The sequence below is a fragment of the Actinia tenebrosa genome, unplaced genomic scaffold (assembly GCF_029948245.1).
Source record: "Actinia tenebrosa isolate PJP-AT-01 unplaced genomic scaffold, QUT_ActTen_1.0 PGA_scaffold11__36_contigs__length_13525064, whole genome shotgun sequence".
In the NCBI taxonomy this organism is placed as follows: domain Eukaryota; kingdom Metazoa; phylum Cnidaria; class Anthozoa; order Actiniaria; family Actiniidae; genus Actinia; species Actinia tenebrosa.
The window spans coordinates 11,214,480-11,286,171 of NW_028292571.1; the positions used below are offsets into that span (position 1 = coordinate 11,214,480).

The window sequence follows — 71,692 nt, forward strand, 5'->3', positions numbered from 1 at the left end:
CACAGCTGGGTTAATATATTTTTGAGAAATGTAAGGTCCTGCTTACCAAACGCAGCTAATGCTTCGCAGTTGTTTTTGTCATGGAATGGAGAGAAGATGACGTCCGGCCAGATAACAATGTGTGTAAAATCCGTTTGGAAGAAGGCGGGGTTAGAAGGGGTAGTTTCTGCCACAGCAATGCGAAAGGCTGCTGTAACTGTCACTTGCGATAACACAGAAGCTGGCATGAGCTCTGACCTCGCAGACTTGATGGGTCATCGAGTCCAAACGCAGACGAAATACTATCGACTAAGAAACAAGAAAAAGGTGGCAGCAAGAGCATCTAAAGAACTTTCAAAATCGATGAGGGATGTCCCAGACGAGAGAAAGCTTCAAGAGACTGCAGCGGTTACCTCCATGGAAACCTCCATAGACACCCACGACAGTAGTGGAAAGAAAGTAGAAACCAACGATGACGAACATCGACCTTTTCGTTTCAGCAACAAAGAACTAAAAGAAATAAGGAGGATTTTTCAAGCAGAGATCATTGCAAAATCAATATCCATGGATGATGTAAGAAATAAAATCGAAAAAAATGAAATCCTGAAAGGCCTCAGACCGAGAAGGGTTTATGACAGAGTTAGATCAGAATGGCGCTGCAAAACACAGCTAGACGACTCTTGCGACTGTGTTCCCGTGGAGACAGAAAACATCAGAGATAAAATGGAAAGGATAGATGGTACTGATGATGACCAAGATGAAGCTGCAAGCGCCTTTTCCGTCAGCGTGGTTTACCCAACTACTGAAGGCAGTCAGGGGCATGGCATATTTTCAACTGGAGAAATCTTTATAATTCAGAAAGCTTGTCGCGACATCATCGCTTTTGGTCCCATCTCGAAAATACGCATCAGCAACCATCTGGAGAAAACCGAGTCAGGAAAGATAATGCTGGAGAAATTCACATCTGAACAGCTCTTAAATCGGGTTAAGTATGAAAGAAGAATGAAAAGACGCCAGACGAAATAAGTCATGCACCACCATCCAATAAGAGTTTGTAAGGCGAGTTGAGATTCGTGATAGTTTTGATTCATCAGCTTTTTAATTATAAATTAAGCCAAGCTTTCGAGCATCTTGCTCTTCAGCTCTAGCACAGCACGCCATGAAGACTGGCCACAGCATTGGTTGCCTTGTTCTGTAGTTCATAAAGAAGAACGATAGCACACAGAGGAAATGGTTGGAGGCATGGAAGATTGCTAGTGAATCGCATGCTTTCTTTAATAGAGATAGTGCAAGAACTTTACCTGATAGCTATCGTAGCTTGATAGACAATTAAAATTGTATCTTAATAGCCCAAAAAATAGCGCGCGCAATTAATTATCCCTTCGTAACACGCGTGCTCCTAACAACGGATACATTTGACTGTAACACGCGCACATTGTTATGTTGCGTGTTTCTAGTGAAAATTGTCACAACCGTTTGCCCTGATGAAGAGCAAGATGTTCGAAAGCTTGGCTTAATTTATAATTAAAAAGCTGATGAATCAAAACTATCATGAAGACACCTTCAGTTTACAGTTTTGCATGCTTCGCTGAATAGGTTCCTCTCCCAACTGACACAACTTAGTTTAAAACTATTTTAACATGATATTTGTTCATCGTTGTTGAGTTTGTTTCTTATCAAGAAAAAAAAAAAACTATTAAGAGAAGAAATAACTGTTACTTAGGCACTGTTGAAGTTTTTTGACAAGAAGAAAACTCTTAATCCTGATTTACACGTGATCGCAGACGATCGCAGACGCTGGCGATCGAGTGCGATTATATGTGAACAGCTCTGCGATCGTATGCGATTATGTGCGATCGCCATCGCAGACGATCGAAGGAATAGAATCGGGTTCTATTCCTGCGATCGGTTGAGATCGTTTGCGATCACTTTCGATTATATGTGAACAGAATTCTGCGATCGTGAGATTGTAAGTGTCCCACAATTCTCAGTTTTGCCTTGCATAAAACACGTGTTGATTTTCGCAAGCAAAAAACATGTCTTTTTAGATTTGTTTCAGATATAACTGGTTCAAAAGTATCAACTCACGATTGTATATGCTAATTTACGTTTGTAAGCTATATAGGCAAGTAAATAACTATTCAAGTATTCAAATATTCACAATCATAAATCCGAACGTTTCTTTTTTGATTTGCCAGCGATTCCTTGTTTAAGTAAGGTTAACGAGAGTAGAATATCGCGCTGATCAATACTACTTCGTCTCCGTCGTCTATGTTGAATATACATATGTACTTTGTTTTACGGTTGAGTGATAATTCGCGGATTCAGGTGTCAACAGATCGCCGGCGATCGATATGTGAACGTTCGATTTGAGATCCTCGGTTGAGAGGATTCCGCAATCGAGCGATCGTCTGCGATCATATGTGAACCAGGCTTTATGCTAGAATATGATTCAAAGATTATTCCATTGTTGTAACATTTTGACAAGAAACCCAAGCGATTTTATTTAAGAATATGATTCAAACATTACACTATTCATTGTTGTTATATTTTGACAGTGAACCCAGGCGTTGTTATATTAGAATGTGATTCAAAGAATACTCGATTCGTTATTGTATTTTGACAGGAAACGCAGCCATTGTTATTTCATAGCATGGTTTAAAAATTACTCGATATGTTTTTCATATATTTGGACAAGTAACCCAGGCGCTATTATTATGACTCATTAGGCGTTATTATATGATTCAAAGATTATTTGATTCATTTTTGTATCATTTAGAGCTATGATTACGAAATTTAAAATGTTATTTTCAAAAGTACCCTATGTCGTTTCAAAAGTGCCCTATACAGTTACCAAAGTGCCCTATGAAGTTACAAAAATGCCCTATACAGTTACCAAAGTGCCCTATGAAGTTACGAAAATGCCCTATGTAGTTACCAAAGTGCCCTATGTAGTTACCAAAGTGCCCTATGTAGTTACGAAAATGCCCTATGTAGTTACCAAAGTGCCCTTTCTAGGTTACAAAAGTGCCCATTTATCTAGCTCTCTCTCTCTCTTGCTCTCTCTCCTCTCTCTCTCTCTCTCTCTCTCTCTCTCTCTCTCTCTCTCTCTCTCTCTCTCTCTTGCTCTCTCTCTCTCTCTCTCTCTCTCTCTCTCTTTCTCTCTCTCTCTCTTTTTCTGCTACCTACCTTTTTTTCTTTCTGTCTATCTTTTTTTCTTTCCTTTGTTGTTTCATTTTTCATAAAGAATTTCAAAAACAATTCAAACCGAATCACTTTTTTTCGATTTCTTCAACACAATGTGCTAGGAGTAGTAATATTCTTATGATTATTTACTTTCTCCATTTTTTCCATTAATTTTTTTTTAGATTTAAAAACGAAACGAAACAAAAAAAACAAAAAAACAAAAAAACAAAAAACAAAAAAAACAAAAAAAAACAAAACAAAAAAACAAAAAAAACAAAAAAAACAAAAAAACAAAAAAACAAAAAAAGCAAACAAACAAAAAACAAAAAAAGAAATCTTTTGAAATATCTTTCAAGGGGCAAAAAAAATAAGACAAATGATATGAAACGTCAACAGCGAAACCACCAACGAAAGAAGAGCGACTAGAAAGACTAGACACAGAAAGGCTAATTGAAACTAAGAAAAAAATAGCAATTCAGGGTAAAATAATAATGACAATTTGTATTTCAAGCTCTGCATTTGTCGTTTATCTACACATTTGTATAAATATCGTTAACTTTATTGATAGTTCATCTTCCAGAGTGAAAAAAAAAAACAAAAAACAAAACAAAACACACACACACATAAGCTAAAGCATAATGAAATGAAAAATATATTATGAATTCAAAATTTGCATTTGATCTATCAGTTGAAATTTGAACTTCGTATCAGGCTCAAGCTCTTTGATGTTATTTTAAAGAGCGTGTCTTGAAATTTTTAAAGGTTAGAAAATAGAGCTTTCAAAAATGCAAGTGGTCAGCTAATCTTTAGGTTAAAAGCTTATTGTAAAGACGAATTAATTGGCGAAAGGTTTTAAAAACAGTGCCTCAATTTGTATAAATCGTATTTATTGGATTGGGAAATGATTATGAAACCGAATCCAAGGTCATTTGGAAAGATGTTACGCAGTTTTTTTTATTTTTATTTATTTATTATTTTTTAAGATGTTTTCTTTCATAAAAAATTTTAATAAAGTCAAATTGTTTAATTAATATAAGTTTTAGGTATTAATGTTAGGGAACTGAAAGTTTGTTTAATTACTAGTAGTTTTAGAATGCCAAGGGTCTAAATATAGGAAAAAATCCTTTTACAAACTAAGGATCTAAATGTGATGGTTAAACAATGTATTACTGCCTTAATACCCAAACAAATCACAAAAACGTTGATGAGAATTGATTTGTTTCTGTATAAAAATATATCCAAAACAGAACCCAGAAATTTATCGCAAATGTTTCTTTATTCTCAATGGTCTCACTGCATGGAATAAATGTATGATAACTGATAACTGGCATATCAGTCATTCCACTTCAAGCCTGCTAAGGCCGTAAGTACGGTATTCGGAGTATGTGAATAGAATACTTTTATTTTGTATATATACACCTACTTGCAAGAACGTTGACATACGAAAATAGAACATTAGTGATTTAGTGGGATAGGAATTATATTTAAAAAAACAAAAGAAGGTCACTAAAGCTGAAAGTTTTCTTTTGTCTTTTAATTTATTCCTTTCTCACTAAATTACTAATGTCCTAATATCGTATGACAACGTTTTTGCTAGTAGGTGTATATTCAGCTGAGATTCAACCACTGTGAAAACAATTGAGGTTGGCCTATGAAGAAAGACTTAAATACCAAGCGAAAAATCACGAGATTATAATTATTTCTTTCTGTTTGGTTTTCAAGGATACAGCATGCTTCTGTTGTTCAACTTTAAGAGAAACAATAAACAAGGCTAGAATATAACATAATGATTGCTGGTATCGAGGATTTAGAGCGAATGTATGAGGTATCACGTGACATTTCTTTTGGTGTAAATGTATTTATGGTTGGACAACGTTGACGTCAAGTGTATGTAAATATCAGTCACACCATAGCTCTTAGCCATTTTGGTTTGAACAATACATTCATACACGCTTAGCCTAGCATTCAAGTGCTTCAGGATTGCCGATAATACCGATCACCGAAAGAAAAACAATTAAAGTGTATATGAGACGAAAAAATTTTAATGTTAAGAATGTGTAGTTTATTGGCATTAATAAGAATATCACGGTTAAATTTGTTCCAAAAACTCATTTCTCTAGAAATTCAAAAAATTTTAGCACGAGTTGTGACGTCATTTTGTTTATAAGTCTCCAGATTTAGTTGCAAATACATGAAATATGTTTGAATATAGAATCTTAATTTCAAGTAGTACACTTTTCAGTTTCCCAACATTGGAAGAGTACTACGTAAGCTATCAAATGAAGCTGACTAAAATATGTCTTTTGTTGCTAATTCATATGAATTACAATTTATATTTAGTACATTACTACTGAATCTAGAGTACGTGTCAACAAAATGACGTCACAAATTGGGATTAACTTTCGCAAATATCTCAAGAAATAAGCTTTTGAAACAAATTTTGTTACGATATATTTATTATTACTAACAAACTATACATTTTAAATGATGGAATGTTTTCGTGTCATATACACTTTAAGAGTAAGAACAATTTCAGCAAAGCGTAACAAAGTGGGAGTACTAGGCTCGAGGATAGGACGCAGATCGAAAAAATGATGAAGGGTACGAAGGCCCTCATCACTTAGGAATAACAGTATACAAGGATTTGCATCCATAGTAAACAAAAGCTTAGAAGTGTTATCAGGAAAGCGAAAATCCTTAAAAATACTAAGAGCGTGATTAGCATCCTTATTATAAGTAGGTAACGACTGAACAATAGGCAGTATGAGAGAATCTAGATAGCTAGAGATGAATTCGGTAGGACAACTGCAAGCAGAAACAATAGGATGACCAGGATTGTTAGCTTTGTGAATCTTAGGAAGAAAGTAGACGTGAGAAGTACGAGGAGTAATAACAAAGGTTTTTATCAGTGGAAGGTAAAGAGCCGTCAGAAATTAAAGAGTTAACGGTGTCTTTAACTAATTGTTGATTGTCAGGGGTAAGATCCTAATTCACTTCACAATAAAAAATAGTGTCAGGGAGTTGACGTAAAGCCTCCTGTTCGAACAGGTCGGAACGCCAAATAACAACTCCACCGCCTTTGTCAGCGGGCTTGATAACAATGTCAGAACGATTGCGTAATCGACGTGAACCAAACAAACGTCCTTAGAAAGATTAGAGTAACTGAGTTTACGGTTAAGGTTGAGTTAGAAATATCACGGCGACACGTATTGACAAAAAGATCAAGAAAAGAAAATTGGAGGGACCCAGTTAGACCAGGACAGAGGCGCTCAAAGACATCACATTCACAGTTAGAATGAATTCAAATCAAATAGCATTCCTTATTTCTTATTTCAAATCAAATATTCACTTAGTTCACTGTGTAAATAAAGTGTTTCATGTGAAAACTTCAGGCAACAAATCGATTTCAAGCGCCGTGACCCTTGAAGGTCAAGATGAATAGTAACGCATAACGCAACGTTTTTTGTTAGCCAAAAAGGCTTACACTTATTTCAATAAAGTTAGTAACCAAAAACCTAGAAAGCTGAGATCACTGAGCGTCACGGGAAACTTTTCATATCAAAAAAGCATATGTATATACAAAGCTTTTTTAACACAAACTGCAGCTCGATGATGCTCAGAAGAGGTGAGACTGTGACTGGTAAAAAAAAAAAAGAAAGAAAGCAGAAAGCAACTACTAACTATAGAAAACCTATAAAGAGCAAAGTTACTTTCCTAAAAGAAGCCGATCAAAATTTGGCCGGGTTGTCTGTGGTTCTTTGAGTTGTCTGTTTGATCAACACCCGAGACTCGATGTAATATATACAGTATGAGTGGCCGTGTTGTATCAGATATACAACCACGAGGCGTAGCCGAGTGATTGTATATCTGATACAACACGGACACGAATACTGTATATGACTTATCAAACATCTAGGTTAGTTCCTTTGTGTTTCACTAAAATTTTCAAAATTAAAGTGAATTTGGCCAAGAAAATCCAACTTAAAGTTTTTGCAAATGAACACAGTCTTGTATCAGATTTACAACACTCTTCACGGTCGTGATTTCTGTTGTGTTTTCCTCACGAATTATTCATGAGTTTGATAATTGACATTTGACATTTTATTGTTTTCAATTAATACACTAATATTTACACTTTTACCTGCAATTAGCTTAAAGCTATTCTAGGCAGGTTAAAAGGAAAGACAAACATCTATAATTACAATAATTACAATAATTACAATACTATGGTGCAAATAAAGACCAAAAAAGGAAAATAATATTTACAATTAATAGATATGATTAAGTGTTACTTATAATAAATATCGATACACATTTATAGCTTATAATATATAAACGACAATTGGATAAAATGAAATTTCATCCTATCTTCCACCTCAGTAACTCATTATATAATCAATTAGTCTAGTATTTTTGATAAAATATGTAATGTTATAACTTTTAGACCATTCCTCTCTCACTATTTTTGATTTTTTTTATAACGCAAAAGAGTTCTAAGAAGTTCAATGTCCTTGGAGAAATTCAAAAACCTTATTTCTCACTATATAATGAATTAGTCCAGTATTCTTTGATAAAATATTTAAGGTTATGACTTTTAGACCTCTTCACTCTTGCTATTTCATACTAATTTTTTCATAATGCAAAATTATTCTAAGAAGTACTTCCTGGTATTTTTTCAGTTTTACTACAATAGCGGAAGGTTGTCAATTGGGACTCAAGTCCTGCATCCTCCTCCTGTCACGTTTTATCATAATAACCTACCTCTTTTTCACTATTATTTCCTTTTTATCTCTATATAACTATATTTAGCTCACTTAATTTATTAGATCACATATTGTACCTCAGGTTGTAAATAGTGACGAATAAACTAAACTAAACTAAACTAAACTAAAATTGTGAAACACAAACACAAACGGAAGTAGAAGTCGTATCAAGAATTATGAATTAAACATCATTGGAATTTCAACATGATAATCATTTAAATCTAGACTCTTAAGGACGGTGCCTACTATTGTCCACGCGCACACGTACTGCGCATCTACATTCGAGGAATTTCAAAATTTATTACTCGAATTGCACGAAACAAAACGTTTATTTTCGATAAAAGTTAAAGCAGAAAACGATCGTAAGTAACCCAGGCTTGTTAAACAGATAATTTGCTAAGGTTTAAAGTATCATTGACAAAAAATCATAAGGTTTTTTGGGCAAGTTTTGAAAAAATGACAGACTCATAGTTCTAAAAATCCAAATCCTTTCAATAATAAAGTTTTTTACCGTTTCTTTAGATTTAATCCTATAAAACTTGAATAAAAACAAACAAGAAATACATGTGGAATTTAAAATTTACCATTTATTAATATCTAGGTGTGTAATTATAGTTTTGAAAATCTTTTTTTTTGGTCGCTAAACACTTTCATCATGAAATTCTTTTACTTTGGAGTTCTCAATCTAAAAAATCATGTTATTACTTACCAAATATTTCAGAAATTCCTTTCTGCTGTTAAGTAAAAAGTCAATAATAACTTCACTTCAAACCCTTCAACCCTGGAAATATCATCGAGTTTTTCTCTGTGTTTTTTGATTGCATGGCAGGAAGCAGCAAGTTTAGCTTGACGTGCAAACGCGCCGAAGACAGAGTTTGTCACGCCGTTTTGATTGCTGTGTAACGCTTGTCACGCATTCGGCATAAGATTTATCCCTAATAATGTTCTTTAAAAATTCGTATTTCTTAAAAACGCCTGGATACCCCTATTTTTTCTTCGTTTAAATGATAGAGTAAATGCTAAATTAGCCTCGTGAAATGAAATTTATAAAAAATAATTGGTTTTAAAAAGAATATGGACACAATCTTTATGTACCTTACTGATCGAAAATAGGGAGCACGAAGCTAAAAGATTATATATATTATAGCCAACTAATAAAGTCATGGTAGAATTGGGTATATTTTAGTAAAGAAACAAAGTGTCAGTCATTTAGGACGATTTAAATTAGAAATTTCTCAAATTCTTTTGAGAAAAAATTTTTTTCCTGGTGTTAGTAAAATCATGACGTCATCACTTTTTAACGATTTTTAAGCCTTATTTTTTTTAAATGCCTGGTGACCCCTACTTTTCTAACCAGAATTTGACAACCCTTTGATAGGTTAAAATAATTCACATAGTCATTTAAAAAAAAAATTGATTCTCAATTAGTAGGCACCGTCCTTAAACAGTAATGACCTAATTTCTTTTTTAAAGCTATGTTTTGATAATTTCCTTATATGATCTGGGATTTGATTCCATAATCTTACTCTCATTCTGGAGAAAGATTCTTTCTGAATGTTTAGTCACGATGATCTGGAGAAAAATTTTTGATCAACACACGGGCACGTGCACGTTCTAACGAGATTTTATTGTAAGGTCCTGTGTGTCTACGTGAATAAATAAATTTCTTACTTGCTTACTTCCTTTATTTTTATTCATTTTGATGCTCCTGTATATTTTCCAGATAAACACTAATCTCTGACCTTTAATCTTTTCCAGGTAATTGTCTTTGGTGCTACGAGTGTCTATCCAACATATCCTGGCTAGACTGCCACAGACATATGTTCAAACGAAAATGCAATTTCTCCGAGAAATTTTGCTTAAAAGCAACTCGTTATGCTGATGATAAGGGAAATCCCGAAAAGACAATGGTCAAATTATGTACGGAGAAAGAACTGTGTTCGGGTTATGAATGCAAGAAATACAATGTAGAATGTGAAGTTAACTGCTGTGACACAGACTTCTGCAATGGAACGGGACTATTGCCAAGGATGAACGTGTTTTTTATAGCTATGATAGTAATTAATACTGTTTTTATCAATACACTCAGGATGTTTCCATTAGTTGGATAGACTATAACACACTCGATGTTAACCGAGGGGGGAACAGACCCCTTTCGAATTCCAAATTACCGCTGTGTTTCTTGATTACAGACTCATTTGCACAGGGTTAGCCTCGAGTTTGTGCAGAATATTCACGTGTTCCAGTCAAGGTCCGTCGAGTTTCAAAATGTTTGTATTGTTGAAGTTGTGCATTCTTTACTTTTCTGTTGGTATTTGTGAATATTTAAACACTGATACGAGGCTAACCCTGTGTAGATGAGTCTGTAATCAAGGAACACAGCGGTAATTTTGAATTCGAAACTGGTCTATTGGTTCAAGCTGCCATAAATGGAATGCATTATGGGACTGCTTTAGGAGACAAAAGTAGACCCCGAATCAAAAAAAGCAACCTCGTTGTAACAAGAAAACATTACTGGGATTCCCAGTCACCCGAGACCAACTGAAATTGAGCTTTGGTAGACGTCATTCAAAGGGGTTTCTTTCAAAATGTCCACGGATTTCGACTTCGACTTTCAAGCGCTTGACGGCAAAGCTATCTTTACTGACTTACCTGATCTTGAATACACTCAACTTATACTCAATACCCATAGCTTTGCAGTCAAGCATTTGAACTGAATTCGGAGCCGGAATCAATGTGACATTTTTGATTTACGAGCTATACATTCACAGCGACAAGAAATATGAGATAAGCGCAACGGTTTTACACCTTTGCACGTGTTCACGTGATTCTTCACGTCCGTACTGGTGTGGAAATCAATAGAAACGATACAAACCCTTTTAATCGACGTCAACCAAAACTTAATTTTTCGTTTTATGAAGACGGTCTAGTATGACTGGGAATTGTAGTAAGGTGTTACTCTATTAGATTAACTATCGAATCAACTTTCAACTAATTGGTTGAGAGTACGTGTCTCGCGATGCACTGCAATGCTAACCCCACCCAATTTTTGTTTTTTAAATTAACCTCGGAATAGCTTATAGACTGAATTTAAGAACTGTTGTAGAATATCACCAGCTGATTTGAAATTCGTTAAGCATGAGGGTGACTATCCTTATAACTAAAGGTTAGCAGTGAGAAGTGTTTCCGTAACTTTCCGTATAGACTGAATTTTAGAACTCATGTAGAATGTTCGCCATGTGATTGGAAAATTCTGAGCATGGAAGGGAGTCACGTGGTTTTTCAAAGAAAGCTAGTGATTCAGCTAGATTCAGCTAGATGTCTTTCAAAGAAAACGTTTGATTCATGCAGCTAGATTCCTAGATCACTCCAAATCCCAGATCCTAGATGCTAGATCAGGAGATCGATGTTAAAATAAATGTGATTCAGCTACATGCACAAATCCCAGAACAATATATTTTCAAAGAAAGCTTGTGATTCAGCTAGACCCCTAGATACCTTGATCACTCCTAGATCCTAGATCCTAGATGTTAGAACCCTAGCTAGATCCATAGATCCCAGATTAATATTTTTTAAAGAAAACTTATGATTCGGCTATAGATCACTACCTCCTTTGATTGATGAAAATAATTGTTTTTATTAGTGAATATAAAAACAAGGTAATAGTAAAAAGTCAGTCTATGCTTCAAAAAAGTGAGATAATTACACCCCTTTTGCTCGAAAAAAGAGAAATTCCAATTTGCTATTTCGTTATATTATATTTTTACATGACAACGTAGTTGCAATCAGGTGTATACATGCTGCACGTACTTGGAAAGCAATTAACATTTTATAGAACTAGCTTGTCAATCTGCTGGATACATATTTACCTCTGTTGGTTCAGTCCTTTTTTTAATCATTATTTTACAACTTAAAAAAAGGGAAGGACCCAAACAGTTATTTCAGCTGCACTTTAAAAATATTAACCAATTTAAAATTTAAAATTATATGTTTAATATGTAAAGACAAAAACCTTAGAAATCTTGGACGATCAATCGATGTTTAACTAGCTGTCAAGGCTGTGGTGAGGCTTGGTATCTAATGACTTTAACTGATGTTTGATTTGGTTTGAATGATTGAATAAAATAAGCCAATAAATGTATTTGGTGATCCACGCGTTTGTATCACACACATGAAGTACCATACTAATAAAGCCTCGCAATCAAGTTTAGATTGTAAGACATCAAATATGGTCTAATTTTGTATTATATGTATATATATATATATATATTTGAATATATATTTAATTTGAAATTATATGTTTAATATGTATAGTCAAAAACCTTAGAAACCTTATTTTTTTCAGAAAACCCTATTGATACGCAACCCGAAAAAAATATCAGGGATGATATCCCATAATCTTTGATATGTTTTTGATATACCTGTATATATGTTGGAAGCGGACATAATTTTTGCAAATGGCTGTATATCGGGTTGCGTGTCATTAGGGCTTTCTGGGGAAAAAAAGGTTTCTAAGGTTTTTGACTTTACATATTAAACATATAATTTCAAATTAAATATATATTCATAAATAATTATTCCCTTTAATGGTAATGTCGTGGACGTTTATTCGCGAAATGAAATTAAAATATGAAACTCGCTTTCTAAATTAAAATCACAAAGCTAAAGGTATTTAAACAATTATCGTACGGAGAATAAAAGCAATTATTTTTCTCAGTTTTCTCCTTTCGCTTTTTAACCCTTTATGGCATGACTTGTTAAATCATTGAGAATATCTTTCACTATATTTTAGCGGGTTTTATGAGCAGGTCGACTATAATTATCAGTTAATAGAAAACGATTGTTTTCTCTTTCTGACGTGGTTGTGTGTTGACATTGCGAAGTTTGTAAATAATAAATTGCCCATTCGCATCTGTGTAAACTACAATTCATCATTAAAGAATGGCTGGGGATGATAAGCAGAGTATATAAAGGGTTGATATCTGATCATATGATATTGATACGTCCTACGAGCCTTAGAATGCTGAAAAAACTCCTGGTTGTTGTTCTTTGGGCGTTCGTGGTCCAAGGACACCAATTTGGTAAGTTGGAATCATATAATGCCTTGTTTTAAAAGAAAACACATGTAATATAGCGGGAGTACAGACAATAAAGGAACAAATAGGGGAACAAAAGTAACAAAAGTATGAAAGGAAGAAAGAAGAAAAAAGAGAGGAGAAATTATCATGTGTAATTAAAATAAAAAGGGAAGAAGATAGAAACCGTAATTTCTTTGCATGCAAAATGCAGAGGTGGACTTTTCCAAGAAATGTCTGCTCATGATAGGAAATTTAGAACCACACTATATATTGTTTGAAAGAAATATCTATTTAAAAAAGAACGTAAAACCAAGGGGGGGAGGGGGGGGTTGAGGAAAATATGAAAAGAAGAAATGAAATATGAAACCAAGAGAGAAACAATGCAGATACAATAACTGAAGAAATTTATGATATGAAAAGAAATTCTTGAGGAGAGAGAGAGAGAGAGAGAGAGAATGAAAGGAAGAAGAGTGCATTCGAATTGCATAAATATTCATGAAATGTTCATACCTTAAAAAAAGAAGAAAATGAAATAACGAAAATAAGAGCAAAAGAAACAGGGAGAAAAGAAAAAAAATGGAAAAAATAGAAGAAAGAATTGAAAGAGATTAGCTACAAAGCTATCGAAATATATCACATCAGCCCACATTTTTTTTTTTTTTTTTTTTTTCCAAATTCCCGACACATTTGCCTTATTTCAGATGGCATCCGTCCTCAACTGAAATCACCAAAATACAAAGCGCAAACGTGGCCTCATGGTATAGTATACTACGAAGTCAATAATGATCTAAGTAAGTACATCGAAAAGTCATTTCAATAATGTTCTCGAATATGATTTTCTGTCTATGTGACCTGAACAATTTTGATTATCATAGATTGTTGCTCCCATAAACCAATATAATTGATTATTGTAAATAATGTAGCCTAATTTGCAATGGCGCAATGTTTTCCCATTATGGAACACGGGTCATCATCAAGAGTATTGCATTGTTTTACCAGTTGCACACTGAGAAGACACATGAATATGAGTAAATCTCAAGCAAAGAATCTTATTATCAAGGGAATGACACGTATTCTAGTGCACAAAGACAAAGTATGCTTATTTGAAAAACCGGTGCCCTAGAAAATTAACCCGAGAAAATTAACCATGCTTTTAATTTTGTTCGATAGATGTGCTACAGCGAGAAATAAAGTAAAACTCGATAAAAAAATTGAACTTGATTAACAAAAAGTGCAACATTGTAAAAATAAAATAGAAATCAATGAAATATTTTGATAAAAATTCACAACGAATAATAATTTGATACAGAAAAGAACGATGTGGCCATGGAAGGTATTAGGAAGGGGATGGATATGTGGAGTGACAAAACATGTGTCAAGTTTGAGAAGAGGATCAATGAAGATGCTTATGTCCATTTCTATTTGGGCGGAGAGTAAGTGAATCTTTCTTTCATTGACTAAATATTTATTAATGCAACCATTCATGATGCCTGAATCCTCAATCTATCCAACGTCCGTCCTTCCATATTTTAACTAATTTTTCTAGATTAAGTTATTTTTAAAATATAAACTACCCATCCGCCCATCCGCCCATCCATACTCTACTGCCGATTCCTACCCTCCACCGACCCCCTTCCAATGCTATGAGTGATGCTTGGTGACTTTTTCCTATGTATCAATTTTTGTAGCTGTTATTCAGAGATTGGTCGATCTGGATACAAGCAGTTTATTTCACTAGCACCTCACTGTTGGCAGGCAGCAGAGACAGCACATGTTATTGGTAGGAATTATCTGTCTGTCCGTTTGTCTCTTTCGTAAAATGTTAAAAATATAAAATGTCAAGTCATGTTAATGAAATAAAAATAGTCTAGCTTTAATTTTATATCAAGAGAGACCGTCGTTTCGGTTTGGACTCAGGTCAGTTTTTTGCTACGTGAAAAATGTGTAATTTAGCATGCACTTTATTTGGCCTCAACTCCGATTCCTCTTACTTTTTACTTTTTATAATTTTATTTATTCATTCTTGTTCATGTTCATATTTTCTGATTATTCCCCAGTTTGCTTATTTTGTTTTCATTTTTGTCGTTTTTTCAAGGTCTTGCTCTTGGTTTATATCCCGAGCAGTCACGCTACGATCGTGATAATTATGTCACAATCAATTGGAACAACATTAGAGATGGTAAGGTTGGTATATCTAAAAAGTGCCTTCATGTGGCTGATTGACACAAAATACAATTGCCCTTTCATTTTCCAAAACCCTTAAAAGAACCTTTTACTCCTCACATGAGATGCCGTGTTCAGGCATCAAGCCCTAGACGCCAAATATAAGAGGCAACTTACTAACTATATTCTATTTGTTTCTTATTTGCAGATGCCAAACGAAGGTTCATCAAGTATCCCAAAGGAGTAGCTGACATCGAAAATTTCGATTATGACTACCAAAGTATTATGCATTATAAGAAAAACGCATTCACCAAGAATGGACTACCAACAATCGTTCCTGCAACAAGTAATGTAAGCATACTAAAATTTTGCTCTCTCTGTTTACTTTTTCGTGGCTTGAGATCCCTGTGTTATAGTGGAGGGAGAAGGGGTTGAGAAGAGAGGACGCTAGCTCCAAGTTAATCTCAACGAGTAACCAGCCCAACAACAAGTGATCCTCTATGACCCAAATGCAAAGAGAAGAGTGTTTAAAAGTGTTGGCGCTGTACATGTGCTTTATGACTAAATAATCTAATGCACAGACTTATACCCCATTCACACCTAAACACGTTTAGTTAAACTATGTTTTCATTAGGGAAAAAAATTGAGAAACTAGAAACCTTCAAGATAATGAAACTTTACAAAATATTGTCAGAGCAAGACAAAGGATAGTCTACATGCATTATTTCACCAAATATTGTGCAGTGTTCGTAGATAGCTAGTATTTTAAACCTGTTTAGTTAAGCCACTTTAAAACATGTTTAAGCCTTGGTGTGAATGATCTATTGCGCTCGTTAAAGAGCAAATCATTCAAAAATCAAATGTAATGTAAAGAATGTGCAGATTGAACAATACCAATGCTTTGAGATCTCACGGAATTTTATAATGGTATCTGTGACGAATGGCTAACTTATAAACCAGGCTAAGCCTGTGCAAAGGAGTCTGTGCATGGTTAAAAAAACGATTTCCGTATTGCCTAGCTTCCCTTGTGTAATCTTTCTCTCGATCATTGTGTAGCAATGGAAACAGTGGTAATCGCTGTGCCAATTTTCAAATAATTTTATAGGTCGGCATTGGACAAAGAAACGGCCCAAGTGTCATGGACGTTGAGAAGATACACTTTCTTTACCACTGCGATAGTCCTGGTGGTGGAAGTGGAGGGACTGTTGTTACAACACCACACCCTACCATACCACAGCCTATCACGTCTCCACCTAACACATCACCACCTACCACATCACTACCTACCACATCACCACCTACCACATCACCACCTACCACATTACCACCTACCACACCTAGGCCTACCACATCGCAACCTACCACTCCACGACCAACCACACCTCAGCCTACCACACCTGGTAATTACTTATATTGTACACTTATTTGTTACGTCCATTACAGCTTGTTGTGATGTCGCTTTTGTTATAATGTCGTTGCTATCAATAATTGTATTGTAGGCCGCTACAACTGTGGTCGTTCTTGTACATTTTGTATGTCTAACAATTTCTTCTTGACCGAAGTTTGCGTAGACAGGTGGTCAAGACTCAAGTGTATGCAACTATGGGGCTCTGGATGGTGTTATAAGAACCCTGAAGTCATGAAATACTACTGCAAGAAGACCTGCAACAAATGTGCCAGTGGTAGTGGTGGTGGAGGAGGAGTCGGTGGAGGTAACGTGGGCAAATATAAATAATTGAAAAATAAAACAGATAAAAAATAGGATTAACAGTGGATTCCTCAAGTTAGCTCTTCTTCCACTGGATTCCAATTGAAATTATTTTATATTTCATTTAAAAGATTTATAACACTGAAGCTAGACCATATTGTTCATTATCTTAAGTAAGGTCTATTATCACCGTCGTGAGGCATTTTGACATCACTACATCAACCACAAGAGTTGTTTACTTGGCTTCTAAAAAAATGCAATTTGAGAACTTTCAAAACATCGGGAGTATTTATAAATTCTGAGTTGTACAAGAAGACTGTGCGATTTTTTGTTGATAATACACTCAATAAAATTGATCGACTTAATTGGGACTCTAAAGAGTACAATTTGGGATTTAATTGTTCCCCTCTTGTCCAATCAGAATCGAGAAATTTTGTTGAGTGAACTATAAAAAGTACATTTAATGAATAGTAGTGCCCACTATAATGTATCAACATCGCCGTCACCACCATCAGAAAATATGGATATAATGTTTGCCGCCTTACGTCTTGTGTTTGTTTTCAGGTGACTGTAAAGACGAGCTCATGTACTGTAACACTTGGGCAAAAGCTGGTTGGTGCAAGTCACAACAATCTTTGATGGAACGTGCATGTAGGAAGAGCTGTAACTTCTGCAGTGGCATAGGTACTGGCACAGATGGTACTGGAGGCATCGGAGGCACCGGAGGAGCGACAGGAGGCGCTGGTGGAGGTGGATATTAGATGCACCCCGAAAGTTTTCAAAATAAGATTTTCTATAGACCCCTTGAAGCACATTATAATGATGCTCAATCTGGGGAACAAAACAATAGGATTCAATTCTCAGGAAGATTGGAATTATTTTGGATTTGTCCACCAGATCGAGCTTTGACATCACATGCAAAAGGGGGTTTATAATGTGTTAGTCGATTGTTAGGAAATCATTCCCAAGGGGTTGGAGTGATAAAAATATGACGTCCGGGTCAATGGTATTACCAGTAGAATAAGAATAATGAAAACTATATTGTATAAATATATCCAAAAACATAGTCGCGACACCTACGTGCCAAGGAAGAATGAAGCATTGCTTAGATAGAAGGGAGTGCAAGTGATAAATAGTCATTTTCACGTTTTCTATTATCTATGACTGCAAATTTATTTGTACAGGTTTAGTCTCGTTTGAGAGCAAATAATTAGCAGACGTTAACTTTACACATATATCAATGTTTTTAAATCCCAAACAAATTATTACTGCCCCCTTCCACCCAACATAAAATAAAAAACAAAAAACGAGGTTAAACCTACAGGTGTAAATGACTCAGTTTCCATCAAAACTAGCGGTATATGCAACGAAGGCTACTGAGGACAACGAAATTGAAATTAATATGAAGTAAGACAATGAACTGCTGACGAGCCCCGGTCTTTCCCATTAGATTCAAGACTCAAACACTACAAGAAAAAAACTTTTTTGTGTTTGCTTCCAGGTTCCTGCAAAGACCAGCTGATATACTGTAGCGCTTGGGTAAAACATGGATGGTGCAGTTCAAAGCGAAAATATATGGAAAGTTACTGTATGAAGAGTTGTAATTTCTGCGGCAGCTGAGGTACTGGCACAGGAAGAACATGGGGAAAGGAGGCACAGGAAAGAGAGGGGGGACAGGAGGGACAAGAGGGACAAGGGGAACGGGAGCCCCGGGAGGATCAGGGGAACAAGAGGCACAAGAAGAAATTACAGGAGGGGACAGACGGCATATGATGGACAGGGGGAAACAGCTATTCTGGGTCTTGGAATGACATATTTCCTATTGCTTTATATCGCCTATCTATTTGGCGCAGCTGAAGTACTGGCACAGGGAGGACAGGGGGAAAAAAGAGGCAGAGGAAGGACAGGGGGAATAGGAGGCACAAGAGGGACAAGAGAACAAGAGGCACACAAAGAAAGGACAGGAGGGGACAGTAGGGGACAAGAGAGAGGCACAGGAGGTACAGGGAAACAAGAGGATCAGAAAACAAAGGGCAGGATGAAACTGAAGGCATAGGAGGCACAGGGGGAACAGGAAGGAACAGGGGTTGGAAGGAAGCATAGGTGCTGGTGGTGGTGGAAGTAAGACACAACAATGGTTCCAAATCTTTAAAAAATACAGATTTGTATTATAGTGATTGCGCTGATCGAGACAACAGTAACCACAGGGAATGCGCAATAGACAGCCAATCAAATAAATCGTACGTAATTTAGACTTGATGAGAACCTCTAATGATGGCCATGGCAAAGGGGAGTCTAAAAACTGAAAAAGTTGTCTTTTTTTCTGATTCAGAAAATATACAGAGTTCTTTTGATCACATACTCACTTGCGCAGGTTAAGGCTTTTTTGAGAGTAAATCATTTCAAAATAATCAACTTCAAGTTTATTGCAGCATTTTAGTACACGGTACTAATAGCGGCTGCGTAGGAGACTAACACGGTCCTTGCTTTAATTTTTTCAACTGTAGCGTCGGAATCGTATAAGCAACACGACACATATTCGGTTCCACATTTATTAAGTAGGGGTGAAAAAAAATAAGCAATGCTAATGATCAAAACACTAGTGAGTCTACGTATGTTGCTTCCGATTCCGACTTTAGTGTGAACCAGGCTTGACGTAAAAAATGTGCAGTTTAATATATTTAATGGTATCTATGGATAACTTCCTTAATAAACAAAGTTAATCTAAACCTGTATCTAAAATGAGTCTGTGGGCTCATTAGAAGTTAGGACAATGGAGAAGAAGACTAAGAAGAAAAGTATGCTGCCCTCCTTCATTCCACCCCATTCCCTATAGGAATAAGATTACACCTGAATTAGAATGGACCAACGTTCGAGAATGATCATGAGAATTAGATTCTACTACTCTGGGGGTGAGGTTTAACAGTGCTCACTATATAAAAGAGCACATGTTAAATAAATTTATGAGGTTAATATATATCCCTTTTGAAAAAAATATCGAATTGTATTTCATTCTCTTGAGTATTATTACATTGTTACTTTTTACATTTCAGAAGAAGAGCAAATAAGAAGAAGAAAAAGGAAAAAAGAACAAGAACAAGAGGAATAAAATATCGACGAAAAAATGTACAAGAAGGGACATTTAAAATAACATTACCGCATTAGAGATAAACATAGTCGTTTACTTTAACCTTAAAGCCGGGGACTAGGGAGAAGGATGGTCATATATGGAAACAGTTTTTCGTCTTGCATGGCACAGTAATGGAGATGAAAATTATTTCAAATAACGAAAACAAAAAGTGAACTAGCCTTGCTTCCTTTTCTTCTTTTTTCTTGCTTTTTTTTTTTTTTTTTCTATTCTTCTTTTTCTTCTTCTTCTTTTTCTCCTTCTTTTGATGTTGCTTTCGATCTACCTCGTGCAGTATCTGCATGCAACCTGTAACCTACGATCGGCGAAAAAATCATGAGACCCCAATGTGCTTATATTTCAAATCTCATGAAAATGTTTTCAAAGTTTGGATCTTAAAAAAAACCTTCCTGTTTTCAATGTTGATCCGCTAGAGAGAGAGAAAAAAAAAACGACACTTTGAACTTTAACTTTTACTCATACATGTTTTGACAGCGGCCGGTGAACTGTCTTTATCAGTGTGTTTTACAAAGCATGACAAAGTCTATTTGTACAAACGCAATTTTAAAGAAATAAAAACGATCACGACATTTTGTTATTAAAAAAAAAAAAAAAAAAAAATCAAATGACGAGCGCTGTATAAAAAAACCTTACTTGCTTTTAATCTACCTCTTGTTTCTACATACAACCCGTAAGCTAGCTGAGTCCAGTGATCTCTCAGCGTATCTATCACTCTTGTTCTATAACACATAATAAGTTTATTTTTAGCACAAATCTATCACGTTCACGTTTTCCTTTCCAGGACGTTCGTTCTCTAAATGTGACAAATATATACATCGATTTATTATAAATATTACTAGAATTCCATAAAGTAAATTTATGTTATAAAAATATCTATGCTTTTTCATATTTCACTTGTGAAAAAGGCAATACGACAATCATCGTCGCGCATAGCCTTATTTTCACATGTGAAAAATATATAAGCAATCATAATTGAGAATTGACTAAAGCAACCAACCAGAAAACGTGACATTGTGAAATTTTGACATTTGAAAGGCTTCACGCAAAATACAAATTTGCGTGTTTTTTTTTTCTTTCTTTTTTTTTTCTTTTTCTATTTTTGTTTTTCGTAGTTTTGTAGCCAACGCAATGGCGAGTCGTTTTGCGCTGTTCAATGTGCAATCTTAGAATTAATTCAGAACCAAGAAAACAAAAAGACAAATTATGTAAGACTAAAAGAGACCTGGCTCACTTGACTGAATACTGAATACCCGAGGACCAAAATGTGGATCAAAACCTTGAGGAAATAGAACCAAGAGAGTTGAACGAGTTACTTTCTGTCTTCCTCGTTTAAGTCAATAAGAAAAGATGTTAAAATTTTGATGTTAAAATGTTTGGGATTGCTTTTCGTATGAGATACAAGATTAATATTTCAGGATCGTTTCAAAACATAGGGTCAAAACTAATGGCATTGATTATTATTTATAGAAACCTTATTCCAAGAGTAAAGAAATTTTTTACTTTGGACATATATGTTAAATGCAATAGAATTAAAGATTGACGTTTGTGGATTTGCAGTGGCATTGCAGTGGCAATCTTTTTTTCATCTTCCTAAAGTTGACCTTATTTCAAGAATAAAGAAAAACAAAGTTGAAAAATATTTGCTCATAAAATGAAATTTTAAAAATGGCAGTGTTGGATCTTTTATAATTGATGTTGCCATCTGTGTAAACCCGTGCCATGACTTAATAAGTTTATAATCATCTTTAACATGGATGTCATGTTATATGATGCAAGATATTCACTTCTCAAAGAGTAATAAATGTAATATTTTGGATTATATCATGGTTATTGGTATTCTGCCATATGTAAATGGCGCGGTTCTCCACTGTAAAAACCCTTGGCATTTTATAAATCAATCTTTTAAACTTGATGAAGTGATTCCCTTCTTAGAAATTGAAATTGACATTGCGACATTTTTTTAATTCTGATTTCATAATTATTGGTCTTCTGCGAGTGGAAATAAATTGATTCCCATCTTCATTTGCAAACCTCATTTCATGACTAAATATAAATATCAATAATTTTAACACAAACATCATTCATATTTCATTTGAGTGTTTTCTTCCCAGCAAATAAAGAGAAAGATTGACATTTTTGGATGCCATGTTTTTTAAGAAGACATTACTTCACCCTATAACTAGTAATTTTTGTTCTAGTTCTCTAGGAATCCTTGACTCAATCTTTGTAATAGCTATCATAACACAGTAAACCTGATATAGCGAAAAAAAAAACAAAAAAAAAAAACTGTCCATTCTAAGAAAAACATACATATAATTTGTTTGTTTGTTTGTTTTTTATTGTTTTTTGTTTTGTTTTTTTTTTTGTTTTTTGTTTTTTTTTTGTTGTTGTTGTTGTTTTTGTTGCAATTTCAAAATATTGACTCTCGTTTGTCGTGGGAATATTTGTTTGCTTAATGAATTGTAAAGAATTTGTTTAAATAAGCCCAAATGTGTATCCCTCGTACAGCCGATTGTTTTTGTTGTTGTTGTTGTTGTTTATTATAAATTATAAATTTTGCAGCTATGGCATTTCCGAATCATTGATCCATCTCAGACCACTTTTTTGTGAAATGGACCTTAATATATTAGCTTAGGCGTCTAATGGTTTACCATTCCAGGCCAGGGGCCATTCCCCACAGTATCTATTGTTTGTCTAACGTTTGCGCACGCAAAAGACCCATGAATATTGAAAGAATTGTAAAATTGTCAAGAGCCTGAATGGCACATGACATGAAATTGCAACAAAATTACGACCAAGCTAATCAGTGTTTTATGAAGATAGATGCATCTGTGCAAACCTTGTTTCAGAGTTGATTAAACGTTAAGGTATATAAAGCCATGTCTATCGGTGAACGGGTATGTTCATATACAACCTTGGCGTAATAACACATCATGATGTTCAAGCTGACTATTGTGATTCTTCTTGTCCTCTCCGTCCAAGGGGGAAAAGCTGGTAAGTCTGACTTCTTTTTATATTGTGATATGGGCAAACGCTGATAGATTAGGCGTGGCGTGCGCTTCCAATGCGTCGCCTCCCACCAATTGGTGTCGTATCCGTGTAGAATTGCTTCTCTTGTCTGGGTGCTTCAAGGAATTTTCTCCGTGTTCTCCGATTTTCCTCGATCCTCGAAAATCAATACTCTAAATTCCAATGTAATCTTTGGGCTTTCACATAGCTAGTTGGAGCCTAGTTATGATTGTCCCAAGCAGTGATACGACAGCTAAAATTTAATAGATTTTAGAACAATAAAGAAACTTACAACAGTGCGAACATGCCTAGTTGCTGTGCAGTGATCGCTTTAATTTAAGGATTTATATGTCTCTTAAAAATTAAGAACCGTAAAAAATTGCAGAAATTCACGGTCAACATTTTTTTTTTTTTAAATCCAAAGAGAGAAAGCTGTCAAAGGAGCTTGCAGCAGATCCACAAGTAACTGACGCACCACCAACTGTACCACCACCACCTACAACACCAAAACCTACACAACCAGGTAAATTAAAATCAAATGTAAAAAAAATACTGTTATATACTCAACGGGGTGGAAAATGAGTAAACGACTTGAGGTCAAAAGAGGGTCCATTTTTTTAAATGAATGGAACATGAGGTCAAAGAAGGTCCAGATATACTGAATGAATGGGACATGAGGTCAAATGGACCCAGATACTGAATGAATGGAACATGAGGTCAAATGGACCCAGATACTGAATGAATGGAACATGAGGTCAAATGGACCCAGATACTGAATGAATGGAACATGAGGTCAAATGGACCCAGATACTGAATGAATGGAACATGAGGTCAAATGGACCCAGACACTGAATGAATGGAATATGAGGTCAAATGGATCCAGACACTGAATGAATGGAATATGATGTCAAATGGATCCAGACACTGAATGAATGGAATATGATGTCAAATGGATCCAGACACTGAATGAATGGAATATGAGGTCAAATGGACCCAGATACCGAACGAATGGAATATGCGGTCAAAGAGGCCAGGTTCCGATACTGAAAGAATAAGGTAAATATCGTATTTTCTTTGTTTCAGAAATCTGTGCAGACGTTTGGTCAGGGCATAAATGTCTTAATCTTCACGGATCTGGATGGTGTTACAAGAACCCCGAGCTGATGAAAAGCTACTGTAAGAAAACCTGCAATGCATGCAACGGTTCAGGTAGTGTACCTCACCTCTCAATTACAGATAAAGTGACATCTAAATATTGCGCTCTGATTACCAAGTCTCACTCAAATTTCATTGGATGTACGACCGAGAAGCAAACTGTTGCATATGTCGAGGCACATTGACCAACTAACTGTTTGGATAGAGTTTGCAAAACGTTTTTGGGTATTCATGAGAGATGAGGCGGTAAGCCGTATGGGATGGGCTCTGAAATCGTATAAGAACATGCGTAATAGGTAAATTACGAGCCTTTTATGAAACGACTGAAGAAGAGGGCCAATAGGCCTTTCACAACTTCAAGTCGCGTAAAATAAGTCAGCTCAACTAGAAACCGTGAACAGCTGTTTCGTCCTGTATTGGGCCTCGTCAGCACGGTATGTGTATCTCAGTAGTGAGCTGGTAGAATCTTACGAAAAAGTAGTAGTGGATATGGCTTTTTCAAGTAATTTTTCGAGACGAATCTCAAAGGAGAAGTTAATGCGATTCGAAAAAGATAAAAATTTATCGGTCCCCTGAAACAAACTCCAGGCTGATTAGAGTCAGCGCACGGCTAACTTACAGGTCCATTGGCAATTTGTATGTTAGATTATATGGAGGAAGAAAAACCAAGAACCAGGAGAAAAAAACTCGAATCAAGGGAGAGAATCAAACTCTACTCATATGCATGTGATACATGCTCAGTCTAGCATTTGTACCCAAAGTCTCTAGGGTTTTAGGTGATGGTTTATCAATTCTTATTAAGTTCCCATTTGTATTGATATTCATTATTCACAGGGAACTGCAATGACTTAAACTTGCACTGTTCGTTCTGGGCAAGCAGGGGAGCTTGTCAAAACAATCTTGCAGTCATGCAGAGAATCTGTAGGAAGAGCTGCAAGTTATGTTAAATAAGGTAATATTGAAATGGAATTGATTTTTCCCCCGTGTCATCCGACGCTACTAATGTTTTGGCTTTCCGTTTAATCAGAAAACAAAATACAAGAAACTTCTTCATATACATGTTAGTAAAATTATATTAAAGTTTCCCGAAGTTTGTAGGTAATCCAGACATTTAAAAAGAGCTATATTAGCATTATTTTTTTAGTAAATTTAGAGTTTTAGAGTTTATTCTATGATATTTTTTTCCTTTTTAGGAAATTGGCCCAAACTAATAGACCGACGACGAATTTGGATGATTTCTAAATTTCAACTCCAGACGTCCAATGCAGATACCCTACTGGGATTAATACGGGTGTTGGGTGTTGGGAAAATCGTTAAAACTCATTCAAACTATATAAACCGGATTTTGTTGTTTCACTATGGTACAGAATTATCAGTTCTAATAAAAGTGGAAATCAACTCGTTCTCACTTCAAATATCTTTTTTCTTTTTTTTTTTTTTTTTTTTTTTTAACCCCTGAACAAACTGAATATATCTGGACTAACTTACAGATGGAACCCCGAAACAACTTCTGGCTGTTCTATAGGTCTGGCCATGGCAATCTCACAGTCCGAATTCTGAACGATCTCTAGACTGACCTGAGTCAGTTCACGGCTAACTTACAAACTGGACCCTAAAACGACCTCTGCTGATCCAAGTCGCGACACGCCTGACTCACAAATCTAACTTTCCCTCAATAGTTTTAATATTTCTATATATTTTTTATTTTCATGTTGAATGAAATATAAAATGGTATAGTAATGATTAAAATGTAAATTACACACCGTGAAAAGATGAGAAAACTTACAGACGCTAGTCCTTCATCGGAGTAAAAGAGTTTTTAGCTAGTTATCTCTTCTTATAAAAAAGTATACACCTACTTGCAAGAACGTTGTCATACGAAAATAGAACATAAGTGATATAGTGGGATAGGAATTATATTAACAAACAAAAGAAGATCACTGAAGCTGAACTTTTTCTTTTGTCTTTTAATGAATTCCTTTCTCACTAAATTACAAATGTTATATTTTTGTATGAAAACCTTCTTGCAATTAGGTGTACATAATACACAAAATATTTGCAATTTCTGATCTTAAGCTTCCTCATCAGCTAGCATAATAACATAAAATCGCGGTCGCTGTATTGGAGTGTAATAAACTGTGAATTTAAGCAGTTCAAAGGAGAATGAAGGCAATTTGTAAGGCTTTATTCGGAAAAAACTCCTACTATACAAACATGGCGACCAGCAGCAAACACAATTAACCGCTGGCCATCTGCGGGCAATAAAACCAAAGGTAACCCAGTAAGCTATAATAACAGCATACTCTATATCTACAATGGTCAATGCTCATAATTTTATAGATCAGTACATGGAACTTTCTATTCAAATTGTTTGATGACATGCTATTGTATCACTTAAACTCCCAATGAGAAAAAAATCAGTTTCTCGGGAGAAAAGCCTCTATTGTCGTGCCTCCTGTCATGGCTGCCATCACGTAATGGTGCAAAGGCTCTATTAAGAAACTTTATTACATAATTTTTTTTATTAAACTGCAATCTTAAACCTCACTTCTTTAAGGTAGTTTGCAATGGTCTACTTGATTCATATCACTTTGACGAAAAGATATATATGACTTGTATCATGACAACAGCTACGAAAAAAGAAAACACTGAAAAGAAATAATAAAAATATCCGGACAAGTTATGCTAATATCTCATAAAGCCTCGATTAATACAATGAATACTCCTTTGCGGTTAATGAACAGCAAAACTGGTGTAATAGCGCAGCGCAACCGTGACGTCATAAAAACGAAGACAAAGGCGAAATTAGGAAAAACAAACTTACAAGCTTACTTACTTTGTGCTCGTCGTATCTCTTTGGGGTAAAAATCAGCGATTTGATATCTTTTAGGGTGTGAAAATTAAAATTTAGAATTTCGGCATTTCTTGGTATCTTTTTTAAGGGTATCTTTTATTAGGGCTAAAAAAATTGTCCAACCACGCTTTTTTTAAAGGAATTACGATATCTTCTACGGGATTTTTGAATATTTTCTTGGTATAGCGCATAATTACGTTTAATTTCCATGGTTTTACCATGCAATGTCTATTCTATTGTCAATCCTTAGAGTACCAAGTGCGAACGGGCCGATTTACTCTTTTGGAGCTCGTTCGTTAATATGGTAAGATTGTGGAATAAAATTCCTCTTTGCTTAACAAATGTGTCTAAGAGGAAGTTTAAAAAATTAAAGAGAACAGGAGATTGCTTTTTTTCATTACTTGAGAGTAAAGGATATTGTGTTGAAATCTCTGAGCTAATACGCCTTTCCCAAATTCGCTTGACTGACCACGAAACAATGGTTTGAAGTCGAGACTGAACTTGATTCTTTTATTTATCGAGTTCAGCCTCGACTTGAAACCATTGTTTCGTGACAACATTGGAAAAAATTGCCCATACATTTGGAATACTTGCTCTTTTCGGTCTTTTTCCTCTCTTACCAAAGCAAAAGGTTGTTCTTAAAAGTAAAGTTATATAGCACAAGTAAACTGCGTGACAAAACATCCTAAATGACCCGTAAATCTTCTATTCTTTCGCTAACCACCGTAGTAGCGTGTTTTCGAGGCTACGAAACCTAAGAAACCATAAGAGGCGAATGTGTAGCCAACAGAAAGTATGAGCTTATAAAATCAGCAAAAATACGATTCTAAATTTTAACAAATTCCTATGAATTATACACCAAAATGTTCAGGAAAGCCCGGGGTTTTCAAATCCACTTCTGTTTTTTTGACAGGTTCTGTTTTATTTCAAGGAGAGACGATTTTCTTTCTTGACCCCGGTTATGTCATGCATTTTCTCTTGTAAAATACGTCCAATAGCGTACATTCAACTCAAAAAGTACGGTGGTTTTTTTTTTTTGTTTTTTTTGTTTTTTTTTTTCAATAGAATTCAATCTAATACTCACTTTCTTTCTTTCAATATTTTTTATTTTTATTTTTATCAACACATATTTAAATGTTAACCCATAAGTTTGTAATATACCATTTGTTTGCGTGTACTGAATTATATTCATATTTATTATTACACCTGTAAAATATTATCTATTATAGTTGTTTGTATACGTATTGTATCATACTTGTAAATAATTTATCACTCAACCTGCCTGGATTAGTTTTTACTAATTGCATGTTGTTGGGTTTTCGTAAATTTAGTTATGGTAATTAGTAAAAATAAAAAGAATATAAAGTGTAAAGGATAATATGATCGGATATACCGTTACTGAAGCTGAAACAAGCTTGTACGACAACATTGGTTTCTTTAGTACAATAGAGATAATATTCATGTTTACTGCGTGCATCAAGGAAAATTAATTACAGAAAACAAGCGGTTATATTTGACAGGACAGTTCAACCTGGGTTAGAGGACTGGTAGAAAAGCAAACAAGTTGCGGCAGAAATGCTTTGGTCGAGAAATGAAAACAGCGAAAAACGACACAGACCCAGATTGCGAGATTCTTAACCGCTTTCTGCCTGGAGAAAAAAATAGACAGTGCAAAAAATACCAATGCTAAGGAAAACGTTTAACCTGAAGTAGAAGAAGATATTCAAGACGTAATGCGGGTAGAACGTATCGAATAGTACAGGAATTGAAAGAAATTGAAGATACCATTGGCCTACAACACCCAATCATATACACCTATTTCAAAAAACGTTGTTGGTTGGAGATCTGAAATCTGAGACCCAAAGGAATTGTAAGTTGTAGGCTGTAAATTGTTTGTGGTTTTAATAAGTTTTGGAAAAAAGTTAATATCTTGAAATACTAACTTTGAGCGATGACCTGCGCTGGCAAACTGTCTGGGTATCCTAATGGCTATCCCAATTTTCGATTGACCGACTGTATTGTATTAGCGCGATAAAATAACTAAAAAGCTACTCACATTGGATAGTGACTTCAAGAATCGAATAGTATTTTTGTTTTACTGCGAAAAAGATATGAGTAATCATAGCCAATAGATTGATTAATTAATTCAGACAAAAAAAAAGCAACAATAGCAACAAACGCAATAACAAATTTCAATTTTAACATCCTAAAAAAGATACCAAATTGCTTGTTTTTACCCCTAAGAGATACGACGAGCTAGCATTCAAGGTTAAGCTTTAATGCAATATTATATACTTTGGGCAAAAGAATTGTTCATAATGAGCATAGAAGTAGGCAGTAAAAGACCAACTGAATGAACGGCGTCTTGTGTCACGTAAAAGCATAAATTAGAACCTAGTTAATTTCTTAGAAACGCAATGTGCCGCACATTTTTTGCGTACATCGAATGAAAAGCTTCTTATTGCAAGGCGAAATGGTATTTTATGGCTGACTTAGGTGCCACAAGTGAGAATTTGGCAATATTTTAAATCCTATAATCTTAGCTTTTCATGACACGCTTTCAGTAATATCGATAAGTCGTAATTTTGTTTCGTAATCCTCTCTAATTCTCTCTCTCTCTCTCTCTTTTTTAATTTATTTTATTTTATTTTATTTATTTTTTAATTGCTGTTTCTAGTCACTAGAAGCACTAAACCAAAGCTTCTTTTATTTGCAGAAAAAAATCGATAAAACGGACTTTGAAAATAAGCCTCAACGACTTTGAAAATGTGCGTCTTTTGACTGACTTGGAGTGGATGGACGAAAATTCGTATAGCGGCTGAAAAAAATAAAAAAATTTCAAAGGAATCTAACTCTAATTTGGTAGTAAGGATAGGAGGTAGCTTTGATGGTAGAAATATAAAAGAAATCTACTTTTGGAGGCGAGACCCTGTGATACGAACTTACAGAGATTCCCTTTGAAGATATTTGTTGGATCTAAAGAACGCCTGCGTACCCTGCTAAAGACACATGCTGAGAAACGTAAATGCACTCGTTTTTATTACGCCTTTCTAATTAACTCTTGTATATATTCAAATTAAACAAAATACTGCAACAACTACAGTGATGTCATGATTCTCAAGTTTTATTTAACACTTTAATTGGATTCACAGTCATTTGAAGATATTTGTCTTCGTTTGAACACATTGCTAAGACAATTAGAGAAACATGAAGGCACTCGCTATTCTTTGTGTGCTTTCCTTATCTATATTTTCTAAACGAACGATCTCGTCCAAAGTTATATTCAATGCTTCCAAACAGCCTTATTATCGAACACCAGAGTTCGGCTATCTTAACTTCGTTTTTCACCCAAACAGTAAACTAGAAGTGGAAAACAAACAACAGTTTCATGCTCAGAACTACGAGCAATGTCTTGTTGCTTGTGCCAGTAACATGACTTGTTTCTCCATCAACTTTGGAAAACAACCCATCTTCTTTTACGATGGGAACCCTCAGTACCTCTGCGAGCTGTTGCCGACTGATAAATACAACTCTTCGTCCAAGTTTCAAAGTCCGAATCCAGAGTCTAACCACTACAGCATCAGGGTGAGTTTGAAATATTATTTTAAAAACTTGAAGATTTTCCAATTTTGTGTTTCCTCTTTCGTTCCACTATCTTTTATTTTTCTACTGGACTTAAAGATGGTTCGATGTGGTTTTCTGGCGCTTCACCTTTCAAATTCAAATCGCAAATACGCGGACGCAAACTATTAATTGGACAAAAAAACTGTTGGAGAGAGAAAGATGAAATGGGCATGTTTTCATAGAAATCGGAATTAATGTAAAACACCTGTTAAGTGTTGATACGTTTACATTCGACCAAGCTTTGCGTTCCTATCAAGGTTCAAAAATTCTGAATTCTGTGATTATTTCAAAAAAGCGATTTTTGAATTTTGAAATTATTTTCTAAATTTTTTGAAACTGTTTCAAAAAACTGAAATTGCATGATTTCTGAATTTCGGAATTACTTTATAGGGCGTATTATATTACACGGTGGCGCGAAGATATGAAGTTTATCTTTGAATGGTGAAAATATTTCACGGGTGAGCTCAGCGAACGAGTGAAATATCTTTCAACACGAGAAGATAATAGTAAATGAAGTTTTGATCTCAAGAAGAAACAAATGGAAAGTAAATTCGTTCAAATTTGAAATCATGAGCATTTACTAAGATTTACATTTGATAAAGTACTTGAAGCCGATTTTAAAGCATAGAAACTCGGACGAATACTATATGTAAACACAGGTTTTGGGACCCAAGCAAGGAAGGAGGGAAGGGGAAAGGGTTTTTTGGTGCAAGAGTAAAACTATGGTAAAAATTTTAAGTACTTATGGGTGATTATAAATTAAAGTAGGAGTGTTTGGAGATAAATGAATTAATATAAGTATGAGGGATTGGAGGAAATAAAAGAGAACGGTAATAACGATAATAGTAATAAAAATAATAGAGGAAATTATTGAAATTGTATTCAGTTGAAGAATTCATTTGAAGGTAACAAAGAAAGATGACAAGGTATAAGGGGAATGTGTAGTATTTTGTGAGGGTATAGGGGCGGTATCAGATACAATCTTAGGGAAAAAAATTCACTTGTAAGTTTGTATGATGAGCTCATGTATAGTTAGAACCTAAGATGTATGAGTGGTAGACCTGAAGCTTGCATCAATCGTCAGGGGTGAAGATGGAAGATAGTGCTGAGAATCGAAGTGTTTCAAGATTCGGCTTACGCCCAAAAGCTTCACCCTACACGTGGCGCCAGGTCAACGTTTCTACCATTAAACGATGCGGTTGCGGTAAAGTAAAGTAAAGTAAATCGACGAAAAATTATTTTAAAAAATATAAAGCGTAGATTTCAAGTAACCCGCTTTAAAGAAATGCTAATATCTTAATTTTATGCTAATAACACCGAATTCTGTTCCTGAAACGAGAGTTTACTGAAGACGTATACAAGGCGACTAGAGCTTTAGAAATCTTTATTGGTTTTGCACGCTAGCTCTTGGCAACCAAAATAGGCCCAACAGATGGCCCGATGGGTGAGTTTCCATTCCCCATCAGTTGGGGGTCTCTATACATTCAGATTTCGTAAATGCCCATGGTAACGCAAGGTTAAAAGAATAATACTACTTTGAGATTTCATCTTTCTTTTCTAATTGGTCGGTATAATACGGAAGCCCTGGAGGGACATTCATACTTCGCACTTCGCACTTCTTATTTCACATATGTAAGGAACACTTAATAAAGTGAAAATTATTTCATTATAGGAATATCCTTGATTAAAATAGTTGACAATCAAGTCATCTCTTCCAATTTCTTCTCTTTGATAACCTTGGAGATGAGAAAAAGTGTACCGTGGCAACACTTGTGTCTCTGCGGTGCCAACAACGTATACAACGAAAATGATAGTAAAGCACCACCTGATCACGACCTAAAAAAAAACAGAAAGAAAGAAAATAAAACAAAAAAGTTTAGTCGTACATATCTAGTAAATGGACCTACCTAGCAAAAATAGACTTACCATATCTGTTGGTTTTCTAGCTTCTTGTCTGATTTTCTGAAATGCACACTAAGTCCGAAGTAAATTTTGATAACTGAAACTCTAAAGTGCCTATAACCTTTATAGGATTATGATCAATTTTGATTTTCTGTGTGTTGGAGATGAATAAACAAAAAAAATATTTTTCGATTGACTAAATATTCTCGGAGATATAACGCCCTAAATTACGCAGTTTTGCCACGCCCCATCGATTTGGACGGGATCGCGAGGTCTGGTACCTAGTTGGCGTCGAATGACGTCACAACAAGAACGACTCGGCTTCCAATAAGTAAAACAAAGTGGAGCTTGGCTGTTCCTTCCAGTGTTTTTACCTGTTTTGCTCGCTTTATTTGCCTCTTTGTATCTTTGAAATTAACCAGTTGTCAAAGAAAGGCTGTAAGATGGAATCCACTGATAATGCTGATGAATACTTTGATTCAAGCGACGAGAATGAGAGTATTTACGACCTCGAGGACGAAGAATTAGACGAAGCCGTTCATGGATATCCCGAACAGGAATGTTCTGATGAAGAAGTTTATGACACTTGGGTTTTATCCTGTCAAATAGTTCCATGCTAGTTTCTTTCATTGTTTATAGCTGGCCCCAGTTTTATAGTTACTTAAAAATAGGACTTACGTACTGACTCAACACCGATCCTCCGAAAAAAAAAAAAAAACCTCAAGAAGTGTTTTTTAAATTTGGGTTATAAAGTTTGACTTTATTATCATTCTATGTCGTAGATATTACGAAAGATGCATGCAATAATAAAACTAGTCAATATTTTGTTCAATAATACCTGTTACTGACACAATTTAGGTACAACAAATAAAGTATATGTTATGTTTAAATAAAGAATACTTTTCCCTACGACTAGCCACCAAATGTTGTATTAGTATAGGAAATCGCACGATCTCGAGTACAATTTGGAAATTAATAGACACGAGTAATGTTTTGAAAGTTCTTGTAATTGCACGAGCCTTTAGGCGAGTGCAATTAAAGAACTTTCAAAACATTACGAATGTCTATTAATTCCAAATTGTACGAGAAGATCGTGCGATTTTTTGTTTATAGTTCACTCAACAAAATTTCAGTAAAAAATGCGAAGAGACGCCGTTCATCTTTGTCTTTTTGGCGGCCGATTTTCAGTCCATCGCGCAACTGAAATGCATAAAAATGATTAGTTCTTATTAGTTTTTACGGATTTTTTTTTTTTTTTTTTTTTTTTGCTGTCGACATTGTTTTGGCCGTGTTTCCATAGCGACTTAATTCGGTTCTCCTACGGAGTACAATTAACGCTATAATTGTACTCCTCTCGACCAATCAGAGTCGAGTAATTTTGTTGAGTGTACTATAAGATTAAAAATAGTTGTTGTTGTTCGACTCATTCTCGCACCGGCAACTCACTTCTTTCGGTGAAGACACGGAGGCAAGGCATCTTTTAAGACCTTTGGAAAATAGATAATTTAAACAGTTTGAAAACCAAAATCAGAGAATTAGGACTATCGAACAAGTTTGACAAGAAAATATTCCTGGAGATTTGGCCAGCGACACTTTTCGGCGATTACGATCCGACAGTTTGGTTTGCTCTTCATGGTTGCAAACATAAATCCTTGGGATGCCAACAGTCCCAGCCTCATCTTTAACTAACTGAGGACGATTTTACGAGACAAGATAAAATCTCTGATTATAATCCTCTGGTAGGAAGTGTGTAGAAAATATGACGGAGGTAGCCGAGGGGTTGAAATTTGCTTGCTTTCTCTTCACAAAATCAATCCATCTTTGCTTCTGGACGATTGTCGTTATGAAATGGGATCTTATGCAAGTATATACCTTTCGTAAAATCTGGGGTGTTTGAGCACCCAGCAACAACACATCTAGTCGGCATTTTCTCATATTCTGACCGAAGAACTAGTAAGAATCTTTGCTTATCAAAACATTCGTTCTTGTTGTGACGTCACCACTCAGCGAGACTCTGCTCGGCCCAGTTCCTCTTTATCCCGTCCAAATGGATGGGGCGTGGCAAAACTGCGTACTTTAGGGCGCTATATCTCCGAGAATATTTAGTTAATCGAAAAAACATTTTTGTTTATTCATCTCCAACACACAGAAAATCAAAATTGATGATAATCCTATAAAGGTTATAGGCACTTTAAGTGAATTATGAAGTGTGAAATGTGAAGCGTGAAGAATGAAGTGTGAAGTTTCCACTTAAATATGTGAAATACGAAGTGTGAAGTGCGATGTACGAATGTCCCTCCAGGGCTTCCGTAGTATAATGAAACATATTTATGATAGATAAATTCAAATTTTACATTAATGCGCTATTATTCCAATACTACAACACTACAATAACGTCGCGACGGAGCGTTTGACCTCAGCCGTCCCCGTGGCGAGATTACATACTCGAGGTATTTACCTGAGGGAAAATAACTTTTCTTCTCTAAGCTACTAATGAATATCATATTTTAGATACTTTTCGAACGGTTTGAAATAAAAGTGATTTCCATATAATATCGGAATTAAATCACCATTTTTGAACGACGAAAATCTTTGGTTTCTTTCGACAAAATAACCAACTCATGCCAGGACAGTACTGGATGAATCAGCTAAGCATAGAGAACAGATAAATTTAATATACCCGAAGCATTCAGGCTCTGACAAAATCAAAATTGACCAGGATTTCATACTGGATGAACCAGCTAAGCATAGAGAACAGTCAAGTTCAATATACCCGAAGCACTCAGGCTCTGAAAAATCAAAATTGACCAGGACTTCGTCCTGGATGAACCAGCTAAGCATAGAGAACAGATAAGTTCAATATACCCGAAGCATTCAGGCTCTGAAAAAATCAAAATTGACCAGGATTTCATACTGGAGGAACCAGCTAAGCATAGAGAACAGATAAGTTCAATATACCCGAAGCACTCAGGCTCTGAAAAATCAAAATTGACCAGGACTTCGTCCTGGATGAACCAGCTAAGCATATAGAACAGTCAAGTTCAATATACCCGAAGCACTCAGGCTCAGAAAAAATCAAAATTGACCATGGATAAATCGTCCTGGATAAATGCTAGAATAAAAAATTGACCTTCATACTCATGAGAATCGCATATTAAAAACTTACCTCTGGGTTGTTCTACCTAAAGTAACTTATAAATTTAAACTTGAGCGTTTATCAGGCCTTTGCGCTGTGCCTTATAGCAAATCATCAAAATGTCTTGACTATGTTGTGCCTGACTAGGACATAAACACAGTTTGGCTGCTTTCCGATTTACTCCCGAAGTTTGGTAATAAACAGGGTTTTTTTTATTCAAACGTTGGACGTTTGTCATGATGTACTTCACTTGTCAGTGTGAGTGAATAGAATCGGCGAACATGCCTCAAATAAAAACTTCAAGAAAGAAGCGAGCCAGACTTTTGAGTTTAAATAAAGAAACAAACTTCGGGAGTAAATCGGAAAGCAGCCAAGTGAGATCAGTCGACCGTGCATGGTGCGAAAGAATTTGATGATATGATCATTAACAAACAATAGACTTCCCAGAGCATCAAATCGTTGGGAAACGATCAATGTTTTCTGTATCTCCCGTTCGCTTTAGATCGCTTTAAATGAGTTCAATAGTCTTGCAATTTTGTGTAATATTAGTTTAAGTTCTAATTTGTATCCTGACGTTGTTTTGAGAGAAATTATCGGCGAATTTTAGAATAATGGAAGATCTAGTAAGATTGACTAGAAAACTGCAATGAAAAGTGCGCATCAAATGTTTACCCCGTCTTATGCATTATACGTTTTCACAAAATCGCATAACTCGATTACCTTCAAAATGTTCCTTTTAAAACTAGATACAGAGTAAAACTAAATGAGCAATGACTTTTGTGAATATATAGCTCTGAAATATCAATTTCGGCCGTATGAAATCCATTAGTTAGTTTTGAAGTAGATTATGCACTATATTTAAATAATCTCAAATATTTCATAATTAGCTAGATAGATTTTTTCAAAGATCCCTAAAAATGGAGGCATCTAGTATATAATTACGTGGTACGAAGCATTTTAGCGTTGAACGCTATGCAAGGCTAAAATTGCTCTCTAAACGAAAATAAATATTTCATCATAATCACGTGTTATGACGTCCGATCTCATAAAAAAACTGCATCAAACATTAATTCAATCTTTATGTGACTCAATGTGCAAAAAAGATTTGCAATCGGATAAAACACATTTATGCACCAGCATTCCAAACTTGGAAGGTAGCGGTCAAGCGCGTGAGGTGGTCCAGCCACCTTTAAAGGGCCACTTGGACGAAAATCGCTCCAAAATTAAAACTCTTTCATTCGAGCTGGAACTTTGCTGAAATAATCTTGAATACATTAAGAACCACCCACTGGAATACCTTTCTGATATTCGAAAGGAAAGGGCCAAAACTTTACGATTCATTTTCGTCCGCCATTAATTTCTTTGACTCACAGAATTCGACTCAAGAAGACTGGCACGAGTACTTATGACGTCATTTACTCAACCCAAACCAAAACATTGGTGGGTAATGTATGTGCCATGTTCGTAAAACTCGGTTTATTTGGTTTATTCAGAAAATATATAATGTTTCATTCGGTTTCCTAACTACTATATGACCAAACGATGTCTAGGCGCTGAAAGTTTTCAGTTTCAATAATACTGACGATCATAATTCGAAAATTTCAATACATCTCGGCACGCCAAGAATCACAACAAAGTAGGACGCATGGACGAGATTCTAGCGGTTCCATCGCGCGAAGTGACTAAAATATTCGGGATTTATTCGAATCATTTTAAGGATAACAATTTTTCAAGGTATATTTACGTACAAGGGCAAAGAGCAACCTCACAATTTGGGTCCGCGAGACATCCGACACAATGAAAGAAAAATCTACGAGCTGAGTGACAGACGCCGCTGTCGCGCGAGTAATAAATAAGAAACCCTTGACATGTTCTTTTACAAAGATGATATTAGATAATCGTATGTTTGTACCTATTCAATGCATAATAAACATTTTGAAGCAAATAATAACCGTTCTGTAGTAAATCAGCTAGGAGAATTACGAGCTCACATTCTAAATTATTCGGCACGTAGATCTAAGTATATTGTCACAAATCTTTATATCACAACGCAGAATTCAAAAGGTAATCGGTTTTTTTCATAACATCAATCACTATTAGATTACATTGAAACTTCAGATTTAAGATCTTTATATCATAGACAGTATGTAGCAAATACAAATAATGAAATGAACGTAAGGAATTTTTATGAAAACCTCTTCCCAAGCATTGCTTCTTCTTCTAGTTCGGCTTCATCTTCATACATTATAACTTATGGTTCTAACTCTTCAGGATTGACAAAGCGAGCGTCCAAGGGAGTTTCCATCATATTTGAAGAGGTATCAAAGGTTTAAAAAAAGTCTGTTTAGAGATTCTTTTCACGATAACGCGTTTAAAACATCAAATAAACTTCAGGTAATCTAACAAGAAATGTATAGTCAAAACGACGCTAACATGATGGTGTTGAGTAAATGACGTCACAGCGTAAAACTGCGGTGCATAATGACTCGTTGGCCGTGACAAAGAAATTAATGGCAGACGAAAATAAATCGTAAAATTTTGGCCCTTCCCTTTCGAATATTAGAAAGATATTTCAGTAAGAGGTCCTTAATGTGTTCAAGATTATTTCAGCAAAGTTCCAGCTCGAATGAAAGAGTTTTAATTTTGGAACGATTTTCGTCCAAGTGGCCCTTTAAATTGCTGCAAAGACTCTGGTACGGTTACGGAAATCTCTTTCTACTTGGATGACAGCCTTCGGTCAAGTCAGCAGCAGAAAACCAATACGCCATTGTTGTAGTTGAATTATTGATCTACGGGGCGCTTCGTAATTCGCGCCAAATATATTATATTAGGATCTTGAAATATTGAAACCACAATGTTCCAAGATTATTACGTTTTACCTGAGCTACTGGTACCCCTGCTATACGCAAAGTTTGTTTGGCTGCGGCTCGTTATTCCAGAGCCGATTTATAACCGGGATTTTACGGTATCACAAGGCCTCAGATATTTTCAGATAGCCTTATGCGCCTTTCCGCCAAGAAAGCTATAAGGTATAAACAGGAAGAAAGTAGTCACCTTGGATGCCTCCATATACCGCTTATGAACGTGTTCGATCTTTATTCTCCGTTACGTCAAGCATCTCTTAAACTTCAGAGTTCGCCGTCTCTCCCGATTATTTAAGATGTATTTGTATAGCCATGACTGGCGTGGTAAGTGGTCCACCATCGGGATAAGCTCTGTCGGCCAAGAGCTTTACCCGGTATGATCTATCGTCATGCGTGTTACCCAGAAAGCCCGCTTGAACAAACCTAAGATTGACCCATTCTTTAAAGGCGGCCAACGGATTTGATTGTGCAAATATTGCCATAACTCGGGAACAACTCTATTAATGCGAACTACAGAGGATGGGTTTATGTCAAACCAAAGTGCAAAGTTAATGATATGTGTGGGTATTTACTTAGCCTCAACCCAAAAAGAGAAACAATAAGCCTGCCTTTTGTTTGCCGGGTTTTCTAAACAGTACACTCTAACTATGGTTACCCGTCGTTTGCATTACTACGTGGCCACCCCAGGCACAAATCGCGTCGTGTAGTTTGCAATAGACTGCCATCAATCAAACACCTCATTCTACTTGGATGTACTCAAACTCTTTGCAATCGCTTTCGCAACTTTCCTTCATGATATCTGACTGAGGAAGTTTGATAGATAAGCCAACTCACTGATCCAAACGTGTATAAATGGCGTCAACATGAATGATTTATTGTAGTCTATCGCAAACTACACGACTCGATTTGTGTATGGGGTGGCCGCGTAGTAATGCAAACGGCGGTAATTGAACTATTTGTTATTTAAAGTGTATATCAAGGATTTTTTTTTTCTTTCAAAATCACTTATATATGAATAGTGTAGTAATATTGTTCCAGTATTTTCGTATGTCAAATTTTCTTTTAGGAGATATAAACATTTGAAATATCAATATGCAAATGAGATGACGTAAATTCAAGACTAATTTATTATACATAAATGCTTTTGTGGAAAGTACTGCTGTTTTTTTCATTTGCAAATCATCCTTATGATTGAAATATATATGGCTTTGTACACTTTTGAGTTATTTCACTTCGGAATACTTGTCGTAAATCACACTGCAAAATGTAACACATTATTGAATTTACGCCATCTCATTTGCATATTGATATTTCAAATGTTTATATCTCTGGAAAGAGAAGATCACATACACAAATACTGCAACCATTCTACTACACTGTTCACATATAAGTGATTTTGAAATTATTATTTTTTTCTTGATATACACCTTAATTAAATTTAACAACAAAAATAAGGAAACAAAGAGAGAGAGAGAGAAGATATTTATGTAAAAAAGAATTTGTAAAAATCGATTGCATCAAATTTTCATTCCTTTTCTCTTTTGTACAGTCCGACTGCAGCAAGTCTCCATGTCTTCACAATTTGCCTTGCATTCCTAATTACCATAACAACACCTACGAATGTGTGTGCCCAAGACCTCCCTACGAAGGCAAACATTGCAAAGGTATGGATGACCCTAAATACATTCCATCGTAAGTTGGAAAGGGCAGATATAGGAGAGGGTTGTCCAATACTATCGAACTGATCCGTACGATTCGTGAAAGTCATTGATATGCATAAAACGTGCATATCATTATTTGTGTGCACTTAACCTTTCACGGTAACCCTGTGTGAAGTTATTGGTCACAATTATATGCTTTTATTATTTCGGATCTTCATCTGAAGGCACGCTCTTGTAAACACCTATGGAAATAAACGTTATCGGTCGTAGATCTGAGATGATCTGAAACTAAAAGAACTTTTTGTGCTTTTCTGGCTAAAATACCAAAAAATCACATTCCTAAATCAAAAGCTTAAAACCTTCTTATTCATTCCGGCTTATTTTATGAATTAAGCCATTGTTTTTTCTTTATCTTAGCTTTTCTTTTCTTTTTCTTTTTATTAGTTTGTTGTATCTCTTATTCATTCTAGATTGGCTATATTTTTATTTTGTTTGTTTGTTCTTTCTTTTACTGGATATTGTGAAGCGTATATGGACTATCATGAAATTTACGCTATATAAATAAATAATTATTATTAATATTTATTATTATTATTATTATTATCATTATTATTATTATTATTATTATTATTATTATTAAAAGTCATGATATAGTCCAATCTAAACACTGTAAAAACAACTTAAAAACACTGGTTAAGTTTATGCAACTTAGACAACCAGTTTTGTAATGGTTCGTGGAAATATTGGTTGTTATGAACGGCCTCGGGACTTCTACTAAACTTCCCTCGGCTTCGGGGACATTTAATTTCTTAATATCCCTATAAAATGACCTTGCATTTTTTTAATGATGTTGATAATGACAGATAAATTTTGGTACCTTTTTTTTTTCTCTCTTTTTTTTTTTTTTTTTTTTTTTTTCTTTTTTTCTCTCCTTTCTCTCAATAGCTTATTGAAGCATCATGCATGAAATTATTTCGTTTTAGTGTGCCAAAAGTCACATGCATTGGGTCTAGAAGACGGTACCATTCCTAACAAGGCCATTACTGCCTCATCATTCTTTGGGTCTGGTAAGGAGCCATGGCGTGGAAGACTTAACAATGTTCCGTCCCAACCCTATGACGTCAATCGAGACGTAGGTACTTGGATAGCTAAATCAACGAGGCAAGGTGAATATTTACAGATAGACCTTGGACAGATCTCTGCCGTTACCATGGTAGCCACACAAGGAAGACCGATGGGCTATAACCAATGGGTCACTAGTTATACTATACAATACAGCACCGACGGGATCGCGTGGGATTTTTACTTCGAAAATAACGCCAAGAAGGTAATGGATGGATGGATGGATGGATGGATGGATGGATGGATGGATGGATGGATGGATGGATGGATGGATGGATGGATGGATGGATGGATGGATGGATGGATGGATATCGATTGATATGGACGGATGGATGAATATGGATGGATAGAGGGATAGATGGATGGGGATGGATGGATGGGGATGGATGGATGGGGATGGATGGATGGGGGTGGATGGATGCATGCATGCATAAATGCATAAATGCATGGATAGATGCATGCATGCATATGGATGCTTGGATGAATGCATGCATTGATGAATGGGTAAACTATTTATCTTATCTATTGTATTGCAGATTTTCCAAGCTAATAGCGACAGAAATACCGTACAAACAAATACTCTACAGAATGCTATCGTGGCTCGTTACGTTAGGATAGTTGTAAATTCGTGGGCATATCACATTGCTTTGCGGGCTGAATTATACGGCTGCCCTTGAGAGTAGTTCGGGGTCCTTAACAGCAGGCATTATTAGACATATTTTCATAATTAATCAACGAATACAGCCCAAAATATCTGGGTTTCTGTCAATCATTCAAAAATGTATTAGCCATTCTGAGGTTAAAAGAAAAGAAACAGTGTCGAGATGGCATCTCAATGCATCAGCGGGGCAATGTTTTGGAAAATGATCCTTAAAACAGCGTAAATGTACTCCAAAAAATGTACTCCAACGTCTTCAATATGTGCTAATCTCTGCTGCTAGACTTATCAGTATGTCACGAAAATCTGCTTCTATCACTCCAATTCTGAAAGAACTCCACTGGCTTCCTGTTGAACTACGCATTGAATTCAAGATCCTTCTTTATGTCCACAAAACCATGAACCATTTATCAGCACCTGATATCTCCGCAATCTATTGACTTTTTATTTTCCTCGCCGCAGCCTCAGATCTGAATTCAAGTTGCTGCTTGAATCGAAGAAATATAATCTGAAAACCTATGGACTACGTGCTTTCTCAACTTGTGCTCTCAAACTTTGGAACGATTTATTATATCATATATGAGCCAGCCAATCAAATGACCCCTTCACAGTTCCCTGCGCCATCTTGAAAGGTAACCGTGCCTTTGCATCGAAGCGAGACAAACGGTGAGCTTGCAATGATAGACACATGTGAATACATATTCGAGGTGTTAAAAAAGGTCTCTATCATTGTAAGTCACCGTTCGTCTCGCTTCGATGCAAAGGCACGATTACCTTTCAAGATGGCGCAGGGAACTGTGAAAGGGACTATTGACACTTTAAAACGAAATATAAAGACTTATTTATTCAAAAAATACTTTAAAGTGCACATGAACCCTTCGACAATACTTTCAGTACTGATTCTGCATGAAGTAAATAGTTGATTGGTAACATATTTCTTGATTTGAGTGATGCGTCTCTAAGTTATGAAGGTTTATACTTGCAATATGTTAATGATGATGACGTCAGGTAAGGTATTTGAGTGTTTTTGTTGTAACTAGTAATACTAAATGCTGGCCATTTTGAAAATAAAAATTGTAAATAGCTTTCACGTAAACCATGAGTAAAATAATGATGCTTTCTAAATACTGTTTCTATGAACCAGTTCGATTTTGTATATTTGATTAAGCCTTAATAGACGTCACACTCATTAGCATATTGGAAGTATAAACCTTCATAACTTAGAAACGCATCACTCAAATCAAGAAATATTTTACCATTCAACTATTTACTTCGTGTAGAATCAGTACTGAAAGTATTGTCGAAGGGTTCATGTGCACTTTAATATATCTCATACTTTTATATAATATTTTAACTTTTACTCATTGATAGATGACCCTTATACATATTTATATTTACATTCATTACAACCTCGTTCCCAGGGCCCTCTCGGCCCGACTCCAAAACAAAATGGCGTTCGTCAGGGAGAAGACCCTGGTAAAGGCTGTTCTATCAAGCGTTTTGATTGGCTCCTGAAAAAAATTCTTTACAAGCACTTTGATTGGTTGAAATTTTATAGTACAAGATGGCCGACTTCTTATCTGTATTCGTCTTGTTCCTCGGTGAATCGTTTCATCCTAAAAAAGTCGTGTTATTTATGATTTAAAAAGAAAGAGCAATGACCCAACGGCTTCTACTGATATTTCTAAATGGCGCATACAAGGTTTGAATGATTGGTACAACTTAGTTCGATGTTAAAAACCGCCATGAAACAAAGTAGGTTCGAAAGAATTTATTTAATATGACCTGGAAGCTACACATGATACCCCACATAATACATAATAAAATCATAATAGTACAGGGTGCAAAAATACAACCCAAGAAAGTTATGAAAAACTTAATTGCGCACGATTATCTTCAAACGGAATAAAAGAAAGATAGACTTGAACAACGAAGTTTACATTCGAGTTGTTTAAGTTGTCTGTTGCCTTAATAATTCTATGAATATGAGAGTAATAAACTATAGTTGTATATTTATTGTAATAAATTTACAGTAGTATTGTAAATAAATAAAGTATTGAAGTAACAAATTGCTGTTGGTGGTGTTAAAAAAACCTGTTAAAAAATTAACAACATTGCTAACTGGCAATGCTGAAAGAAGTGACAAACAACCTAAACATGTTTGAAAGAAAACAAATGTATAAGAACATTTGTCACTAATTCAAAATCCTTAATCTAAACTTATTTATTGCGGTTACTGCAAGTCAGTCATTGCTTCAGCTGCAAGATAGCAATAACTTGTTATAAGGATGTGAGAGTAACTAGCTAGTAACTTTCATTTGTCTAATTATTCAAGTGACCTGATAATTTTAGAAACATTGAAATTCTTACATGTAAGGGTTAGACTATTCTTTATATGGACTAGCTGTACTTTAATTTTTTTATTCCCCCACCCCCCTCCCATCTCCTGGAATTAAATGTAATTCTTTTTCTCCAACCTGGCTACTCATACGCGTATGAGAAATCCTCATTAATAATATAATTCAATATTGCAAACAGTAATCATCATGAAAAAGAACTCTTACAAGTCATGGTCTACCCCAAAATAGGATAGCCTAAAGAGGGGTGCACAGAAGGGTGCTAATTTGTGATATTGTTTCACCATTCATCCTATTGCCTAAAACATAAAAAAATAGTGACAGTAACAACAATTTTGCAAGGAAGCACATACTTTTTTATTCAATGAATCCTTTTTTAAATACAACAGAAATTCTAAAGATTTAGGGCTACATATACAATATTCAGTATATATTGAATTGTGCTTGAACATAGAGCACATTAAGATTGTCATTTCTACCAAGGTCTGTCACAAATAACCTGAATATTGAAGAGTTTCTCTCTTGGCTGGGGAAACACAAGACACAATTGGTCATGGGCATCCAACATGACGAAATCTATGACCTATGATCTTCGAAGTACTCAAAGAAAGATACATCTTGGGTAGCAATCTTAAAAGTGTCATAAACAGTTAAGCTACGGGTCATTTGATAGACAATGGGTAACTCCAAGAGAAAATCCGAATCTCAGTATCCAAGCAGTCAAAGCTATAAGAAGTAGCAGTAGCAGTAGAAAGTGAAACCATATGAAGTATTAAGCCAGGACTCCCGGAGTAAGTTTCTTTACATCACTTTTGTTTCTAAGCGGAAAAAAATAGCTAAAAAACCGTTGTTGGTGAACTTTCGCACAAATTGCAGCTTTCAAGTTTCAAGTTTCAAGTTTCAAGTTTATTTTTACAAAATAATGACTATATATACACAATTTATCACCCTCCCGCAAATAGCATAAAGCTAATCTAGGCGGGAGGCAATATATTACATTAAATAAATATTAGAAGATTTACAAATAAAATATGACGATACATAAATGAAAAACTAACAGTTTACTTAAAATAAAGAAACGAAAAGGGGAAAAAGCAATCCAAAAACTGTCTTGTACTCTAAAACGGGAGCAACGTACACACGAAGAAAGGCCTTTTTCCCACATTTAGACGATTTGGGATACTAGTTTGGCCGCCATTTTGGAACGAAAACCACGTGATCAAATACTCCAAAAATCTTGGAGTATTTTAGATCACGTGACCAGCCTTTACCAGGGTCTTCGCCCCGACGACCGCCATTTTGTTTTGGAGTCGGGCCGAGAGGGCCCTGGGAACGAGGTTGCATTCATTATTGACTTTTAAAAATTTATATCAATTTTATTGTAAATGTACAAAACTGTTTAAAATTCTTTCATATTAATATGTTTGATTCCTAAGAGAATACAGGAACAATAGTCATAATCAAAGAACAAATGCAGTGTGAAAAGGTTTATGGTCTAGAGACGGGGGTAATGTCATCTCGCTTCAGGATTATTGAATCCATATTTGGATAGAAGTTTGGATTAAAAACCAAGAGATTTCGGGGAACACACGCAAAGGATTGTTGTAGTTGATCAGGCGGTCCTAACGCACCAAATAAACCTCGTAGGAAAAAAAAAAACACTTCAATTGAAAACAATGCAATTCATGAATACGAATGTGAAATAAAGTGAAGATTGCTTAATACATTTATTTAGTTTAATAACTAAATATGGACGATCAATTTGAAAAATCAAAACAGCACTTTGATGCTTCATCAATGCAAGATCATCTTCATCAGTACCCGAATGGGTATTTTCCAATTGCCGGCTTTTTCCTTTGATTATCCTGTGAATTTAATACTCCCTTAGCAGTTTGATAGTTCTTCTTCATGTTGTTTTTATACCTTGCATAATGTGAAGAAGTCAATTATTTGGGGTTCAAAGCTATACCATTTGCAACAGAGGAATGAACTTTTGAAACTCATTTTGTCGCCGAAAAAAACACAAAAAAAAAAACAACCAGGTTTCATTCCACGCTATAGCTAATTTCATCAAGTAATTTAAGAGCGAAGGTCCAAGGTCCACTAATATTAAGCATCGGCCGGTCACAGTCAAAATTTAGATTTTGCTCATTGTGGCTACTGCCTATTAGAGAGGCGAAGCCACTATGCTATCGAGTCGTGTAAGTAAGTCCGTCAGTAACAACACAGGAAGCCCAAACTGATGAATGGATAAACTTCGGAACCAATCATTAAACTTCGGAGCCAATCAGGGATAAGCGACTCACGTTCTTCAATATCGATAAACTACGGAACCAATCATAGCTTGAATAACGAAATCTCGGTATTTCCGAATTGTAACCGATGTAGGGATGACGCATTTTTAAAAGCAGGATTGTCATCTTGGACTGTCTTCGTTCTTCGCTGCTCGAGACTTCAAGTAATTAAAGTGCTTTCGTAAAATCTATCAATATCATTTATCACAGCTTTCATGTGGTATACCATACAATAAGATGAAAGGTTTTGTAAGTGTTATTCCAATTTTAGGCCGATGTTTTTGCCGAAAACAAAGCTGCCTGACTTCAAACAGGGCTTCAAACAATTAACTTTCTCAACTAATGAAAAGCCCTATATTGGGAAAACAAATGGCGTTTAATGCCATATATCACCCTCTTCGGAGGATAATTGAGCCTCTTCGGAGGATGATTGAGCCTCTTCGGAGGATAATTAACCCTCTTTTGAGGATAATTGTGCGCTATCGTGAGATTAGTCAGCCCGTTGAAGAAGTCCTTCGGGTAAATGAAAACTCAGCTGTTTTACAGAGATCACATGTTTGTTGTGACACTGAGTCTTTCTTTATCCAAGAAGCTACTATGGAAGCTGTGGTAAATGACTATGGAAGTTGTCTTAAAACTATTCTCGGTCAGTGTGACTTACATCTCGATAATGTCAGTAGTCCAACGTACAACAACGTTAACATTTATAGATTTCCTGTTAGAAATATTAAAATCAGGGTGTTTTCATCTAAGTGCCCCTTTAAACAATCCGTTTCTAAATTGGCAGTAGACACATGCGGTTTACGACCGCCTATTTTTTTTGGTTTGCTGGAAGGTATTACCGAGTAAACAAGCGCTAAAATTCTGAGAAATCCGAGAAAAGCTGTCGGCTTAGCGGCGACTTCAAACGTATGCAAATTTTCAGTTGAATCAAACAGGTCCAGCTGACGCATACAGAAATCATCAGGGAAATCCTGTTGACATTTGGTCAGCTACGATTTCAAGCTCACGCCCCCTCATGTGAAAGAACCTGTTGAATTATTCGTGTAAGAGTAGCTAGGGGATTGTCTCCCGGTTCAACAGCATATCCCAATTTCGAGGCATAACACTAACGTGTTAATAGATCACTCATGTCATGAATAACTATGAATAACTCTCGTCATGAACTATATAGATATTCCTCTAGAACATATCCGAAAATTTGCTTGGGTTATTGTATTTAGGGTTCACACGGAGGCCGTGAACATTGGGTATTTTCGACAAATACCGTGACTGAAGTGTTTGTTCTTTCTGATCGCTATTTTCTCATTGGTTTCTATTTTCATCCGGAATTTAAACCCGAAAATGCATTAGTTTCTTTTAAAAAAATACCTTTTATTAATGTGACTTTGCAAAATGTCCGGTCGCACATTTTCATTTAGTTATAAAAGAGTGGTACGTGCCTTCGAAGTGGATCTTATTAAAATAGCCAAATAGGACTTGCTCGTTCGCGATATGATACGAAAAACTCGTGAATAAAAACGATATCAAGGTCTTAACATGTGATTATTTCTAAATATCAACTCAGAACGAGATGATGATCAACATTTTACGATAAAAGCAGGTATAAAGATCTTCTCAATTAAGAAAGGTTTATTCTGAGGTGTAAGAAATATCAGCCAATCGAAAATCTAGGAATAGGCCAAGTTGCTCATTGGTTGGTTGTGATGAATAAGTCTCGATCAACTAATAAGTGAACTAGGATAAAGTTACCTAATGGAGAACAGAAACATCAGCTAACTGAGAACTTATCAGCAATGCCAATCAAAACCATGCTACCTATTCCTATGCAGGGACAAAAAATTCAGACCGTTGTTTTTTTCACTCATGCTTTATTGGATTGTCCAATAAATTTCTGGTCGTTACTTCGAATAACAATCAATCAAAACAAATTTTGTCATCGTACGTTCATTGTTTACAGCCCTATTCTTAAAATAGCGGCCCGTATGTGACAAATTTGCAGTCCTTTTATTGGGCTTCTGTAAAGGTTGTCGACCAAGTTGTCCATTCTTTCCTAAATTGATTGACAATGGTCCTTAAATGGTTTTTTTTTCTTCTTTTAATCGTCTGTGTTGACTCTAGACAGCTTGGGCAATACCATCTGACAGGCGCGCTCTGTAAAACTGCAATTTAAATTTTACCGATTCTCTTAACATATCAAAACGCGCTCCAGTTGCGCAAATACTCAGATCTAAAAGGCCATAGGTTATGCAAAGGATGTGTAAGTCATCAAACTGAATATAGCTCTGATATAACTCTGATATAGCAATAGAAGAGCGCCATATTTGAGCCCGCAATAAATTACCGCATTAATGCCGTGACGTCACAACGTGAAGCTTGCATTCCAAACTTGTTGAGTTTGTATATTTCGAGTGCTAGTCGATCTTTTAATAGTCTAAGTTAGAGTAAGTTTCTTAATCCAGATGGTCCATTGTTGTGTGCCAGAATGCACCAACCATTGTTCCAAAACTGAGTCTGTTAGCTACCACAAAATTCCTAACAAAATAGCTCTTCAGAAGGCATGGATAGCGCGGATAAAGAGAGAGAACCTGCCGCCTTTGAAGAACTGCTACGTTTGCAGCGATCACTTCGAGGATTCATGCTTTGAAGTGGATCTGATGGAGCAGTTAACCGGGATAAAAAGGAAGAGGAGATTAAAGAGCGATGCTGTTCCGTCAGTATTCAATTTTTGCAAGCCAGCTAAAAGAAGAACTACATCAGAGAACCGGCTCAAACGCAAACAAAACGAAGAGGTGAGATAACATGTCATTTATACATAACATAGTTTACATTGTTTTTCGAAATAATCACTCATGAAAAAGACTTATTAATGCATACCGAAGCGAGTCATCAATCATTAGCTATTTATGCTTTCATAGATGAAATGTTGCTTAAAATCATAAGTATAGCTAGTAATATTTGATCGATACTTGAAATTTTCAAAATGGTTATTTGCACGTGTTTAGTTTACATTTGATATTTATTCGTAAACCATAACAATGTTGCCGTAATATTCCAAATTTGCTTGGATAAATGACCACGGAAGAATAATTTATAGCATTGTTGGTTAATATGTTTATTTTGTATTATTTAAGGTAAAGTAGGCCTCGAAGAATGGTTTATAGTATTGTTGAAAACATTGTTTATTTTTGTATTTTCAAAGAATGTGGAGCAGCTATGTGCCACAATAAATCCCTCGTGTGAAGATCCACCAAGTATGGAAACACCAGAGTTCTCTCCTGAACCACTTTGTAAGGAGATTGGTGTTCAGTGTTGCCTTGGTTGTAGATATGTTGTAACATCCACTGCATCAACTCACAGACAGAGCCTGGATACTATAAAGATGCCGACACAACAACAGTTTACAATCCCTCCCCTTCACCAAACATCAGTAGAGATGAAATACTCAGTGTGAGCTTCCACGACCACAGCTACAGTACTAGCTATCACCCCTCACCAGTAAAGTCAATGCCAACAGTGTCTCCACAAAAGTCAGAAAAGTCTTCGTTTTCAGAGGAAGAGGGACTCCCACTAAGTGACGATGATGATGGTTTCATTGTTTCATCGCAAGAGACAGTTTCAACAACGGACAGTGAATTAGAGCCAGAAAACAAAGACTGCAATAAAACTCTTGAAAACCATATCAAAGAACCTAAATATTTGGTATTTAACTCTTGTTTGCAGCAGTTATTCAAGTTTTGTAGAAGCTGTGGAGCACCTGTCGCTGATGTCAACTTTGTATGTCAAGGCAGCCTACTTATTGTGACAACTACATGTATGAAACATGCTTTGACATGGTACTCACAGCCAATGTTAAATCGCTTAGCTATTGGGAACTTGTTGATTTCCTCATCAATATTATTTACTGGTAATACTTTTACCAGACTTCAAAACTTTGCATCCTGTCTTGGCCTAAAATTTCTGAGTGAGAGGGTCTTTTACAGACATCAGGAACGTTACCTATTTCCTGTTGTTAATGATGCTTGGAAGAGAGAGGAGGCTGCTGTAATTGAAGAGCTGTCAAATAAGGACATAGTAAATCTCAATGGTGATGGCCGAAGTGACAGTCCTGGCCATAGTGCTAAATATGGCACATATACTATGATGGAGACAAGCACAGGGAAAATTGCCACCTTCAGCATTGTTCAAGTCTCTGAAGTAACCAGCTCCAATGCTATGGAGAAAGAGGAGTTTCTAAGGTGTTTGAACACTTTAGAAGACATGGTCAGTATAAAATGTATCACAACTGACAGACACACATCCATCACCAGCACTATGGCAAAAGATTTTAGCCACATCAAACACCAGTATGATGTGTGGCATCTTTCCAAGTCAATTGTAAAAAAGCTGAACAAGAAAGCAAAATTGAAGAAAAACCAAGAGCTGGCACCCTGGATACAATCCATTTCAAACCATCTTTGGTGGTGTGCTGCTACATGTAATGGGGATGTACAACTTTTGAGAGAGAAGTGGAAATCTGTTGTTCACCATTGCGTGAACAAGCATTCCTGGAAGGATGCAGAGGTATTCAAAAAGTGTGCCCATCCTCCCCTAACCCGCAATTGTTCAAAAAGGCCCAAGGAGTGGAGAAGCTCGTTATCGCAAGTGCTTCCCTAAGATGCACAAGCGCTGGGTTGTTAAGCCAGTCTTACAAAGAAAAAGCTATGCTTTCCTCCCTGAGCTACAACTGAAAGTACTTGAAATTTGTGAGGGTGGCATGGAGGCTGCAGGGGTTGACCCAATTGAAGAGGTTGAATTACCAAGAAACATTGCTAGTGTTCCTGCCCCAGACAAACAGGAATTGATTGAACGACACCGGTCAAGATTTTCTAGGTAATTAATTTAAATGGAATGTAGTAGAGACTACAAACACTAAAATGTGTAGTGTTAAGTGATGCTAATTCTAACCATTTCCTATTTTTAATTAACACTATTTAGTAGAAAATAATGCAAAGCATCATTGGCACTCTTTTAGTGATTGTACTCTAGTGAATAGCTGTTTTGAAAGAACTGTCAAGTAAGCCTGTCGTCCCAATCCCCCTCATCTTTGAACAGCTGTGTTCATTACTGGTAATAATTACAATGCTTCTACAAATGGGAAGGTACATGACAGACCCAAGTAAAACTGCTATAAACAAAATATGTAATTAATGTGAAGGGGACCTGATTAAAGTGGTAGATAAGTTTGCAGTTTTTAGATGTTCAGATGAAAATTTTATTAAAATATCATTACCACTTAGGAAACGAATTGACTTTTAAATGAAATCTTAAAAGAGGTCTTTTCTTTAACTATCTACGCTCCATTATATATGGGGTCTCTCCCAGTATGAATGTAGTATAGAAAAAATTCCAGCTGAATAGTGACTTTCGCTTTCACTCATGGGAATCAAGATGTTCATTCATTTGCTCAGTGAATTAATCAGTGCATGATTACTGAGCTGCAAAGGGCCTATTTGCCTGGAAAAAAAAAAAAATGAACCATAAATGGCTGACAAGCCTGGATGCCAAGATTTCCTAGTGCCAATTTGTCTGACAATGAGACTAGTCAGTACCGAGATTCTAAGATGGGGTGGGATTCTATCACCAAGAGAATATTTTTTTCATTTAGCACAATTTTTGAATCCCTTATAGCATGCTACTTCAAGGCAAATTCTTTATAAACAATACTGACTAGCCTTGTTTTCAGACAAATTGGTGCCCAGGAAATATTGGTTATCCATGTCTAGTATAACTGCAAAATTTGCTTGGTTAGCTCATGATTTTGTCCACTAGTGCTTTGTACACTAGGTTCTCTATTCAGCTGGATATTTTGTCTAGGTGTAGTTGTTTTTAAATAATAAAATATGCAAAACCTACAAAACATTTATATAAACAACTTTCTATATGTACTTCATCTAAAAATAAATTCATGACTACTCTTATACATTTTGCTCTCAGCCTTTCCATGTTTTCCTTTTCAATTTATCAATTCAGAAATCCTGATAGAAAAAAATCCACTCTGTGTATATGAAATGAAGTAAGGAATAAATAAAATGTATATAATAACTCCATGTAACTTTAGGCCAAGCTAATCATCTGCATAGTGAAGACCTTCAAATTCAAAGTCCTCCTCTAGTCCAGGGGGAGGGAAGTGTGCTCTGATGCACATGACAGAACAAGAGGGCAGAACAACCTGAACTTCCTTTCCAAGAACTCCCCAGCACCATCTTGCTAGTTGCCTATATGCAATGTGTCTGTACTGCTTGTGCTCTGGGCCTTCATACGCATTACTGTACTGCTGTTTGTACTGAGCCCATGCGGCTTCGAAGAACATACTTATTGGCACAAACAGGTAAGAATCCAGGATGTTGAGTAATGCATGGTGGTGGTTCATCAGCATCTCCATCTTCAACAACAGACTGGCATGTTGCAACCACTTTTTCGATTTCTTGGCAACAAATGCATTCAGATATTGAATCCATAATTTGGCAGCTACCACAGGTACACCTATTTAACAGAAATAAAACAATTCTTAGTATCTTTGAACATTATCAACGATTGTCCCAAGTGAGAATATACATACACAACTTGTGACACAACTATATCCCTGTATCTATATCCTGCAGTATATAACTTATTGACTATCAAGCGATGTTTTTAAACATGTTTTTAATTAAAATTGTGAAAGTTGGTATTGCTTTTGGTCGCAAACTGGATTTATGCATACCAATATCTAAAGAACAGATTGCAAGAACACGAGTGGCAAGATACGATTTTATATAAAATGGATATGTAGTTCAGTTTTGTGATAAGACAGAAGTACGACTTACCAATCTGAATTTGTAAGTCGATTGTTCTCTTGTTCATCGTCTTCAATAATGTCACTGTCAGATCCTTCTCTGAACTCTTCATCTGAGGAGATTTCTATTTCTGGTTCAAACTGATATGGCCGTAAACCAAATTCGTCGTCCATTCCGAAAAATTCTTGAGCGAAATCGTCTCCCGAGCTGTCCGAGCCTTCGGAAGAAGAATTAGATTCTGACATGCCTTTAATTTGATGACCAAGTTGTATTTTTTCGCAAAATATTGAGTAAAACGTATAAGAAACTGAGGAAGAAGTCAGGCAAACAACTGGAAGCTTGAACTCTTGTGACGTTGTGACGTCATTACGCTATTTTTCTGAGCCCGCGATAAAAGCGCAAGATGGCGGCCACCAGAGCGATATATGCGATGTTTTCAAAAAATTGTTTTAGACAAATGGATGCTCTATCCCCTTTAAAAACTGGATTTTTGGACTTCTCAAATGATGTAGTTCCTCTTAAAAATGGGTCATTTTGGAGGGTCAGTTGTCCTTTAAAAGAGAGCGAGCCAAGTTGACAAAGATACCTCCTTACTGCGTATAAGCAGAAATATTTTTTTTGCAGCAAAACAATCTCGTTCCGAGAGCCCACGTTACTTTTAACCTACGGCGAATAACAAGGGCTGAACGTTTTGGGAAATTATGAGCAAATTTTTGGAGTTTTTGGAGAAAATGGCGGAGAGCCCTAGTCTCAGCCAATCAAAAAGACCGAAAAAAAATTTAATTCATGATTGTTTTTTTTTATTAGTTCCTTTTCTCTCTCTCTCTCTCTCTCTCTCTCTCTTGTTCTTTTGTTGGCCCACTGTAAGATAAGCTTTAGCTAAGTTAGTATTTTTCCATGGTTAATAAGTTTCTTATTATCATTAACGTGATCATCATGATCATCATGCATCATCATTATTTTTATTATTATTATTATTATTATTATTACTATTATTATTATTATTATTATTATTATTGTTATTATTATTGTTATTATTATTATCATCATCATCATCGTCATCATTATTATTCTCTTTAGGCTGTGTTAACAAACACTATTATTGCGATGAATGGGCAAGACGTGGTGAATGTAAAAAGACTCCACGTTACATGCGTCTGAACTGCAAGAAAAGTTGTAACATCTGTTAAGAGGCTAAATATGGCCACGCGGCAATAAAGTTTTAAAACAAGCAATCGTGTTTGGACTTATATTACCCCTATTCTGTCTGTCTTTCGGTCTTTCGGTCTGTCTCTTCTTCTTTCTCTCTGTTTGTCAGTGTTTTAATATTTCGTAATCATTCGATAGTTTCCGCCTCAAAACGGACAAACGTTATGTCATAAAAACGAGTCTTTCAAACTGTAAACCAAAACAATAATGACTCAAGATTGTCTTTTGTTCCGGAGGAGGTAGTATTATGAATTATTAGGGATTTACCATTTTCGCGTTGGCAACCACGTCACCAAAAGGTTCGGACATGGTTCTTGGACTTCGGTTAAATCGTACTGTTTTTTTTTTTTTAACGAATTATTTGCTTGGTTTGTTTAGTTAGCTTCCGAAATACAAGCAAAAATATTATTTTTTCTAATCATTGGAAAAAATTGCCCATACATTTCGAATATTTGCTCTTTTTGGTCTTTTTCCTCCCTTTCCAAAGCAAAAGGTTGTTCTTAAGTAACGAGGCCGTTTAGAACGATAGCACCCAGCAACGGCATGGCATGCGCTGTGAAGATTTCTATAATTGGCTTAAATAATTATATCCAAGCTCTCTGATTGGCCGAAAAAAATAGTCATTGTATTTTTTACGAAAAAAACGCCGAAATAGTACCGAATTGTCATTCCATTTAGCAAGGATACATCGTAACTATTGCCCGAATTTTTTTTAGACCAATCATATGTGGGGAACACTCGGAAATCTATTTTGTGATGTTCCCCACGACTTGCACTAAGAGGTCACGTGATCAAATCGGCAATTGTGGCTGGCATTCTACCGGAATTTAGCTATGCGAGAATATAAAAAAAGTTGGCGGTTTCGGGTAGTTTTTTTGGTGATAAAAGGTAAGTGAGCGCACTAAATAAATATAAAAATCCCATTTTCTTGCAATAAATATATTCTTAGTAGATATCTGAAGTAGATTTCTGCTATTAACTCGCCAGAAAGAGAAAAAATATGGTATTTTTTGCGCTACAATGTGAAGACCTACGAAGTGTTTAGTCTTGATTTGCCGGCTTCATGACCTCAAAACAACGACTTCTTGTCGAAACATTTCAAGTATATTTCAACTTCATTCTTGAAAACTGCATTTTTCTTGCAAGAAATATACTTTTAATAGATATTTTAAGTAGAATTTTGCTATTCATTCGCCAGGAAGAGGAAAAATATTGTATGTTTTGAGGTCATGAAGCCAGAAAAACCATACTAAACACTTCGTAGGTCTTCACATCCTATTGCAAAAAATACCATATTTTTTCTCTTTTTGACGCTAGCACAAATCGACTTTAGATATCTACTAAGACTATATTTCTTAAGAGAAAAGGGGATTTTTATAGTTATTTAGGGCGCTAACTTACCTTTTATCACCCAAAAAACCACCTGAATCCGCCATCTTTTTTTTACATTCTCGCGGGCCTATTGTTCTCGCTATCGTTCTAAATGCAATCGTTACTTAAAAGTAAAGTTATATAGCACAAGTGAACTGCGTGACAAAACATCCTAAATAACCCGTAAATCTTCTGTTCTTTCGCTAACTACTGTAGTAGCGTGTTTTCGAGGCTACGAAACATAAGAAACCATAAGAGGCGAATGTATAGGCCAACAGATAGTATGAGCTTAAAAGATCAACAAAAATACGGCTCTAAATTTTAACAAATTCCTATGAGTTATATACCAAAATGTTCAGAAAAACCCGGGGTTTTCAAATCAACTTCTGTTTTTTTGACGGGTTCTGTTTTATTTCAAGGAGAGACGATTTTCTAGCTTGACCCCGGTTATTGTCATGCATTTTCTCTTGTAAAATACATCCAATAGCGTACATTCAACTCAAAAAGTACGGTGGTTTTTTCAATAGAATTCAATCTGAATCATATAATACAGTCCGTGAAAAGTTGAATTAACTGAATCCACTTGATAGCCATTATTTTGAGAAAAGATCCAAAAACCAAGGCTCCAATGAGGGAGCGTGAGCTTGAAATCGTAGCTGACCAAATGTTAACAGATTTTTTCTGATGTTGTTTCAATTATTTTTGTACTGCTATTTAGAGAAACAGATAAACTAATCGAGTAATTAATTTGTTCTAAAGCCAGTGCATTTGTACGGGAATCCAAGAATGATGTCCGAACGTTTTATTGGTGACCGTAAAACAATCCAATAAAATTGATACCAATCGAATAAGGTGAATTGCAGGAATTTTGTCACATAAAAATAAGAAAATAACAAAAAATAAATAAAATAGGAAAGTATAGACTGATGATGCGTTGGCAACTTGACTCTTTTTTTTCTCCTTGCGCGATGGCTTGTTAAAACCAATTGCTGTTTTTCTTTATGACGTCACATGAAAATGATTAATTTTTGTTTTAACATTAAGAATGCCATGGTCGTGGGAGGGGGACAGAACAGCAACAAAGCAAAGAAAACAAAGATTTTTTAAATGATACGGCGGCCATTTCGAATATTATTGTTTTAATTTAATCAAGACATTATGGAATGCCGAGGGGAAACTGATGGAAAATATATGGACTGCACAGCTGTCAGCATGTATCTTTCTATAACTTTACGCTTTCTAAATAGACCTTTTTCGAGTTCCAAATTACCGCTGTGTTTCTTGATTACAGACTCATTTACTCAGGCTTAGCTTCGATTTTGTGAGGAATATTCACGTGTTCCAGTCAAAGTCTAGCCTCCTTCGCAGCCGTTCTTAGGGTCGTCACGCAACGTTTCCTTACGTTGCGTGACGACCCTAAGAACGGCTGCGAAGGAGGCTAGTCAAAGTCCGTCGAGTTTCAAAGTGTTCGTATTGTTGAAGTTGCATTCTTTACTTTACCGTTGGTATTTGTGAATACCTAGACACTGATTCGAGGCTTAGCCTGAGCAAATGAGTCTGTAATCAAGAAACACAGCGGTAATTTGGAACTCGAAAAGGGTCTATTGTCTACGTATGTTTGCCCCATCGGCATCCCATAATTCAAGATGGCCGCCGTATCAGTAAAAAGGTCTATTGCTACGCGTGCTAGTTTTTATTCCTCGATAACTAAGGTTGTATTTCCTATACTTATATTTTGCTTAGAATGAAATAAGAAAGAATGGCCTAAAAGTCAATTAAAACATCTTGTTTTTAGATTTTTTCTTCTTCTTGATCTTCTTCTTCGTCTTTTTCGTCTTCTTCTTAGGCTGACGTTTATTGTAGTTATAGTATAACTGTTGCTTTCTCTGTCATTTTTATGGCACATTTAGAAACAAAGCTGTTATCTAATAGTCCCTACAAACCTCTCGTCTTGAAACGTTTTATTGATGATGTTTTCTCTGTGTGGACTTTAACTGAAGAAGAGATCACAAAATTTGTTGATTCCGCTAATAATTTCCACAACACAATAAAATTCACTTGTGAAACATCATCACAGAGCGTAACTTTTCTCGACACTACAGTTTATAAAGGACCAAGATTCCCTACTTCACACATTTTAGATGTGAAAACATTTTAAGCCACCCGAAACCTTCCAATACACCCACTTCTCATCATGTCACCCACCTAGCGTAAAAAAGGGTTTTGTCAAGGGAAAAGCTTTTAAGACTACTACGTAACAACTCCGTAGCCGAAGCTTTTGAAAACGACATACAAAGCTTCACCAAACGCCTCCACAATCGAGGTTATCCGAAAGATTTTGTCACAAACATCCTTAAAGAAGTTAAATCTATTGGAAGACAAGAGGCGCTTAAAAAACGAAACACAAAATCGCATCGTAAAATGCTACCATTCGTCACTATGTACAATGCAGCCGTACCGAACATCAAAAACATTTTAATGAAGCATTGGCACCTTATTACTGGCAACCACAACCTTAAAAGGATCTTTCCTGATCCTCCTTTCGTCTCTTACAAGAGAAATAAATCGCTTAAAGACTCGCTAGTCAGAGCGAAAATCCCGAAAAGAGACCAGACAGATATAATTCTAACGAATTTTTGTAGTGTTTAAACTCATTGAGCATAGCGGCAGGGCAGTGGCAATATTATAACACAGTAAACACTGCTGGGACCGATAAAAATTTCCGGTTTAGCGGGGATTCCGGTATACTGAGGTTTTTGCAAATTCCTTTTGTTTTCGATTTGAATAGGTGCGATATCACACTATTGAAAATATGTTTGTGTCTAATCGTTTGGCGTCAGTATAAACAAACACGTAAACGAAAGTTAAAGTAAAAATATCAACAATAAGATCAAAACTAAGCAAATTTCTTTCTTTTTTCTTCAAAAGAACGCCAAGAAGAAACATTGTAAATATGATCTGAACAAAATCCCCGGTAAAATGGACTGGGATTGACCCCAAAGCCATGTGACATGAAAAAACATGGCGGCCGCAACTTCGCGAACCATTCAATCTTTAGTATTTCTCAACACTATTAAACCTTCCTTATGCATTCTGTTTGAACATTCATACATTGAAAAACAATCTATTAGTCTTTATATGTCAATTTGTGATCAAGCTTTACTATTTAAAGAAAATTTTCGATGATGATTTTGTGAGTTTAGAAGTTGCCCCTGTAGTTCCGAAACAAAGGTACGTTCTTTCGGACTAGTGGGGTTGAATTCTATTGTCAAATAGCGTTGGTACCGAAATTATCCTCCGGTTTCCGGAATAGAGAGGTTCCGGTTTACTGAGGTTTATTTTACAAAAGATATATGGAAAAAAATTTCCGGACCAATACTTTTGTCCGGTTTAGAGAGAATTCCGGTATACTGAGGGTCCGGTATTGAGGGTTTTTTACTGTATATCTATATCATTGACTTTGAACATATCAAGCCTTTAGCATAGAAGCCGATGATAACTGCAGTGCGAGAAGTGAAAGAGCTACTCATTTTAAAGTCTGCCCCATTTAAGCTTGTTGATCTGCGAGAGGCCTAGCAGCTGCACGGATATTTTAAAAATCCTTTTCCAATATGCCTATTTCACCGGTAGAAACATGGAGTTTTCATTTCATTGACAGCACGCAGCAAAGTTTATCTATGCCTTTTAACTTCAAGAGTGTAGGCACAAGTTGTCTTTCATTCGCATTTTTCGATGCGCGCGATAACCCTAGCACCGCACACTCACTAGATCCTTCCCATCAACCATAGCGTGAGATCAATAGCGCAGCGCAACTGTGACGTCATAAAAACGAAGACAAAGGCGAAATTCGGACAAACAAACTTACTAGTTTACTTGCAGCAGATAATTTTCACAGCCGATCGCAGTTGATCTTAGTTTACTTGGGTTATTATTGTAACTTTAAGTAAAAATAATACAATCGGTTCGTATAATCCTCGTAGCGGTTAAACAGAATGCAATGTTTGTCCGAATCTTTAAGCTATTTTTAGAATCAGTGCGCTGCGCTATAAGAGAAAAGCGACTCGGTACGAGTCTGAGCCATACCACCCTGAACCAAACGGCAGACATTGGAAAAAAAGATTTATTTTAGTTACTTGGTGTATTTGAGCTCACTGCTTCATTTAGATGGTGACAGTAAAGAGTTCACAAGAAATTATCAAAAAATTATCAGAAATTATCAAAAAAACTCGAAGGGTTCACGGTTAGAGTGTCCTCACTGTAAAAGCCCTTTCTGTTGCCGTTTGTTTCTGTTATAAATAATTATTGGACACGATTTTTGGCAGCTTTTGCCACAGGTAGCCCAAGCTTAGTTTCTGTGGTATCGAGTATGAGGAAATGTATGGACATTCTTCAAAAATTTCAATAAAATCATTGAAACGTAAAATAAAGCATTGAAATGTTACGTGATCATTGCGAAATAGCACTTCTTTTGCTCTGTGTGGTCATTTATTGAATTTAACCCGTTTTAAGGATTTTTCCCCAATCCAATCTACCTGTATAAAACCGGAAACGGAAGTAGATCGTCCTACCCACAATGCAAACCAAAGTCCCGTATGTTGTGACCAAGTCCACTCACTTCGAGGAAGAAGAGAGGAACTTGAGAACTTTTACTGAATTCAACAACCAAAAACACCCAAAATGGGGCAAGCCTCAAGCTCCAGAAGAGACGCAAGTCCTTCTAGAGAGAGTACTCTACCCGAGGTAAGCGTTTTTTGGTTCTTTTATACCAACAATATCAAATTTCACGAGGTCTTCGTGCGGAGTTTCGGGTTTCGCGCCTTTGCTTACTCTACAAATATCCTTCCTTCCTTGTCCGAAGACCTTGTTGTTTTCTCCTTTAAATAACTTCACAGCCTTTGCTAGGCTTTGTTGTGTTAGCTAGAGGTTATGAGAACTTCGTACGATTAAACGCTTTCCTAAAACAGCTAAGGAGTAGATGAAAAGTGTGTCTTTCTTCAACATATTGTCATTCGTCACCTCTGCTGGGTTCGCCTTTTACATAATCCCACAACTCACCTCTTCATCTATAAATATTTGATAGCACATTTCATCACCCAAAGATAGATTGAACGTTTCAAGAAAGTAATAAGTATTGATAATTAGGGGGTTGGTTTTGGCTTCTTCGAAGACAGATACTCACAATTTCTTTTTCACGTGTCTGTCTGTGTTAGTATGGAAGCGCGAGGAGACGATAATCTCAGGATTTTCCTGTGAATTGGTCGAGTGTTTTGGAATTATTAAAATATTCTCTTTATATTTGTATTGCAAATATTTTTATTTGGCAATTTTGGAAAGCAACCCTATTCCTTCAGAATCTTTAATGATACTTCATGTTTTGTTGTTGTTGCTGCTTTTGTGGTCGCTACTTTTGTTGATGCTGCTGCTTTTGTTGCTAATGCTGCTGTTGTTGATGCTACTATTCTTCGTTTGCAATAGAGGTCATAGCAGCCATGTTGGAAGAATTTGAACAAAGATTTTACAATGAACTCTTTTGTTATATCTTCCAACATGGCAGACATCACTTTTGTTATTGTGCTCTCTAGGGATTGATTGCAAACCAAGAATTGTTGTTACTGCTGCTGTTGTAGCTATTTTGCTATTTGTTGCTGTTGTTGCTGTTGTTGTCATTGCTGTTATTGTTGCTACTGTTGTTGATAGGGGAAAGAGCCAAAAGTTCTACTCACTTGTGCTCCCAAGTTCAGGAATCTAAGATTACTGAGACCTCAGAAGTGAGAGATAAGTGAACTAATTTCTATAGTAAAAAGATATAATTTGTGTTTTTGTTGATATGCTTACAGGCAAGACCATCAGGCCATCCAAGTGGAGAGGGCAGTTTTGTGATTTCGTCTTTCCATATCCCATACCAAGGTACAGCTAGTCGAATATCCCACATTTATTATTTGCTTCGTTTTTCAGTAAATAAATCATATTTTGATTCATCATCATCATCCTTTATGCCTATGTTGCACGTACATGTAATGCCAACCCCAAGGACTTCAAGGCTCTGGCAATATTCATAGGGCCAGCCACTACTCCACATATTATTTATTGCTATGGAAACGAAAATAAAGGATATTTTGATTTGCATTCGATAAATAATGTTTTTACAGACATTCCAGATATATCAAAACCTATTGAAAATTGGTTGTCAATGGATAGCAAATCAAGAGAAAAGCAGGTTCTCCATGCAAAGCATTGTATATTGACCCCATACTTCCTCTTCAGTAAAGAGGATGAGAACGGTGGAAAGGTATAGTAAAGTACTCTTAAGGCCGGTTTAGACGGTACGATTTTCGCCTACAACTATCCTATAAAACACGATGCACCATCCTACAACTCGAGTCGTAGCGTGTAAATCAAGCCTACAACTTGCCTACAACAGATGCGAGTGTCTTGTACAAAAGTTGTAGGCAAAAATCGTACCGTCTAAACCAGCCTTTATAGAGCATTCACATGATGTCAAAGCAGCCATGTTTGGTGTAACAAAACGATACATTTTCTATCCCCGTGGAATTGAACTCTATTTTTGAGCAAAAACTGTGCAGAAAGTTTCTGTTGTTTGGTACACCAATATGGCTGCCTTGTCATGTGTGTAAAAATGCTCTTTCTATATATATTTTATCATAATTTTCAGGGCCACTAGTTAATCAATGTAAACTGTCATGTGTTATCCTCTTAAATTAAAGTTCTGTTATTGTTGTTGATGGAGTTGAGATAAGAACATCATCAACATAATCATTATTCTACATAGTTCTCATCACTACGGTTAAAAAAATCATCATTGTACATAATTCTGTTCACTACGGTTAAATAATCATCATTCTATATAGTTCTCATCACTACGGTTAAATAATCATCATTCTATGTAGTGCTCATCACTACGGTTAAATAACATTCTATATAGTGCTCATCACTACGGTTAAATAATCATCATTCTATATAGTGCTCATCACTACGGTTAAATAATCATCATTCTATATAGTGCTCATCACTACGGTTAAATAATCATCATTCTATATAGTGCTCATCACTACGGTTGAATAATCATCATTCTATATAGTTCTCATCACTACGGTTAAATAATCATCATTCTATATAGTGCTCATCACTACGGTTAAATGATCATCATTCTATGTACAGGGCTTCTGACAGGATGCGCGGGTGCGGACCCGCATAATTCGCCTTTTTCCGCACAATCGAATGATTTCCGCATAATTCGTCAAAAGTCTAAAGAAAACTTAATAATCAAGAAGAAATGTATTATAATGTTTTCTTATTTAGATGAAATAACGAATGTTTTATAGTTTACTTACCAAATTTCAAGCAATAAACAGCGTTTGAAACTGTATATTGAATCATACGTGTAATGAAAAGGAACAAGGCGTTCTTAGTTAAAAACCGTGAAAGAGCCTGGTAACTAGCCTTAAATAAAACGTACTCTCTGATTGGCTAGAAGGGTATTCGCAGACAAGATTTTCGCGCGTAAAATAATATTTCTCTCGTAAACATTTGAGATCTAGCGACTTCTAAAATAGCTCAAAATGGATAAATTTATTATGAAGCCGTTAAATATGGAAAAAATGAGAAGAAATTAACACAACTTAAATTATGCTATTTATAAGGATTTTTGATTTTGTGGAGTGAGTTAATTTCCTATAATAAGGCATACATAATAGATAATCTATTACTGCGCAGTAACTACGAATATGCAAACGATATATTGTTGTGCAGGGTGAGGTGAGGTGGTAAATAACGTTGAGATTTTTTGCTGAGCTTCAAAAACAGATCATAAATTTAAGGTTTCAAAAAAAAACATTCAAAGCAATGTTTTAGAGAGAAGCATATCGAGAAGAATTGCGTGTAGTGCGAAAAAACACGACGATTACACGTGTGGATTAAAAACCTGAAATAAACAAGGGCCGTGTCAAATAAAGAAGCAAAATCAAGGTAAAACTGTAAATAATTGCATAAAACTTTAGTTAAACAAAGTTTGGAGCTAAATAAAGAAGCAAAATTTAAAAATAAATTGTATAATCCTGTAAAAACAAAAATTCAGAAATTTTTTCGATTGTGACGTCATCCCGCATCCTATTCCGCATAATTTGCCATTTTCTCCGCATAATCTGGAAAAAAGTCCCGCATAATTTCAATTTTTTCCCCGCATCCTGTCAGAAGCCCTGTATATAGTGCTCATCACTACGGTTAAATAATCATCATTCTACATAGTGCTCATCACTACGGTTAAATAATCATCATTCTACATAGTTCACATCACTACGGTTAAATAATCATCATTCTATATAGTGCTCATCACTACGGTTAAATAATCATCATTCTACACAGTTCACGTCACTACGGTTAAATAATCATCATTCTACATAGTTCACATCACTACCGTTAAACATCATTATTCTAATAGTTCTCATCATTGCAAGAATTTTCTTCATCATCATCACCTTTGTTACGATTGTCTTTGTCTTTACAAGGCTGCGAATAAGATGCAATCATCGGACAAATGTTTAGTAAAAGGGACCATTGTATTAACTAGTAAATAATGTGCCTTACCTTGGCTGGACATTTGACCAAATACATTTGACCACTGACAATACAAGTAAATAATAACTGATTAAGTTTAATTATGAAATGTCTGATTACATTAAACCACTTTTGATGCTTAGCTAAACGTTCTTTGAGTCCTTTGAGTCACACACACACCAACAAGTCCTTGTTGCTCTTTACAGGTGGTAACCTGGTTACAGCAAAAACAGCTAATACCAAAACAAAGGTAATTAATACATTGCTTCTTTTTTTGCTGCAAATGGATTGTAGGCAATAGTTGTAGGCAAAAATCATACCGTCTAAACCGGCCTTAAAAATGACATGGTAAATCTTATTATGATTTCTTTACTTGAATTATATACATAAAAATACATTTTTAGAACCTTATGCAACATATGTATTATTGCTAGAGTATGGACAGAGATAATAAATTGTTGTCTTTGACTCCTTTGTGTTCCAGCAATTTCAATAAAGTGGTTAAAGTATCAGGGTTTATTTTGGCTTTTAAGTACAAGTATCATGCAAAATGCCTACTCCTGTATTAGCTACATGTGTGGTCAATATCAAGGAACCATATATTTTTATACAGTTCAGGGTTCAACTAAATTTTACTATTAAAAAAATTGACAAAAAATAAGATATTTGATTTTTTACACATGGGTGTAACATTTAAGCATAGTGCGCTTAGTTCTAAGTAATTCACAGCAGTTATTACTATTGTTTCAACCAAATCTAGCGAACTGTTATCTGACAAGCATATCAGTGTTGCCGACTGTGCAGAAGAAGCAGTGGATATGATTCTTTCACTTATGGTATGTCATTTTATTTATTATATAATTTGGAGGGTACAGACTTTTTTAGATCAAAGGCAGCACCTTCTACTCAAATATTTTAAGACTGAGACTTAAGTGTGAGAGCGGCCGCGGAGTCTTGAACCCACGACCTCGGTTGTATAACAGAGCTATCTGGGAGTTGGTCTATCTTAATTAATGGCCTTATATTTACTGATTTCTGTTTAAATTTATCTTTCCATAGAATTCTCCTTGTTTTCTTTATGATGTCTTCCATGTAGTAGAACAGACAAAAGAGGTGTGTAAAATTTTGGAACGTTATCATTTAATTATGCAAAGAACGTGTGATACCGTGACATGAGACCGTATCAGCACTGTCTTCTCATCTGCTCGCGCTGGGTACGATAGAGTTTAGAGAGAGTTTGAGCATTTCTTTGCAGAAGTAATTGATAAACACATTATCAGTAGGCTAAACATCTTATACGGCTTGCATTTTTACTCGTCACTGACTCATAAAAATACACAGCCGTATCAGATGCTTATCAGACTGATAACTTCTAAGTAGCCTCCAGTCAACTATAGTACAAAAAAGTCATGTGATTGATAGTAAGCAATACAACATGTATATGCTGGATGACATACCACAAAGACTTTCAAAGCAGGACAGTCCTTGGATTTCCTCCCTATAAATACTGTTAGTTTATTTTAATTTGTCCTGCTATGGTATTTTCCTTTATTAGTGTCATTTATTGTCTGATGCACTGAATATGGCCAAGAATTGCCAACTTATTGATGTGCTTTTGAAGTGAGTATATTATTATTTATGACAATAAATATTATGATAATAAATATTATCTATGTTATGATTGACTGATTGACCCACTGAATGCCAGACTGACTGACAAGGACTTGCTGACTGAGCCACTGATAGACTCACACAACGACTGATTGATGAGTGACTGGCACAACGACTGAATAACAACACTCACTGACTGTCTCACTAACTGAACCATTGATTGTCCCACTTACTGATTGACTGCTGACTGACTGAACCACAATCTCACTGATTTACTGACTGACACAACTGACTTGCTGACTGACCACTGATTGACTACCTGACTGACTGACCCACTGACCAACCAACCGACCAATGGATGACTGGCATGACCAACCAGCAGGCTGACTGAATAAACAAATGTTCAGTTGCTTTCCATCATTAATTTCCTCTTATTGCATCTTTTTTTAGGAAGTTTTCAAACTTCCTTCCAAGTAACAAGCTCCCAAGGGATGACACTGGATTGATCATTCTAGTTTTATTAAATCAAGGTACAAAAAGATCTTCTTTGCTCCTACCAAGAAAAATCTCAAAGTAAATAGAAGAAATAGGCAATACTTCCAGCTTCTCATAATCCTAACCAAGGCTGTTGCAAGGCACCTGAAGCATGAAGACAATAAAGCAATAGCCAAGGACAATGAATTTGGAGCTAAACAATACCCTGCAAAAAAAAAATAAATAAATAAAATAAAGCTTGCTACAATAAGGAAGACCCAAAATTTCTTTCTTCAAGAGAAGAAATGAATATAAGGCCACCAACTTGGTTTGAATTATTTCCTTGGTAATGCTACTGTCTGGCTAGTGGGCTGGTTCCAGTTGACCAGTCAACGACATGTTGATCGGTCTGATGATTGGCCAAATGACATCATGTCTACCCATTGAGTAGACATTAGTCTTAGCCCCACAGTCCCATTTCTTTTCAGGATTGGGGGAGGGGGGGGGAGAAACTTAGAATGAAAAAGTATATATAAAAAATCTATATAGTCCCCTCACATGTGACGCTAAAGCAGCTCAATTTGGAGGACAAAACAAAAGAATTTCAATCTCAAGAGAATTGGAAACCTATGAGCTGAATTCCAACATGCCGCAAGGGGTATATTAATTCAATATTAAAATTTCTTATTGAAACGATAATTTTAAACAACTTACAAAACTACTTTCAATTAATTACCAAAAAATATTGGGGGGGGTGGGTAGGGGGCACGTGCCCCCTTGTACTCCACCCTCCATATGCCAGTGTCACCCTGTACACTGTGTGCAGTAATATTAACAGTTGTATGTTTGTTGTATCCAGCAATGAATCATATTCAGAAGGTTGGAGATCAGACTGATGCATTTGAACAGCTTGTGAAAGACAACAACGGGGTATGTAATTGAGAGTTGTATGTTACATCACTATGTCTAGATACCTAGCAAACCAATACACTCAATTGAAGAATCGTTGTCGGGTTCAGAAACATAAAACATGAAAGCTGAGACACAAGTGGCACATGGGAAATGACATAATCATATTATGATTTATTCATTTGCGACATCCATGCAGTCGGTTTAGAATGCCAAACACGTGTTGAAAAGACCTGCGTTTAAGTTTGGATGATGCCACGGGTCGCCGGTCACAGCATGCATCTAATTAACATACTTCCCAGGTGCCATTTCGGTCTCAGCTTCTCAGGGCTTCTGACAGGATGCGGGGAAAAAATTGAAATGATTTTTTTTGGATTATGCGGAGAAAATGGCAAATTATGCGGAATAGGATGCAGGATGACGTCACAATCGAAAAATATTCTGAATTTTTATTTTACAGGATTATACATGTTTTTTTAAAATTTTGCTTCTTTACTTAGCTCCAAACTTTGTTTAACTAAAGTTTTACGCAATTATTTACGGTTTTACCTTGATTTTGCTTCTTTATTTGACACGGCCCTTGTTTATCTCAGGTTTTTAATCCACACGTGTAATCTTGTTTTTCGCACTACACTCAATTCTTCTCGATATGTTTCTCTCCAAAACATTGCTTTGAATGTTTTTTTTTTTTGAAACCTTAAATTTATGATCTGTTTTTGAAGCTTAACAAAAAATCTGAACGTTATTTACCACCTCACCTCACCTTGCACAACAATATATCGTTTGCATATTCGTAGTTACTGCGCAGTAATAGATTATCTATTATGTACGCCTTATTATAGGAAATTAACTCGCTCCACAAAATCAAAAATCCTTATAAATAGCATAATTTAAATCGTGTTAATTTCTTCTTTTTTTCCATAATTAACGGTTTCATAATGAATTTATCCATTTTGAGCTATTATAGAAGTTGCTAGATCTCAAATGTTTACGAGAGAAATATTATTTTACGCGCGAAAATTTTGTCTGCGAATACACTTCTAGCCAATCAGAGAGTATGTTTTATTTAAGGCTAGTTACCAGGCTCTTTCACGGTTTTTAACTAAGAACGCCTTGTTCCTTTTCATTACACGTATGACTCAATAAACAGTTTTAAACGCTGTTTATTGCTTGAAATTTGGTAAGTAAACTATACAAAATTCGTAATTTCAACAAAATAAGAAAACATTATAATACACTTCTTCTTGATTATTAAGTTTTCTTTAGATTTTTGACGAATTATGCGGGATTTTGCCGGATTATGCGGAAATCGTTGGATTGTGCGGAAAAAGGCGAATTATGCGGGTCCGCACCCGCATATCCTGTCAGAAGCCCTGGCTTCTATGCTCTATGTTTCTGAACCCAACAACGATTCTTCACTTGAGTGTATACAGCACGCATACAAACAAGAGAGACTAACATGGCATGTAGGCATGTTTTCTATTTCATTCTCATTCAGGCAATCAAATCTGAGGGATTTGTTTACAGTTTTTGTTTTGGAAGACTGTCATTTTGATTTATCGCAGTGAAAACCAATTTCACCTGTTGGATTATGTACATACATTTTTACATAGAATATTGAGAATCGCAGTAACACACAAATATGCATATTTTCAGGATTTAAAATGAAGGCCAGTAAGTCAATGGTCATGATGACTGGCCAAAACGGTTTAAGCTTAGTCATGACTCGTTTCGTAAGGAAAAAATTAAACTGGACAAGTTCCAATTCTGGCCGTTATTTTAAGCCCTGATCTTATGCACAAAAATTAATGTGAAGATGATACACACACACACATACCTTGAAAACCTAGTATAAACTCTAGTTGTAGTATATTATACAATAAATTGGATTGAAATTTCTTATCGTTTAGAATATTGTTACATGTGGGTACCATGATTAAAATAAATTAACTTTGTTTATAGAGGATAACACTTGACAGTAATTCAACTGATAAACTCGTGGTCCTCTTTTAATGTCTCTAGTTAATTAGGGATGGGACCGCCATTAACGTGATCATCCGAGCCACGTGAAGGTCTAACCATTTGCAGATGTAATTACAAAGGCAGCACCTTCTCAATTATTTTGAGACCCTGAGTGTTGAACCACGACCTCCCGCACAACAGACCGGCGCTCTTACCAACTGAGCTAAAATTTGTTTATACCACGTTATTTTTACCAAGCTTTCACACCACTAGTGCATCATCAGGGCTAAAGTAATCAGTTATAAACAATGATTTATACAAACTAGAAAAGTATTTGCGCGCGCAACTTAAACCAATAAGATGTTGCTATATCTACATATGTATTTCTTCTTGTTATTTAGAGATGTGATGAACTGAAGCTGAAAGGCAATGGGTTGTTCAATGCTAAGAAGTACAACAAAGCATGTTCATATTACAGTCAGGCCATCAAGCTAAGGTACAGTCAACCATAAGCCGCTACTGTTGTCCATAAACCTGTCTGCAATATGCCACATTTGTTATTCAACTGGTGCATTTATAAAATTAAATGATCTGTCTAGTTTGGTGGTAACTATCTTTGTTGCGATAACCATTGACCTCCTTCTAAACATCACTCTAACTTACTTTCTAAAGGCTTTTGGCATTATACCATTAATGATAACTTTGAATTATGAACGATATCATTAAAGAGACAGATTTACAAACCTTCAAAAAATACTACATGGTTATGGTTTTTTTTGTAAATTTTTGACACTTTTAAAAGCCAATAATTCTGGGTCTTTTCATTCTACCATGTTCCAATTTGCCAGACTTACTTACTTCTGACTTACATCTTGAGATGCTTACTCAAATGACACAAGTTTTTTCCTAAGGAAATGAAATAAAAAAACCTCACCCAGTCCCTTGCTAGTTTGTAAAATGACTAATACTCCCATTTTGAGTTCGCCTTTGCCTATCAGTCTTAGCCTCGATTGTATACAATTGTGTTCTTTTCTTTCATTAAGCTCCATTGTATAGTAAGGAATGTATGTACTATGGAACAATACAAATTGATTAAAATGCCACAGGTTATTGTTGAGTAGCTGAATATTATAACGCACAACCGAGACTAAGACTGAGCAAAGAGAACTCGAAACTGGAGTATTCTACCTAGCTGCCATTCTTCTAGTATATTTTTTTATTCCTAGGAATCACACACTGTACATAGCAGGTTTTAATCATTGGGCACACACTTACAGCCTAAAAAATCTTTATATATCATCTTAGGCCTTTTGATGCTGTCCTGTACGGGAATAGAGCACAGAGCTACCTGAGTGCTGCAAAATATAGGTATGTCAATTATGATAAACTGCAACTTAGGGTGCCCTGGTATGTTAGTTTACTGGTATTATTGATATTTAAGCTCAGTAGTTGCAAGTTGCCCTTTACAATTGAATTTTTTTACTGCTGTCATTCAACATTAAAATAGGTACTAACAGTTACTGATTATTCTTGATTGACGTAAGCGAAAAATGAAATTTTAGTGTACAGCTTGGAACTACCAAGTTTGCATAATGTTGAAAACTGCATTCTTTTAATAAATAATATGTTAATAATATGTTGAAATTTTGAATGTTGAATTTTCTTGTCATTGCTTTCTTGTTACAGAGAAGCTCTCTCAGATGCAAGAAGAGCAATCTGTTTGAATCCGTCTTGGGACAAGGTACATTTTGTATGATACATCATAGACCATGGTCTCTTGTATTAGTAATTTTTAACATTGCTGTAATACAAGCAACAAAATTGCACAACTCGTAGTGCAACGTTGTTGCATTGCAAGATGCAAAGCAATTGCTGCTGATATTAGCACACCTTACACAAAAAAATTGCATATTGCTTTGTGATCAAGTAGAAACTCTTTGCAACAATGAAAATTTGTCGTGTGTGAAGCTGCAACTTGCAACCTAACAGTGTTGCACTTCAGGTGAGTGGTCTTGTATCACTACATTTTTCAGCCAACCTCTATTAGTGGCCTCCCTGACTGCTGCAATAAATTGTACTCCCCTAATGAGCTTCAAAGATCCT

General features: G+C 35.7%; 6 protein-coding genes and 1 pseudogene across 8 annotated transcripts in view; 6 read left to right on the forward strand and 1 right to left on the reverse strand.

Annotated features, from left to right (window-relative positions):
- Positions 1-12,944: 12,944 nt before the first annotated feature.
- On the forward strand, positions 12,945-20,585 carry LOC116302404 (zinc metalloproteinase nas-15). 2 transcript variants are annotated; one of them, XM_031711693.2, is made up of 11 exons: positions 12,945-13,009; positions 13,708-13,797; positions 14,316-14,439; positions 14,695-14,786; positions 15,102-15,185; positions 15,378-15,520; positions 16,275-16,569; positions 16,732-16,881; positions 17,442-17,627; positions 18,379-18,498; positions 19,934-20,585. In XM_031711693.2, exons 1-10 carry the CDS (start codon positions 12,949-12,951, stop codon positions 18,495-18,497), a joined length of 1,344 nt encoding a protein of 447 aa, XP_031567553.1. In that variant the 5' UTR covers positions 12,945-12,948; the 3' UTR covers position 18,498; positions 19,934-20,585. The 2 variants fall into 2 exon arrangements, with proteins under 2 accessions (XP_031567553.1, XP_031567552.1); XM_031711692.2 differs by having other exon boundaries at positions 19,931-20,202.
- Positions 20,586-22,943: 2,358 nt separating this feature from the next.
- LOC116302405 (uncharacterized) lies at positions 22,944-25,597 on the forward strand. Its single transcript, XM_031711694.2, has 5 exons — positions 22,944-23,019; positions 23,459-23,557; positions 24,118-24,243; positions 25,024-25,141; positions 25,383-25,597. Exons 1-4 carry the CDS (start codon positions 22,959-22,961, stop codon positions 25,134-25,136), a joined length of 399 nt encoding a protein of 132 aa, XP_031567554.1. The 5' UTR covers positions 22,944-22,958; the 3' UTR covers positions 25,137-25,141; positions 25,383-25,597.
- Positions 25,598-30,250: 4,653 nt separating this feature from the next.
- On the forward strand, positions 30,251-43,089 carry LOC116302402 (uncharacterized). The gene is made up of 4 exons (XM_031711690.2): positions 30,251-30,628; positions 40,119-40,233; positions 41,214-41,557; positions 41,889-43,089. The coding sequence occupies exons 1-4, from the start codon at positions 30,251-30,253 to the stop codon at positions 42,027-42,029; spliced, it is 978 nt and encodes a 325-aa protein (XP_031567550.2). The 3' UTR covers positions 42,030-43,089.
- Positions 43,090-49,011: 5,922 nt separating this feature from the next.
- On the forward strand, positions 49,012-51,944 carry LOC148912554 (uncharacterized). Its single transcript, XM_089027617.1, has 2 exons — positions 49,012-49,453; positions 49,864-51,944. Exon 2 carries the CDS (start codon positions 50,169-50,171, stop codon positions 51,315-51,317), a length of 1,149 nt encoding a protein of 382 aa, XP_088883743.1. The 5' UTR covers positions 49,012-49,453; positions 49,864-50,168; the 3' UTR covers positions 51,318-51,944.
- LOC148912555 (uncharacterized) lies at positions 51,892-53,724 on the reverse strand. Its single transcript, XM_089027618.1, has 2 exons — positions 53,510-53,724; positions 51,892-53,186 (listed from the first exon to the last, which is right to left on the reverse strand). The coding sequence occupies exons 1-2, from the start codon at positions 53,722-53,724 to the stop codon at positions 52,967-52,969; spliced, it is 435 nt and encodes a 144-aa protein (XP_088883744.1). The 3' UTR covers positions 51,892-52,966.
- Positions 53,725-57,705: 3,981 nt separating this feature from the next.
- On the forward strand, positions 57,706-58,708 carry LOC148912556 (uncharacterized; annotated as a pseudogene).
- Positions 58,709-60,664: 1,956 nt separating this feature from the next.
- Positions 60,665-71,692, forward strand: part of LOC116302400 (uncharacterized) — a 19,431-nt gene continuing 8,403 nt past the window's right edge. For both annotated transcript variants that reach the window (XM_089027529.1, XM_089027530.1), the window contains exons 1-12: positions 60,665-60,799; positions 61,897-61,966; positions 62,209-62,348; positions 64,840-64,883; positions 65,394-65,469; positions 65,693-65,746; positions 66,189-66,253; positions 66,695-66,774; positions 67,578-67,648; positions 69,991-70,085; positions 70,895-70,957; positions 71,276-71,330. In XM_089027529.1, coding sequence (XP_088883655.1) covers positions 60,737-60,799; positions 61,897-61,966; positions 62,209-62,348; positions 64,840-64,883; positions 65,394-65,469; positions 65,693-65,746; positions 66,189-66,253; positions 66,695-66,774; positions 67,578-67,648; positions 69,991-70,085; positions 70,895-70,957; positions 71,276-71,330 — 876 coding nt within the window. In that variant the 5' untranslated portion in view covers positions 60,665-60,736. The remainder of the gene's footprint in view (positions 60,800-61,896; positions 61,967-62,208; positions 62,349-64,839; positions 64,884-65,393; positions 65,470-65,692; positions 65,747-66,188; positions 66,254-66,694; positions 66,775-67,577; positions 67,649-69,990; positions 70,086-70,894; positions 70,958-71,275; positions 71,331-71,692) is intronic.

Excerpts from the sequence above, each read along its gene's own strand:
- LOC116302404 (XM_031711693.2), top strand. The coding sequence starts at position 12,949 with ATGCTGAAAAAACTCCTGGTTGTTGTTCTTTGGGCGTTCGTGGTCCAA. Across the intron at positions 14,440-14,694 it reads CATTTCTATTTGGGCGGAGA|CTGTTATTCAGAGATTGGTC; the intron begins GTAAGTGAATCT and ends CAATTTTTGTAG. Across the intron at positions 15,521-16,274 it reads TCGTTCCTGCAACAAGTAAT|GTCGGCATTGGACAAAGAAA; the intron begins GTAAGCATACTA and ends ATAATTTTATAG.
- LOC116302405 (XM_031711694.2), top strand. The coding sequence starts at position 22,959 with ATGATGTTCAAGCTGACTATTGTGATTCTTCTTGTCCTCTCCGTCCAA. Across the intron at positions 23,020-23,458 it reads CGTCCAAGGGGGAAAAGCTG|AGAGAAAGCTGTCAAAGGAG; the intron begins GTAAGTCTGACT and ends TTAAATCCAAAG. Across the intron at positions 23,558-24,117 it reads ACCAAAACCTACACAACCAG|AAATCTGTGCAGACGTTTGG; the intron begins GTAAATTAAAAT and ends TCTTTGTTTCAG.
- LOC116302402 (XM_031711690.2), top strand. The coding sequence starts at position 30,251 with ATGAAGGCACTCGCTATTCTTTGTGTGCTTTCCTTATCTATATTTTCT. Across the intron at positions 30,629-40,118 it reads CTAACCACTACAGCATCAGG|TCCGACTGCAGCAAGTCTCC; the intron begins GTGAGTTTGAAA and ends TCTTTTGTACAG. Across the intron at positions 41,558-41,888 it reads TCGAAAATAACGCCAAGAAG|ATTTTCCAAGCTAATAGCGA; the intron begins GTAATGGATGGA and ends ATTGTATTGCAG.
- LOC148912554 (XM_089027617.1), top strand. The coding sequence starts at position 50,169 with ATGCCAACAGTGTCTCCACAAAAGTCAGAAAAGTCTTCGTTTTCAGAG.
- LOC148912555 (XM_089027618.1), bottom strand. The coding sequence starts at position 53,724 with ATGTCAGAATCTAATTCTTCTTCCGAAGGCTCGGACAGCTCGGGAGAC. Across the intron at positions 53,187-53,509 it reads CGACTTACAAATTCAGATTG|GTGTACCTGTGGTAGCTGCC; the intron begins GTAAGTCGTACT and ends TCTGTTAAATAG.